At 46.6% G+C, this 64,199-nt stretch overlaps 3 protein-coding genes and 1 long non-coding RNA gene across 7 annotated transcripts; 2 read left to right on the top strand and 2 right to left on the bottom strand.

The window, feature by feature from the left end:
* Positions 1-5,623: 5,623 nt before the first annotated feature.
* LOC311600265 lies at positions 5,624-15,360 on the top strand. Its single transcript, XR_014780182.1, has 2 exons — positions 5,624-8,210; positions 9,274-15,360. It is a non-coding gene; the product is annotated as an uncharacterized lncRNA (long non-coding RNA).
* Positions 15,361-16,538: 1,178 nt separating this feature from the next.
* On the bottom strand, positions 16,539-30,036 carry LZIC (leucine zipper and CTNNBIP1 domain containing). The gene is made up of 7 exons (XM_084786763.1): positions 29,779-30,036; positions 28,174-28,279; positions 26,512-26,647; positions 26,082-26,180; positions 22,345-22,440; positions 21,806-21,887; positions 16,539-19,495 (listed from the first exon to the last, which is right to left on the bottom strand). The coding sequence occupies exons 2-7, from the start codon at positions 28,272-28,274 to the stop codon at positions 19,437-19,439; spliced, it is 573 nt and encodes a 190-aa protein (XP_084642889.1). The 5' UTR covers positions 28,275-28,279; positions 29,779-30,036; the 3' UTR covers positions 16,539-19,436.
* Positions 30,037-30,098: 62 nt separating this feature from the next.
* Positions 30,099-48,504, top strand: NMNAT1 (nicotinamide nucleotide adenylyltransferase 1). 4 transcript variants are annotated; one of them, XM_084786749.1, is made up of 6 exons: positions 30,120-30,206; positions 31,300-31,424; positions 40,944-41,114; positions 42,892-43,075; positions 47,162-47,304; positions 47,547-48,504. In XM_084786749.1, exons 2-6 carry the CDS (start codon positions 31,388-31,390, stop codon positions 47,960-47,962), a joined length of 951 nt encoding a protein of 316 aa, XP_084642875.1. In that variant the 5' UTR covers positions 30,120-30,206; positions 31,300-31,387; the 3' UTR covers positions 47,963-48,504. The 4 variants fall into 4 exon arrangements, with proteins under 4 accessions (XP_084642874.1, XP_084642875.1, XP_084642876.1 ...); XM_084786750.1 differs by lacking the exon at positions 31,300-31,424 and adding an exon at positions 37,352-37,627 and having other exon boundaries at positions 30,158-30,206; XM_084786751.1 differs by lacking the exon at positions 30,120-30,206 and adding an exon at positions 37,352-37,627.
* On the bottom strand, positions 31,441-39,661 carry LOC311600260 (uncharacterized protein). Its single transcript, XM_084786769.1, has 6 exons — positions 39,092-39,661; positions 37,839-37,901; positions 36,911-36,990; positions 35,855-35,985; positions 33,598-33,664; positions 31,441-32,702 (listed from the first exon to the last, which is right to left on the bottom strand). Exons 1-6 carry the CDS (start codon positions 39,163-39,165, stop codon positions 32,626-32,628), a joined length of 492 nt encoding a protein of 163 aa, XP_084642895.1. The 5' UTR covers positions 39,166-39,661; the 3' UTR covers positions 31,441-32,625.
* Positions 48,505-64,199: the final 15,695 nt, after the last annotated feature.

Genomic DNA, 64,199 nt, shown 5'->3' with positions numbered 1-64,199 from the left:
TGGGAGTGTACCTTCGTGGTAGTATGTGGGTACAGCAAGTATAAGGCTCTAGGTTCGACCCCAGCACCAAATGTATACCCCAAACTACCATGGCTGTACCAAGGAAAATGGGCTGCAATAGAACAACTGTATAACAAATGTGCTGTTCGCATATCATGGCCTGCATAGGCTCAGTGCTTGGTCCCCCGACAGTGGAAAGGTTTGGGAAGGAACAGCACATTGTGGCCTTGCTAGAGGTGTGTTGTTGGGGGTGGGCTTGAGGTTTCAAAAGCTTTATGCCATGCCCAGGGTGTCCTCAACTTCTTAATTGTGGTTCAAGATGTACAGTATTTTTGGGACCGTATTGGGTGTGCTTTATGGTCTGATTGCTGTTTTTACTGTTTTCCTGGTTTTCCTGCTCTAAAAACTGGGTGTGTCTTACGGTCAGGTGCATCTGAAAAATGGTCCAAAAAACTACGATAAGCTCTCAGGGCTGGACATATGATTGAGTGGTTAAAACCACTGGGCTGCTCTACCAGGGGGCCTGGATTCAATTCTCAGCACAGACATGGTGGTTCACAACTGTCTGTAACTCAAGTTCCAGGGGATCTGATGCCCTCTTTTGGTTTCCTCTGCAATGTCTATGAATGCACAGACATACATTCAGACAAAACACCCATACACATAAAAATAAATCCTGATGGTGGTGGTAGTGGTGGTGTGTATGTGTGTGGCGGGGTGGGGGTGTTCTTGCTCTGTCTGCCACCTGTTACTTTTACTCCACTGTCATGGACTCTAATCCTCTAGAGCCATAAACCCCAAATAAAGCCTTCCTTCTTTAAGTTGTATTGGTCATGGTGGATTTTGCTTGTTTTTGAGACAGGGTTTCTCCGTATAGCCCTGGCTATCCTAGAACTCACCTTGTACAGGATGGCCTCAAATTCAGATGCCCCTGCCTCTGCCTCCTGGGTGCTGAGGCCAAAAGCGTGTGCCACCACCTCCGGGTGAAGTCATGGTGTTTTAACACACAGCAATAGAAAAGTAACATGACATTATGATAGGCAGATTTGGGCACAGGGGTCCCGCTCAAACTAAGGCACCAGCCAAGGACAATACAGGCGGTAAACCTTAAACCCCTACCCAGATCTAGACAATGGACAGAACACTCTCCACAGTAGAGTGGAGAGTGGGATATGATTTTCTCACATACTCTGGTGCCTCACCTTTGACCATGTCCCCTGGAGGGGGAGACCTGGTGGCACTCAGAGGAAGGACAGCAGGTTACCAAGAAGAGACTTGATACCCTATGAACATATACATGGGGAGGTAATCCCCCTCAGGAACAGTCATAGGGGAGGGGAATAAGGGGAAAATGGGAGGGAGGGAAGAATGGGAGGATACAAGGGATGAGATAACCATTGAGATGTAACAAGAATAAATTAATAAAGGAGAAAAAATAAAAATAAAAATAAAAAAGAAAACAAAAGTAACATGACAAACCACCTCAAAATTTGCTGGTTATGGTTTCTTTCCTCTTCATTTTCTCAAGGGTTAAAACTGTCAGGCTTCAGGCTCTGGGCTGGCCACTCTCTGCCTGGTTGAGCTGGATCTACAAGGTTCAAGTGCAGACTGGACAAAGACTACTCCACGTGACTCCTTAGCCCAGGGGCTAGTCAGCCATACTGTTCTTCCAAGGAGGAAATGGCAGGAAAGCTGGAGCAACAGTGCAAGCTCACTGAAGCTCCCTCCAGGAGTCATAACCACAAACATTCCAGTGGCCAATTGTCTCACGGCCAAGCCCCAAACTATGAGGCAAGGAAGCATACTCCACCCAAGGGAGGAGGTGTGAAAAAAGAAATCTCTGAGTAATACTGCAGAAGCTCACAGCAACTATGATCACGTAACTTTCCTTTTTGTTGTTGTTTTCTAAGACCAAGGAGGAAGAAGGGCAGGGGCAGGGAGATGGCTCGGTGACTTGAGTGGTCCGTGCCACCAAGTCTGAAGATCTAGGTCCATCCGAGGGTCCACGCAGTGGAGGGAGAATCTAATCCTGCAAAGCTTCTTCTGACCTCCACAAGCATGGTGTGGCTCAAGTGTACCTCCCAGCTAACACACTCACACAAAACACTTTTTTAAAAATCTAAAGACAGGGGCCTGTGGACCTTGGGCTACTTTGAACTCGGCATGTGTTCAAAAGCATGACCTTGACTCCCAATTCTTCTGTGTAGCCAATTCTACCCTAGCCTAAGCCATCTCCACCAAACTTCTGATTCTCTCGCCTCCATTGCCCAAATGCTGGAATTTAATAAGCATCTGCCAGCACACTTGGCTTATGTGATGGTATAATTTACTATTTGGTAGCAAAATAAAATCTGATTTTTTTTCAAGGTTTATTAATTTTTAGTTTATGTGTATGTTTTGCCTGCATGTTTGGTGTGTACTTTGTGCATGCTTGATACCTGAAGAGGCCTGAAGAGAGTATCAGATCCCCCTGGAACTAGAGTTCAAGATGGCTGTGAGCAGCCAGATGGGTGCTGGGAAGTGACCTCAGGTCCCCCCCAAGAGCAAGTGCCATTTATGTATTGAGTGCTGAGTCACCCCTCCAGCCCCTCGGCCTTGTCTGTACTGAGACAAGGTCGTGTACATAAGGCTGGCATGGACTCATGTTCCATCGGCCTCTCCGTGCAGAGTTAAGGAGCACAGGCAAGTGAGACTGTATGTGGACAGCTTGCTTTAGTCAGCAGCTAGTCTGGCTGGACATCAATATTTTTGCTGGGGGTGAAGCAGGTGGAGACAGGGTACTCTTGAGCTGTGAAGGGGAGCCATCTTGAACTGAATTCAAGTGGAAGTGATTCATGTAAAGAATCTAAAGGTTTAGTAATATCTTAAATTGACTTTAATGAGTGGTTAGATTGAAATAGCTACAGGCTCCAGTGGGTAGACTAAACCTATTGAGGCCCTTTCCTGGGAGATAAAAGAGCGTTAAAAGTAGCTTGCACTAGCAAAGCAGTGTCAGCTTCTTCATGCCCCCAGCACAGTGCGCAGCAGGAGAGTTTCTGCTCATCTGACTAATTGCCGGCTAAGCACAGACAGAACAGAGAGGGACGCTTATTTCACTAATGAGCAGAAAAGCTGTCTTAGGAAAGAGAGGGAGGCTCGCAGGGAAAGAGGCAGGGAGTCTCCAAGCACACATACGGGGGACACAAACTTTATAAAACAGCTTGGAGCTGGTCATTCCCACTCGTTCTCTTTTCAGAGCAGGGCAATACAGAAGCAGCTAAAAGGGTTGCAGAGTCTGGAAAAGATAAAGGAACTAGTTTTAATTTGCCTTCCATTGCTACTGCCAGTGATGCCTTGCTGAGAGACTCAAGTATTAACACTCTAGTTCCCACAAGCCCATTCATGGGCTTTCATCAGGCAATTACAAGGTCTCTCAAGGCTCATTTGCATCATTAAGAGGAACTATAACAGAGCAAGTCCTTCACCACACCTCCAGCAAAGGGAGCCACAGGAGGAACAGGGCTGGGAGCTGTTTCCCACACTGGGTGCTCCAAGACGTCTAAGGCCTGCATTGCCCATGCAGACTCTCAACACACACACGCCCCTTAGTTAAGCCAGGCACAGCGCCAATACTTTACTCAGAATTCTTTTTTTTTATTTTTCATTTTTAAAATAATTTATTTTTATGTTATGTGCATTGGTGTTTTGACTGCAGGTATGTCTGTGTAAGTCGGATCCCCTGGAACAGGAATTACAGTCAGTTGTGAGCTGCCATGGGGGTGCTGGGAATTGAACTCTGATCCTCTGGAAGAGCAGCGAATGCTCTTAACCACTGAGCCATCTCTCCAGCCCACTTTTATTACTCTTTACATGTGTATTCGGTGGGGATGGTGTATGCAATGGCTCATGTGGGACAGAGGAAAGTACTGAGGAACTGGTTCTCTTCTTCCATTGTGGGATCCAGGGGTTAGGGTTTCACTCGGCAGGCATTCTTACTTACCCTTTGAAGAATATCACCAAAGCCTACTTTAAAGCTAGTATTGTTTTTCTTTCTTTCTTGAGACGGGGTCTCAGTGTAGCCCTGGCTGGCCTGAAACTCACTACATAAATCAGGCTGTCCTCAAACTCCCAGCAATCCTCTTGTCCCTACCTCCTGAGCTAAGGGACTGAAGGCATGTGCTAATATGCCTGGCTTATTTTGCTTTCAGAGTTTTGTGTTTATGTGTGTGATGTATGTGTATGTGGGTGAGGGTACATAGCACACCCATGTAGAGGCCAGCGGAGGATGTCAAGGGTTTTGCTCTATCACTCTTGAGACTGCAATGAACCTGGAGCCAGGCTAGTGACCAGAAAACCCCGGTGATCCTCCTGTCTCTGCTCCCAATAGCACTGGAGCTATAGGCCTGCACAACCTTGGGCATTTGTGTGTGTGTGTGTGTGTGTGTGTATGTGTGTGTGTGTGTGTGTGTGTGTGTGTGTGTGTGCGTGTGTGTGTGAATCTACACCCAGGCTCTCATGTATGCATGGCAAGCACACTCTTCCACTGAGCCATCTTCCTAGCCTGCACACAAGTCTCTCTACTGCAACTTCAAAGCAGTTCCTCCCAGAATATTTATGAGTGTATGGGAAGCCCTTGACAAGTGGGAGGAATACTAGGCATAACTCTGTAATCCCAGCACTCTGGAGGCTGAAGCAGCAAGATTACTGAGGTCAGAGGTCAGGTCCAGAGACATGGTTCACAGGTAAGGCGCTGGGCAAACCTGATGGATCAGCTAACACACAGACAAAAGCAGGTCTGAAAGAGTGGTGGATTCAAGGTGAGAAGAGAACTGCAGGGCTGGAGCTAGGACCCAGGGCTGGAGCCCTTCCTATCATGTGGGAGCTCTGGAGCTCATGCCCAGGACTGTTTAAAAAAATTCTAACTTTCTCTGCATTCAAAACTCTCCAGAAGCTGAGCGTGGTGGTGCATGACTTTAATCCCAGCACTCGGGAGGCAGAGGCAGGTGGATCATTGTGAGTTTGAGGCCAGCCTGGTCTACAAAGTGAGTCCAGGACAGCCAAGGCTAATAAAGAGAGACCCTGTCTCAAAAAACAAAACAAAAACCTCAAAACTCTCTAGAAGCCAGGCACGGTGGCTCATGCCTGTAATCCCAGTACTCGGGAGGTAGAGGCAGGCGGGTCATTGTGAGTTCGAGACCAGGCTCATCTACAAAATGAGTTCAAGACAGCCAAGGCTACACAGAGAACCCGTTTCAAAAAACCACAACTCCCCTGGGGGAAAAAAAAAAAAACCTCTCTAAAACAGCTTATCATCAAGTGTGTGTGTGCATGAGTTGTTGTTGTTTTTATTGAAACAGGGTCTGTCTATGTATCTCTGGCTATCCTGAGTCTGGATATTTAAATCATGCTGGCCTTGAATCTACAAAGATCCTCCTGCCTCTGCCTCCCCAATGTGCCCAGTTTAGTAAATTAATATATTTACATTTTATTTATGCATTTCTTTAGCATATATATACATACATACATACACACACACACACACACACACACACACACACACACACATATATATATATATATATATATATATACACACACACACACACACACACACATACACACATACATACATACTTGCCTGAGTTTATGGGCACTATGTGCATGCAGGAACTCTCAGAGACCAGAGAAGAGCATCAGATGCCCTGGAACTGGAGTTACCACTGTGAGCCACCGTGTAGCTGTTGGGAACTGAACCTAGCTCCTCTGCAACAGCAGAAAGTCTCCAGCCACAGCTAATACGTATATGTTTGTATGTATATGCATATATATGTAATGTTTTGGGGGTTTCCTTCTTTTATCATAATATTTTACTTCTTTCATTGTTTATATTTTGGTTTTTCGAGACAGGGTTTCTCTGTGTAGCCTTGCCTGTCTTAAACTCGCTTTGTAGGCCAACCTGGCCTCAAACTCACAGAGATCTCTCTGCCTCTGCCTCCTCAAGTGCTGGGATCAAAGGTGTATACCACCACTGCCTGGCCACAATTAATATCTTTTTAAAAAAGATTTATTTATTTGTTATTATGTATACAGTGTTCTGCCTCATGTACACCTGTAGGCCAGAAGAGGGCATCAGATCACAGAACAGATGGTTATGAGCCACCATGTGGTTGCTGGGTATTGAACTCAGGACCTCTAGAAGAGCAGTCAGTGCTCTGAACCACTGAGCCATCTCTCCAGCCCCACAATTAATATCTTAAGGAGATCCATACTTTGATTGAAGTAAAAAAAAGAGACCCACTACAGATGAATTGTTGAGTTGTATACTATTCATTACAACATATGTACATTTTTTTCATTTTAATGCACATTTGAATGTTTCTAAGAACCCAGATACCTATGATACTGGTAAAAATCTTTGTTCATTGTTATATTTATTTATTTTTGAGACAGGACTCATGCAGCCCAGGCTGGCCTCAAACTTGTAACATAGCAGAGGATGACCTTGAACTTCTGTTCCTCCTGCCTCCACCGCCTGCATGGTAGGGTAACAGGTGTGTTGTGACACTATGCCTGCTCTATGCAATGCACGGGCTCTTTGCTTTGGGGTAGCGATCATTGAAGAAATGTGTGGCAGAGCAAAACCATCCACCTCATGGCCAGGATACAAAAGTGGGAGGCAGAGAAAGGGCTGCATCTCCCTACTCCCTCAGGGGCACACCATCAAGGATTTCAACCCTTTCCACCAGACCCTACCTCTTAAATTTTCTAAACCTCCTAGCCAAGCAGTGATGGTGCACGCCTTTAATCCCAGCACTTGGGAGGCAGAGGCCAGCAGATCTCTGAGTTCGAGGCCAACCTGGTCTACAGACTGAGTTTCAGGACAGCCAGGGCTACACAGAAAAACCCTGTATCTGTTAACTCCTGGCAACACCAAGCCTACTTCAAAGAAGATGATAAGCATCAAAGAACCTCCTTATGGAGATAGCTTCAAATGTGGTAAACCAGACACTGGGAAAAATGTCCTCATTTCATCCACAAACAGAATTCTGCCTAAAAATGGGCAGAGTCGATGGCCAAACTCTGCCAAAACAGGGTAAGCAAACCCTCAATAGTTCCTGCCTCACAAATATTTCTGTCAAATACACTGGACCAGAAGGCTGAAGATGATGTCCAACATTGTAGACAACTTTGAGTGACTGTTCAGGCAGCAAACTGTAACAACTGCTTTTAATGTTTTCCCAAAGTATGCTTCTTTTTCTTTGATTTTAGCCCCTAATCCGCAGCAGAGAGAAACATTTTTAAGTTTTCAAATGTTATGGGCCTACTATACACAATTTGTCCAGTGCTTTGGTTATAATAAAATTAATCTAGAGCTGTAGGGCACGACAGTGCACCCCTTCAATCCCAGCAGAGAAGAGAGAAGCAGGCAGTTTGAGGCCAGCCTAGTCTGCATAGTGAATTCCAGCACAGCCAGGTCTATAGAGTGAGATTCTGTCTCAAAGCCAAATAAACAAATCTGTGTATATAGGTCTACTCTGGCATAAATAATATAGTAGATGGTCAGAAATGCCAAGTTGGCACAAGGGGTGCTGCTGGCTGGTCTTTCTGAAGAGGGGCAGAGGTACATGTTTTGTCTTCTTGATGCCCTCATATGGAAACTTACTCTTGGTATTTCCTGGCATGGCTACAAGCCCTTCATGCTTCCAGAAGGCAGCCTGAGGGAGGCACCACGAGGCTGAGGGCAAGGCACAGGGCTTGCTGGGTGTGCGCCAAGGGAACAAATACTATAGCAAACACAAAATAGTATTTCAGTGTGGTCTACACTTTACGAAGCTAACCTAACATAGAATTTCTCAAAACTCAGGATAAACTTTCTTTGAACTCAATATTCTAAAAAATTAACACCTTTTTCAAAGATGAAATAAAGCTACAAGTTTCCTAAAACCACGGCCAAACCCCAGATATAGCCACGAATTGCAATCTAATCTGGGAAAATCTCTTTCTGTCCCTCCTCTTCTTCTTCTTCCTCCTCTTTTTCTTTTTTCTTTCTTTCTTTCTTTCTTTCTTTCTTTTTTTTTTTTTTTGAGACAGGGTCTCTGTATAGCCCTTGTGGCCCTGGAACTCAGTATGTAGACCAAGCAGACCTCGAACCTGAAGATCCACCTCTCAAGTACTAGGATTAAAGGCACGTGCCACCACTGACTGGCTCCAAAGGAAATTTTATTTTATTTGTGCGTGTCTGTGTGTGTAGGTCAGAGAACAACTTGTGGCATCTGGTGCTCTCCTTCCATCATGTGGGTCTCCAGGGTTGACCTCAGGCTGTCAGGGTTGGCAGAAAGTGCCTGCTTGTGCACACTGATCCATCTTGCCAGCCCTAAATAAACTTCCCTAATAGTACAGCCTCAAGTAACATGGCAACTGGACAGTGATGAAATAAACAGAGTTGAGTGCTCACATATCTCAGAGCAGGTAGACAACTTGATAGCCTGAGCTACTCAGACTGTCTTGAAAAGCTGAAATGAGCACAATTCAGAAGATAACTTGTGTTCTTAACTCCAGTGTTGAAATTATGTCTGGACCATGGCTTAATCAGAGGCTGCTGTCAGGCAAGGCACCGAAAGTTCATGGTTACAGTTGCTAGAAACTGGGACAAAGGATCCGTGGCTGATACACGCTCTTAGAAATAACCCTTTTCAGAACTGCTGTCATTCAGAAACTGGGGTAGGGGCCAGAACCTGGAGGGACACGTCAGTAAGTAAACTGGTTGCCTCGCACACACAGGCACCTAAGTTCTATCCTTAGAACCCAGAGCCCAGCTTGGTGGGACATGCTGGCTAAGCCCTGCCCTAGGAAGGCAGAGAGAGGTGTGGGGAGAGAATCTCTTGTACTGTATGGAAGCATCGCCTGTCAATAAAAACTGATGGCCTGTTAGCTGAGGCCGAACACAGGAGGTGGGAGCTCTGGCAGAGGAGAACTCTGGGAGAGAGTCAGAGGGGTAGCTTTTTGAAGGAGGCATGAAACTGAGGAAAGAACCAGCCATATGGCACACACAGTATAGAATAAACAGGTAATCCAAGTTCAGTTAGTCAGGGCACACACTAAAGCTTACGGCCTAGGCATTTATTCATAAATGATATAGTCTCAGAGTCATTATTTCAGGAACTGGGCTGTAGGAGGAACACCGCAGTTAAAAATGGCGTACCAAAACATGGGGCAAGAACGTACACAGATAGTAGAGTCAGGCATTAGGCCCTGAGTTCTGAAGCTGGGAACTGGACCAGAAAGCCCTGACAGCTGCATGCTATGCTGGGGCTAGTGATGCTGCTCAGGTCGGCCGGGAGCTAGCAGGAGGCTTAGGGAACTGGAGGAGGCTGGAGCAGACCCAGCAACTTCACAGAGCTGAGTCCAGTAGGTGTGGCTCTGGGTTGTTTGTTTGTTTGTTTGTTTGTTTTTTGAGACAGGGTTCTATGTAGCCCTAGCTGTCCTGGAACTCACACAGTAGACCAGGCCAGCCTGGAACTCACAGAGATCCACCTGCCTCTACCTCTCAAGTGCTGGAATTAAAGGCCTATGCTACCACCAAGCCCAAACACAAGCCCCTCACCAGGTAAGTATCTTTGAAATTGTGCTAAATGGTAAAGAAAGAAAAAAGCTAGATATGAAAATCACAGATAAATATAAATAATTTCAAATTGATAAATTTAAAGAAAATAGGCACATAAATATGTAAGACAGTAACAGAATTTTTGGACTTTATATAATGCCATTTAAAATGGATTAACGATAGGAAACAAAAGGGAAAGAGATAATCTAACTGAGAAAGACACATTACCAATTATGACTTTTTTTTTCTTTTTCTTTTTTTGAGACAGGGTCTCTCTGTGTTAGCCTTGGCTGTCCTAGACTCGCTTTGTAGACCAGGCTGGCCTTGAACTCACAGTGATCTGCCTGCCTCTGCCTCCCGAGTGCTGGGACTAACGGCGTGCGCTACCACTGCCAATTATGATTCTTACCATGTTGGTAATCATTCTCAAAGATAAGGGCTTTAAAGGCACAAGAAAAGGAAAAGAATGAAAATTGAAATCAAGCCTTAGGAAAAAAAATTAGAAAAAGTCTGTAAATAAAAATGAGGAAGATGCTAAGATAATAAAGATATGGAGGCAAACATTAGAAGAAAAATTAGAAAAATTACAAACAAAATTGAAGTAGATATTAAGATAGTGACAGAGGAAGGAAGGCCAGAATATGCACCACCTTGTAACTGCAAAATGGCAGCCTATACCTGTTATAAAACCTAAAATGATTTTCCCAGCCTTGTTATGGCAATTAGATGGAGATGAGAGAAATCCACAGGCTTATAAAAAATTCAGATGGCAACCCACAGAGATACCATATACTGAGTTAAGAGTACAGATTATGCTTGATGCCACCTTGGAGCAATGCCATGCAAGAGTTTATGTGTTTCATTTATTTAAATATGTACATCTGTTAATATATCATACTATTGATATATATTCAGAATTTCAATAGGTTTCTGTCTTAAGTTCTGAAAAAGATGATTCTAAGAAAATGCCTTTACAGCTGGGCACAGTGGTGCACACCTGTAATACCAGCACTCAAGAGGCAGAGGCAGGTGATCTCTGTGAGTTCCAGGCCGGCCTGGTCTACAAAGCGAGTCCAGGCCAGCCAGGGCTACACAGAGAAACTCTGTCTTGAAAAATCAAAAAAAAAAAAAAAAAAAAAAAGCCAGGTGTGGTGGTCCACACCTTTAATCCCAGCACTTGGGAGGCAAGGCAGGCAGATCACTGTGAGTTCAAGGCCAGCCTGGTCTACAAAGTGAGTCCACGACAGCCAAGACTACACAGAGAAACCCTGTTTTAAAAAACCAGAAAAGGAAAAACCAAAAAAATAAAAAAAGGAAGAAAAATGAAATGCCTTTACAGATTGAAGCTGATGATGTCCCAACATATGAATCCAATAAAGCACAACAGTATATTAGACATCATGATATAGAAAATGTTACAGATATATCTTACAATCCTACAGGACAAGCAGCTGTAGAGAGATCCAATCACACTTTAAAAGAAATGCTTACCAAACAAAAAGGGGTAACAAAGACCCCCAGACATAGATTACATAGTACTCTATTGACTTTAATTTTTTATTCTAATTTCTCATATTACATTGTTATCCCTCTTGTATCTTCCCATTCCCACCCTCCCTCCATCTTTAGTTCTATTCCCCTCCCCTAGACCTCTGACAGAAGGATCTTCCTCCCCCACCATGTGACCACAGCATATAGGTCTCATCCAGATAGCCAGTTTCCCTTCTTCTGTGTGCCACCAGGCCTCTTCACCAGAAGGAAGTGATCAAACTGGGGCACCAGAGTTCATGTCAGAGGTAGTCCCCAGCCTCCCCACAACTGTAGAAAATGAGCTGTCTATAACAGGGGGTCTAAGTTTACTCCGTGCATTGTCCTTGGTTGGTACAACAGTTTGTGCAGGACCCCAAGTCCAGATCAAATGCTAATGAACAAAAAACAAAAAGCAAAAAAAAAACCCACAAATAAACAAAAGCCAAAAAACAAAACAGCTGCTGAGAAACACTGGATTACGGAAAATACTGCCAAACTAAATCAGGCTGCGTATTTTAAGGATGTCTTAACTTCAAAATGGAAGGCAGGGAATGTGTTACCTTGGGAAGAGGAGAAGAAAAACTGTGGATTCTGTCCAAAATGATAAAACTCAGATTTGAGAGAGGGAGACCTCCTGAAGATATTGGCTACAGATGGGTTGAAAAAAATCAAGAGAAAGAGCAAGACAGATAGTGTAAGTGCTGATCCTTTTACATGGGCACATCTCTGAGACTGGCTGCGACAAAAATGTCTATGCAGCCAAATGCATCTTGTTGGCCACAGAGTCCTCATGACTTTTTTAGTACATGCCATCCTTTTACATGGCATGAACGGAGATTTATTTTACAATTGGCTATACAGTACAAACTAGCTTATAAAGAAAGGTAGATGCCAAGGCAAGTGTGGTGGTGCACACCTGTAATCTCAACACTCGGGAGGCAGAGGCAGGTGGATCTCTGTGTGCTCCAGGTCAGCCTATTCTCCAAAGCTAGTCCAGGACAGCCAGGGCTACACAGAGAAACTATCAAAAAACAAAACAAAACAAAACAAAAGGAGGAGGAGGAGAGAAAGAAGGAGGATAGATGTCTTTTATGTGCTCAAACAGAGTAGTATCTAACTGATTTGTGCACACTACACATTCCATACTTGTGTTTACGCAAAAAAGTATATCACCTATGAAAGTTTATATGTTTATAGGACAAATATACCAGACACCAGTGAAGTTAAAGCAGCCCTGATAAGATTACACTCAAGGATGCTGAGAAACTGGAATATTCATTCCAGCACCCTGCTTGATCCAACCCCACATTGCCTCAACTGCTGTTTCATCACAACTTGCCACTAGGGCAGCTTCAAAGAAAGCTGCTGATCCCAACTGGTCCAGCCTTTCAGACTGTTCCAATCAGGACTTCTTTCTTATGTAGGGTGAGAAGGATTAAAAGGGAAAAGGGGAGGATAGAGGAGTAATATAAAAATAATGGTACAAAGGGTAGATTATTCAATCTATTCTTAAACTATATTTCATTAATAAGCCAAAAATCTTACATTGGTATAAATTTTTGTATATACAGACTTGAAGTTATATTTTATTACATTGGTATAGATTTTATATGCTGATACAAAATTTCAGTATATATATAGTTATTATTTTATTACATTGGTATAGATCTTTGTATACTGCTAGAAAATGTAACATTATATTTTGGGTACAACATACTGTGTATTAACTCTTGGGGGGTTTTTTGGTTTTTTTCGAGACAGGGTCTCTCTGTGTAGCCTTGGTTGTCCTGGACTCACTTTGCAGACCAAGATGGCCTACAAAGCAAGTCCAGGACAGCCAAGGCTACACAGAGGAACCCTGTCTCAAAATAAAAACGAAAAAGAAAAAAGAAAAAATGCAAGTTAATGTTAGTCAATCAAACTCATGGTCATATTAGATAGTAGTGTGGTTTATTACAGAAATATGCTTCCTAGGTTGAACAGATAGTAAATAACGAGAAACAAACGTGTGCCTATTCAGACATACTATCTATTGTCTTAAAAAAACCTCAGAGACCTATAGAATATAGCATTTAAAGATATTTGATCAATTTAAGGGTTCTTTTGGACAATGAGACAGTCTGCTCCTGGCAGCATCCTCCTTCTGCTTCAAAGAAGATGATGGACATTGAAAAAAATCTCCTTATGCAGTTTGCTTCACTGGGAAAGACACTGCCCTTGCTTCAACTGCTGACGTACGCTATCCAAAACGGACAAACTGGATACAAGGAAGTCAACTACTGAGCTTTGTCAAGACAAGTTAAGCACCCTTCATAATTCCTGCTTCACAAAAAGGTCTGTCAGACATTTTGGGCCAGAAGACTGAAGATGATTCTCCAACAGTTGCTGAGAAACAGGGTGACTGTCATGTAGCCAGCTGCCTCTGCCTCTGCCATTTCTACACTTTTGGAAGCTTCTTGCTATGCACTCCCTGTATACTCAGGTGATATTTATCCCACTCAAGTCTCAAAGTTAAGTTTAAGTTGTTTCGGACTTAAGATGTTTTTAGGTCTAAGAGGTTGCTTTCAGTTTGATAAATGCAAACTATGATAAAAAGTGATTTGGGTATGGAGCTCTAAAGTCACCAAGAGAGGAGAGACAGAGTACTTTCTCCAAAGTTGCCAAATACAAATGGATCAGACATTGTGAATGTAATTCTTACATGGTGATTTTCATAATTGTTCCTATTAATAGTTTATTATAACAAAAGAGAAAGAACCTTTGGTTGAACTAAAAGAGGGTATGTAGAGAGAATTTCTTGTGTGCTGTATGGAATAATCACCTGTTAATAGAAGCTCATGGCCTGCAAACTGAGGCCGACAACAGGAGGTGGGCGTTCTGGCAGAAGAGGAACTCTGGGATCAGGGTGGGAGGAGGGAGCACTTTTGAAGGATGCATGCAGCTGAGAAAAGGTAACCAGCCATGTGACACATGGAGTATAGAATAAACGGGTAATTTAAATTAAAAGTTAGTCGGGGAACACACCAAAGCTTATGGTTTAGGCATTTATTCATAAATTATAGTCTGAGAGTCGTTATTTTGGGAAGTAGGGTGTGAGAGGAACACCCGCAGTTACACAGGTGGATGCCAGGGGCTTCCAGGCTAGCCTAAATGCCGAGCTTGACGCCAGTGAGAGACCCTGACGCAAAGGAGATGGGTGGCTTTCCTGAGAATGACACTAGATGCTCGTGCTCTTCTGTGCTCTTCTGACATGGCAACTTTACAGTGATCTCTCCCCCCCTTCTCTACTATGAATGGTTTTGGGAATGCACAGCAAATGCTCCACACTGAGATACACCCCCAGGCCAGTTATTTCAGCCAGTCAGCTGACAGAGGTTGTAAGCAACAAATCTCTTACAAATGACAAAACTAATAGGATACTTCCAACTGACAGCCTCAAACCTCTTAACTGCTATCTGTGTGGATAGCGTGATCTGTGTGTGGACAGCGTGATCTGTGTGTGGACAGCGTGATCTGTGTGTGGACAGCGTGATCTGTGTGTGGACAGCGTGATCTGTGTGTGGACAGCGTGATCTGTGTGTGGACAGCGTGATCTCTGTGTGGACAGCGTGATCTCTCTGTGTGGACAGCGTGATCTCTGTGTGGACAGCGTGATCTCTGTGTGGACAGCGTGATCTCTGTGTGGACAGCGTGATCTCTGTGTGGACAGCGTGATCTCTGTGTGGACAGCGTGATCTCTGTGTGGACAGCGTGATCTCTGTGTGGACAGCGTGATCTCTGTGTGGACAGCGTGATCTCTGTGTGGACAGCGTGATCTCTGTGTGGACAGCGTGATCTCTGTGTGGACAGCGTGATCTCTGTGTGGACAGTGTGATCTCTGTGTGGACAACAGTATGACCCTTGTGTTCAGGGTCCTGGCAGCAACATAGTCTCTATACTTTCAGGTCAATTTAAGTAGTGAGAAAAACTTCAAATAGATGTGTTAGGGTGTCAAAGGGACATACACTCGGGTATCTACTATGGCCATACTTTCAGCTGGCTTTTAGAAATTTGATGAAATATTCAACACATTTCTCCAGTTTCTAGTATCTTTTTTGACTTGTAGGGCCAGACAGAATGGACGCAATTATGTGGTACAACTTGTTCCTGGGAGTCTGTAGGAATGATGACAGTTTTAATTTACATACTAATGTTGGAAAAACATTTTGAGAGGCAAAGTAATAGAAAAGTCTTTGTAACAGAAAGAATACAGAGAAAAACAAAAACAACAAACAGCAGACAGGAAAGTGACCACTATGGTTTCACTTACTCTGTAATAACTCCAATTGTCCATCACTTATTGCAATAAGATACCATGTCAATGAAAGACTTGCAGTCTTTTATTCACTAAGGATGCCTTTCCTTGGTGTGGGAAGCCACGCCCACATTCGCCATTACAAGATGGCGCTGACACCCTGTGTCCCACGCTGACAAACAACTAATCTGCGCATGTGCGAAGGGATTTTCCACTCGTTGTGCTCTGCCTCTCCCGTGGCATCATCTCGCCCGATGAGCAACAGCCAATCAGGGACTGACACATCCTAAGCGGAGGACAGTTTCCTATATAAGGGTGCGGTTTCTGCTGTTTGCTCTCTCTGTCTCCGTTTTTCGTGTTGTAAGCTTATGCTCTTCCTCTCAAGAGGCAGTAAAGCTTTACTGCAGAAGGATCCTGTTTGTGTGTGCAGCGTCGTTCTTGCTGACGAGACGGTAACGCTAGCCACACCTTGGCTCTGCCTTTAGTGAACGGCCTAACAATCAAAGTTAACAAGATGCCCCAAAAGCCTTGGTTTCTCATGGAAAACCCATCTGCCTAGAATACCTGATTTACCATTCATAAGATCAAACAAAATGCTGAAACACAAAATCTGTTTTAAGTTATTAAATTTCACTAATAACCCATTTAGACACTCTCTCATTGTAACGTATTTTTTGCTTCAGCCCAAATTCTTTGAGAAATGAATAAATTTATTTATTCATTTAGAGACAGTCTTGGTATGTAACCTGGATGGCCTGGTACTCACTGTGTAGACCAGGCTAGCCTGGAACTCAGAAACCTACTGCTGCTGCTTCTCCCGTGCTAGGATCAAAGGCGTGCGCCACCACACCTGGCTTGAAATGCTGATATTTTTACCAATACATCCTGGCACCAGAATGTTAAGCAGCTATCTGCTGTGTGTAACAGGACCTTCCAAGTTCCATTTAATAACTGCCCTTGCACAGAACTTACTGGTGAGCATGGCTGGGGAAGATGTTCAACAGTGCTAAAGTGAGCAGCTGTGGATTAGTGTATTAAGGGAGGGAAATGCGAAGTAATTGCATAAGGTAAGTCACTGGAAAAAGTGAAGCTCTGTAAAGTGAAGTAACTGTGGCCACGAATGTCAGTATGTTTTTGTTTTTTGGTTTTTTTTTTTTTTCGTTTTTTGAGACAGGGTTTCTCTGTGTAGCCTTGGCTGTCCTAGACTCACTTCGTACACCAGGCTGGCCTCAAACTCACAGTGATCCACCCGCCTCTGCCTCCCGAGTGCTGGGATTAAAGGCGTGCGCCACCACACCCGGCTGAACGTCAGTATGTTTTAATGGAGGGTAACTGTGGGTAGAATAGACAGATGTGATCAACAGCAAGCACCTCACTATACTGACCTGGTTGTTTGCTTTCTGCTTGAGAACAGATTGTACTAAGAAGCCCTGGCTGGCCTCAAGCTCTTCATCCCAGTCTCGCCTCCCAGTACTGCGGTTACAGGAGTCTGCCACCATCCTAGCCTCCTGGTGCTGTTCTTCAAGGATGCTCAAGGAGCAGGGCCCGGTAGGGCACACCTGTAATCCCAGCACTCAGGAGGCAGAGGCAGGTGGATCTCTCTGAGTTGGAGGCCAGCCTGGTCTACAGAGTGAGTTCCAGGACAGCCATAGCTACACAGAGAAACCCTGTTGGCGCCCCCCCATACCCCCCTCCAAAACAATAATATTTAAGGAAGTCCAAAGTTAAGGGTTCCAGCTGACACCAGTTTCTTTCAAATGAAAAATAGCTCTAGATTCCTTCCTTGGTTTACTGCGGACCACGAGGCAAAGGATAATCTTACCGCAGCTTAAAATTCACCATATCAATTCTATTACTAGGTACTGACCCAACGGAAACTGAAAATAGGAATTCAACAAATACTTGTGTAGAAAATTTTCATAGTGGTACTGTTGTTCATAAATCCTGAGAGGTGAAAACAAGTCAGATGTTCATCAAACACATGGCTAAACAAATGTAGTATTTACATTGTGGAGTGTTACTCAGCCATAAAAAGGAATGAAGTAGCCAGGCGTGGTGGCGCACGTCTTTAATCCCAGCACTCGGGAGACAGAGGCAGGCGGATCGCTGTGAGTTCAAGGCCAGCCTGGTCTAGAAAGCGAGTCCAAGACAGTTAAGGCTACACAGAGAAACCTTTTCTCAAACAAACAAACAAGCAAACAAAAAGGAATGAAGTACTGAAATGTGTTACAATGTGGGTTATCCCTAAAAAATATTGCATAAAGAAGCCAGATCTATAAGAAGGCCACATAGTGTATAATCACGTGGTCATCTAAGCTATCCAGAGAGGTACGTCCATAGCAGTCAGAGGGCAGGCAGTGGGTACCGCAATGGTGAGAGGAAGGCCTTGTGGAGTGATTGCTTACTCCATGCAGGCTCTCCTGCAAGGGTGGCAGGAATGACTTGGTGCTATTGGTAGCTGTACAGCAGTCCTGCATCTACACTGCGAAACCATGACTTTGTGTTAATATGAACGTCATCTATCTGACGCAGTGGTGGCATACACACAGCACCGTTGTTATAGTGGAGGAGAAGCCTTTCTCGGTGTGCTACACTTCAGTGAGTGACAGTCAGGAGACAGGAAGGAGCAGCCCACTCAGCTATGGCACGGCTTCTTGGGAGGAGGAGGCCAAAGGGTTTGCACCTAAGACTGCAACACAGGGAGACCCCTTTTCAATAGTTCTTTTATTTATTGTGTGTATATGCCTGTGTACGTGTGTACACACATGGGCCATGGCACATACGTGGAAGTCAGAAGACAACTTGTAAAAGTCAATTCTCTTCCTTCACCAGGTGGATCTGGGGATTAAACTCGGGTCATCAGGCTTGTCAGCAAGCACCTTTACCCTCTGGGCCATCTTGCTGGCCCATAGACCCACCCCTCTCAAAAAATCCAAAATACATTACAAGTTCCAAATAAGGCATTTACATAGCTGAGGTCCCCTAATTTGTCCAGTTGGCAGAGCACCTAGTAGAATTTAAGTTTATAAGAAGCAGTAAAAATGTTTTTACTTTGTATAGAGTGGAAAGAACAAAACCATTGAGAACCTACAGAGAGGACTACAACCCAGGCAGTGCCTGGGACGCATGTGTGTACCAGGGACGCGGCTGTGCGTCTGCCCATGCAGAGCCGTGGCTCTCAGGGAAACCTTGCTTTCCTCAGAACTTATTTTCTGTTTCTCCCCCAAACTGCACACTTGCTAGTAACTCACTGTTACCACCCTCAGAGTTGGCGAGAGGTTGCACAGAGAGGGCCGAGGCTGCCATTTCCTATTGCCGCCCCACTGAGATGAGGCAGGAGGTTAAGTTACTTCAGGAGGCCCTCAACAGGGCTCCCATTGTTCCCTGTTAGAAATCTAGAGATACAATGGGGCCCATTCATGGCGCCTGCTCACAGGCTGGGAACAGTCCCTCAGTGCTCACTCAGCTCTCGTTAGGACACTGAATTTTCATAGACGCCTACTTGCACAAATACAAGTTAACTATTAAAAAAAAAAACAGTACAGGATAAAGAAACAGAAGTAGGAGTCAGGACACCTGAGCCATAGCCAACAGTCCTGTCTAGTGTGACTTCAGGCAGATCACATGCTCCTTGTGGGTAAAAATGAAAAGGTTTCTAAGATTCTACAGACATGGGAGGGCTAGTGACATCACTGTGCTGCTCATCCCAAGGCGTGTGGACAAGAATCAGGGCAGGGTCACTGGCTTACAGCTTTCACTCCCATCAGCACTAAATACAAGACATCTTAACACAACAAACTGTCGTGAACAAAGTCCCTCTGTCCCAACAAGCCCAGGGCCATTTAAGAAGGGAGCCCACAAAAAGAAAGGACGTGGACCCTAAGCAGAAGCCAATTGTCTCCATGTCACCTGTTCTTGGGCTGTCACTGCATTTTGAATCTCTATTGCTTGGCAATGCTGCTGGGTCCTCAGGATGAAAGCACCATGTGCGGTAAGAGCAGGGCTGGCAGCACCAAACCCACCACACCGTCATTTCTTGGCTTTTTCAACCTCAAACCCTGCCAGAGCAAGGACCTTGTCCCCAGAGCCTAAGGAAAAAAACACAAAGTACAAAGGTCACTTCAAATGCACTTACAGCCTGGGTCGTGAGGGGTGTTCCACACGGGTACAGAACCGAAAACCAGATATACTAAGCCCACACTGCCACTGCCACCTGGATCCCCTCCTTCTGTGTGCCTATAATCTCAGCTACTTAGGAGCTGAGGCCGGAAAACGAAGGCCAGCCTACACAACACAGTAGTGCACGTGAGAGTGGATGAGCACACACATATGCGCGCGCGCGCACACACACACACACACACACACACACTCTAAACAATTAAAAGGTAAGTGATTTATAAAAATTATTTCTGTGTCTGGGTGTTTTGGCTGCACATGTGGATGTGCACTGTGTGCATGCCTGGTGTCCACAGGCCAGACGAGGGCATCAGATGCCCTGGAGCTGGGAATACAGATGTAGTTAGCTAGCATGTGTGTACAGGGAACTGAAGCCAGGCCCTGTGGAAGAGCAGCCCAGTGTTCTTAGCGATGAACCATCTCTCTAGCTCCTTGGCGTGTAACTTTTTAAAAAAGATTTTATTTATTTATTTTATGTATATGTGTGCTGTACCTGCACGTACCCCTGCAGGCCAGCAGAGGGCGTCAGATCACATTACAGATGGTGGGGAGCCCCCACGTGGGTGCCGGGAATTGAACCTCTAGAAGTGCTCGTAACCACTGGGCCATCGCTCCAGCAACCAGCATGTCATTTTTTGAAAATATGTTGGTCCTACTTTATTTTATTTTAGGACAGTGGGGCTAGGTGTGTGGCTCTAACGCTGGAGGTCAGGGCAGATGAGGCTCCTGTGTGGAAAAGGGGAGGCAGCATGAAGGAGGCTGGAAGAAAGGTCAGTGTTCCCTCACAGGAGGGGATCTGGATCCCAGCAACCACATCGCGAGGCTCACAAACACCTTTTACTTTAGGTCAAAGGATCAAGGCTTCATTCTATGGTCATTTTGCACACACACCTGTGTAGATACACACCCACCTCACACAAATAAATAAAAATAAGTATTTTTTAGAAGTGTGAAATGAAACCAATAGAAAAGATTTATGAAAAAAATTGCTCTGGCCAGACAACGGCACACATCTGTAATCCCAGCACTCAGGGAGGCAGAGGCAGGCGGATCTCTGTGAGTTCAAGGCCAAGCTGGTCTACAAAGCAAGTCCAGGACAGCCAAGGCTAACACAAAGAAACCCTGTCTGGGGGAGGGAAGTAAAATAAGAAAATAGTTCTGGGCTGGGCAGTGGTAGCCCAGTTCTAGGACAGCTAGAGCTATTACACAGAGAAAGTCTGTCTCAGAAAAGAAAAAAAAAGAAAAAAAGAAAATACTTCTGGACTAGAGAGATGGCTCAGTGGTTAAGAGTACTAACTGCTCTCCCAGTACCTACGTGGGTAGCTCACAACCACCTGTAAGTTAAAATCTGGGGATCCAATGCTTTCATCTGGCCTCTTTTTTTTTGTTTTTTGTTTTTTGTTTTTCGAGACAGGGTCTCCCTTTGTTAGCCTTGGCTGTCCTGGACTCACTTTGTAGACCAGACTGGCCTCGAACTCACAGCAATCCACCTGCCTCTGCCTCCCGAGTGCTGGGATTAAAGGCGTGCGCCACCACGCCCGGCTTCATCTGGCCTCTTTAAGCACCTGCACTCATAAGCACAAACACCCCTACACAGATGAAAGCAAATTAAACTAAACTCAAGAAACAGTCATTATGTTGTCTCAAGCATGTTCTCTGTCAGTCTAGAGCTGCAGGATGCACGCAGCTTTCAGAAATATGCACAAGGCCCTGGCCTCAGTCACCCACATCAGCCAAAACCAGTGCTCTCCCTTAGAGACCCTTCCATGCGTGGGTCTTCTTTCAGTTGTCCTTAATCTATGTTTAGTCAGAAAAAAAGCCAGCCAGCCAGAAGAGAAGGAGTAGCCGGGTAGTGGTGGCGAACACCTTCAGTCCCAGCACTGCGAAGACAGAGGCAGGTAAGTTCAAGGCCAGCCTGCTCTACAGAGTGAGTTCCAGGAGAGAAACAAATGAAGGTAGCTTTAAATTCCAAAAACTCAGCCAGGTGGCGGTGATGCACACCTTTAACCCCAGGATGTGGGAGGCAGAGGCAGGTGGATTTCTGAGTTTGAGGCCAGGGCTGCACAGAGAAACCTTGTCTCAAATAAACCACACACCCACCCACACACACACACACACACACACACACACACACACACACACACAAAAGAGGAAGAAGAGGAGTAAAGTCGTAAAGTCAAGGAAGAGGAGGAGAGTGGTACAGTGGAGGGGAGGGAACTTACCCAGGTCTGTGGAGACTTTTTCAAACTGGCTGAGCACGGCACCTGCATTGGCTGACAGGAAGGCCTCATCATCCTCTGTCAGCTACACAGATGAGACAAAGAACAGTGAGTGCATGAAAACAGTAGAGCATGTCCTAGGAGCCACAAGGACCACTGAGCTGGAGAGATGGCTCAGCAGTTAAAAGCACTTAGCGCTTTTACTGAGGAGCCAGCCAGGTTCAGTTCCCAGCACCCTTCCCTTCAGTTCCAGGGCATCCAATACTGTCTTCTGACAGCCTTGAGCATGTACACGTGTATATACTGCACACACACACACACACACATAACATAAACCTAAAATCATTAAAAATGTTTTCTTAGGTCACAGGCACGGTAGCGCACACCTTTAATCGCAGAACTTGGAAGGCAGAGGCAGGTGGATCTGAGTTGGAGGCCACTTGGTCTACAAAGTCTTACCTCTACACATCACTTGACAGGGGAGTTCTGTGACAAGTATGACACACATGTCCTACCCAGCATAGTAAATGAAATGCCAGTACCTTCTCTCCAAGTTTTCTGAGAGCGGTTAGTATCTCCACCTTCTGCTGGGTGTACAGGGCTCTTTCCAGCTTTCCCACCATCAGATCTCTATCCATCTAAAATAGACAAATGGAAAAAGAAAATGAGCAAAATGCCACTCTGTGTAGAAAATCCAGCTTTTCAGGCCTACTTCTTAAGACAAAAGAACTACTTAAGTAATATAAAAACATTGAAACATTCTGAAACATCATGGTCATAGTGTATCAGATAAGCTTTTGACATTTTTCTTTTTTCTTTTTTTTTTTTTCTTTTTTTTTTTTACATTTTTCTTACATAAACGTGGTCTCTCTTTGTAGTCCTGGCTGTCCTGGAACTCACTCTGTAAACCAGGCTAGCCTCAAACTTAGAAATCCACCTGCCTCTGCCTCTCATGTACTGGGATTAAAGGTGTGCACCAACACCATCACCTTGCTAAGTTTTTGGAATTAAAAAAAATTCCCTTCACTTATTTTTATCTCTGTGTGCATGTGTGTGCATGTTTGTGCATGCTGTGCCTGGGCCTTCATGTGAGTCAGAGGACAACTTTTGGGAGTTGGTTCTCCCCTACCATCTGGGCCCAGAGATAGAAATCAAACTCAGGTCGGGCCATCAGACTTGGTGACAAGTGCCCTTACCCACTGAGACACCTTGCTGACCTGTAACAGTTTTAGACTACATTTTTGTTTTTCAAAACAAAGTCTCAGGCTGACTTCACGATGTGTTCGCGCCCGCCCCTCCTGTTTCAGCCTCCTGAGCGCTAAGATACAGGCGTGAGCCACCACATCAGTTTTAGCACATCTTTAATGACTATTGTCATTACTCTCTCGTGCCACCGCTGCATGCAGGGATCCATCGTGCACTGAGCCATCTTGCTGGCTCCTAAATCTGACCCCTGTGGCACAAACACTGTTTAGCTGTAAACTCCACTGCAGCCCAAAGCTTCCACCAGAAAGTAGCTGTTTTCTGAGAATTGTTATTTTTTAAACATTTTTAAAAACTTATTTGTGTGGTTTTTTTCATGTAAGAGTACTCTGTCCACATGTACACCTGCATGCTAGAAGAGGGCATCAGGTCCCTTTATAAATGGCCATGAGCCACCACCTGGCTGCTGGGAACTGCTCAGGAAGAGCAGCCAGTGCTCTTAACCGCTGAGCCATCCCACCAGCCGGATTTTTTATCTTTTTGGAGACAGGATGTTTTTCTTTGCCTTTTCTTTTACATTTTTATTTGCTATTGTGTGTGTGTGTGTGACATGCACACGTGAGCAGGCATGCCACAGCATGAGCACAACTTCATGGAATGGGTTTTCTCCTTCCACATTTACATGGGTTTCAGGGATTAACTCAGGTCTCCAGGTTTGCACGGCAAATGCCTGCACCCACCAGTCATTTCACCAGCCCAAGGACTTTTTTTTAAGGTTTAGTATTTTACGAGCCTGAGTATTTCGCCTGCTTGCCTCTACCTGCATCATGTGCATGCAGTACTCTAGGAGGCCAGAAGAGGGCATCAGAACCTCTCCTACTCCAGTTACAGACCCTTGTGATCTGCCATACAGGTGCTGGCACCTGAAGCAAGTCTTCCCCAGGAGCAGTCAGTGCTCTTGGCCAATGAGCTGTCTCCACTTCTCTAGGTTTGAAAGGGGTTATTAACTAATACCACTCTCCTGGGAGCTATGTTCAGCACTACTCCTGTTGACAGAAGCATAGGCAGGCACTACACACTACCACTATTCTAAATGCTTTATACTGTTTGTTTTCTTTTAGAAACTGTTTCACTCTGCAGCTCAATTTGGCTTAAAGTCATTATGCAGACCAGGCTGGCCTTGAACTCACAGCAATCTCCCTGTCTCAACCTCTCAAGTGTTGAGATTTCAGATGTGAGCCACCTTTGCTCTAAAAAATCTTAAGATGTATTTAGTTTTTCTTCTGCTGGAGATTTGATCCAGTGTGTTATTCAGACTTGGCAAGCACTCTACCAGCCTACTTTTATTTATTTACTTATTTATTTTAATTACATTTACTTATTTATTTATTTGTGTTTATAGTGCATGTGTGGAGCTCAGAGGACAATTTTCAGGAGTCAGTTCTCCCCTCCACCATGTGGGCCCAGGCATGGAGCTCAGGTGGTCAGGCTTGGTGGCAAGTGCCTTCACCCAATGCACTACCTCACTGGCCCTATTTATTTACTTACTTATTTTTGGTTTTTGAAGACAGGGTTTCCCTGTGTAGCCCCGGCTGTCCCATATTTGCTTTTATAGACCAGGCTGGCCTCGAACTCACAGAGATCCACCTGCCTCTGCCTCCCGAGTGCTGGGATTAAAGGTGTGTGCCACCACGCCTGGCTCCTATTTATTTATTTTTGAGACAGGGTCTCTTATATTGTCCAGCCTGGCCTTATGGTGCCTGCCTCCCAAGGAGCTGGGACTACAGCCAGCTTCTAAGTGTCATGAAACCCACATGACAACCACAAGTAGACACTATCATAATCACCTTTTTACAGATAAGAAAACCAAGGTACAAGGTTGAATAAAACAACTTGCCAAAGGTCATATACCTCACCCAGTATGTGCAGCACGAATCCAACCAATCTCATTTAAATCTATGCTCTTCTGTGTGCCTGCGTGGATGCGCACGCACCTGTGCACTCCCATGTGCATATGTGCGTGTTTGGGTATGAGGCCAGGGATCAATGTTACATGTCTTCCTAAATTGCTCTCCATCTTATTTTTTAAAGACAGGGTTGCTCACTGGCAAGAGCCCCAGGGATCCTCTGGTCTCCCTCCCAGTGCTAGGACCACAGGTATATGCTGCCTCCCTGGCCCTTTATGAACGGAGGCATCTCTCCACGCCCTGAAGTTGTACTCTTACTATTCTACTGAATTACTTGTAGATGGAAGTTACCAGCTTGTTCATAATTATATTCAAATCTATAAACAGATTTCTGAAAGTAACAGGCTTATAAAGATGCTTGACAGGAAACCACCACTACTCAATAAAAGACCAAACAAACAAACAAACAAACAAAACCACTGGGCAGTGGTGGCGACCACCTTTAATCCCGGCACTTGGGAGGCAGAGGCGGGCAGACTGCAATAAATTCAAGGCCAGCTTGGCCTATAAAGTGAGTTCCAGGACAGCCAGGATTACGTAGAGAAACCTTGTCTCAAAAAACAGAACAACAACAAAAAGACACTTAACAGGCAGGAGACATGGCTCAGTTAAGAACTACGCACTGCTCTTTCAGAGGACCCGGGTTAAATCTCCAGCACCCACAATGGATAGGTAACAGCCATCTCTGATTCCAGCTCCAGGGCATTTGTTGCCTTTGGCTTCCAAGGGCCCCATGCACACATGTACTTAAGTAAACACACACATCATTTAAAATAATACAAATTAATCTGAGAAGGAAAAGAAGACTGGCAGCGCATACACAGAAGCAATGCTGAGGTCCCAGTAGGATCTCAAGTTAGGGGCCCAGACGGTTAAGGACAAAATATTAAAGGTGGAGACTGAGTAGAAGTGGTTGGAGATGATTTAAATATCCACGCGGTGTTTAAACATTCATTTATAATTGTAATTGTCCAGGGTAAAAACTGTCAGAAAATTGAAGGTGGCTCTAACACCAACTGACCAATTTTTAAACAGCAGGTTAGTACAGTGAGGTCATGGGCTGGGAAGAAAGCCATGCACAGCAACTGGGTCAATGTGAAGAGCTTTACCTCGGCTAACCGTGTCCGCAGCTGACCTGGTTGCTTCTTTGCAAACAATCTGATGACTTCCGGTGTTTTAAAAGCCTGGCTGATGGCTGCCTGAATAGCCTAGAAACACAGAAATGCAAAACCTAACCAAAATATTCCACACAATTACATCCACAGTATTTGACTGTCTTGTTTGAGTGTTATTTGACAGGTTTTGGTACTTGAAATCAGTTTTTATTTCTTTTTTTCCTTCCTTCCTTCTTTCTTTTCATTTTGAGCTGTTGGGGATAGAATCTTTGGTCTTACACATAGTAGGCAAGTACACTACCACAAAACTACATCCTGGCCTCCAAAGTCTATATTTTCTATCTGAAATACACCCATGAAACAAGAACAATCCACACATTTAAAAAAACAAAAAACAAAAAAAAAATCGGTCAATTCCTCTTACCAGTTGCATCCCACTGAGTTCATCTACCAAAGTCATATTTCCTGACATGATTTTCTTCAGTGAATCGTTGAATTCACTCAGCTGCTCCAAAGTCTCCTTTTTAGTTTCTTCATACTCATCTGCATCGAGCTCCTCCCTAAGTCACAGTTCACAGCAGAAAAATACAGAAATCTAAGTTTGAAAATGCTAGAGCAAGGATGAAGGGAAACTCCAAGTGTAGCGGCGCACGCGTCCACTGAGGTACACGACTGGCATTTTCACTGTCTCTCAGTGTGGCTGAGCTCAGGGATGAGGGCATGTTAGCTCCCCTTGTCCCCAAACAATTTTTAGCAATATGAGGCACACTTCACACACACTGACTTCTCTTTAAGCAATCAATGGTATAACCATGGGGGCAAGGCAGTGCACAGAGCCAAACCTCAGTTTGTCTTCAGAGATAACAGTACTGTACTACCAAGATTTTTTTTTTTTTTTTTTTTTTTGCTTTTTCCAGACAGGGTTTCTCTGTGTAGCCTTGGCTGTCCTGGACTCACTTTGTAGACCAGGCTGGCCTCAAACTCACAACTCACAGGGATCCACCTGCCTCTGTCTCGTGAGTGCTGGGATTAAAGGCGTGCGCCACCACCGCCTGGCACTACCAAGATTTTTATAGGAAATAAATGAAGAAAGGGCCTGACATCTAATAACAGCTAAATAGTTGCAATTAGCGTCAGCCTCATCAACGGTAGGGAGCACCCTGTGTACCCTGCAAGCAGCAGCAACCATCTGTCATCTGATTTTTATTTTCCAGGCAAGCTGCTCATTAAATATTTACTACAAGTAGCAACAGCTCCACTCAGTGAACTACCATTTATGAAACACTTCCTGTGGGCCAAGCACTGTATTGTCTCCTTCCCTTTAATACTTACAACATCCGTGTAAGGCTATTAAAAGCTACAATTACTAGTCCGCTTGTTTTCCTCCACCTTTTTGAGACAGGGTCTCATACAGTCAGCCTGGCGTGGAGCTCACCATGTAGCCAAGAAGGGCCTTGAGCTCCTGAGCTTCCTGCGCCCACCTCCCTGCTCTGGGATTACAGGGGGTACCACCTCCCTTCCTCTCCACCCATCCCTCCTTCTTCGATGCTGGAGATTGGGTCCAGGGCCTCTAGCATGTTAGGCGCCCACTCATCCAGAGCCACGTCCCCAGCACAATCAGTATTTTTGCAGTTAGCTAGGAGTTCATACTAGGCAGAGCTGCTTTCTTTTTTCTTTCTCTCTTTTTTTTAAAACATTTTAATTTATGTGTGTTGGTGTGAGGGTGTCAGATCTTGGAGTTACAGACAGTTGTGAGCTGCCATGTAGGTACTGGGAATTGAACCCGGGTCCTTTGGAAGAGCAGGCAGTGCTCTTAACCACTGAGCCATCTCTCCAGCCCGGCAGAGCTGCTTTCAATACTAAAGACAAAGTAAGCTTTGTTATTTCCAGGTTAAGTATTTTTAGGTCTTCCACATCCTGGACGTTATGACTCCAAAGCTTGAGAGGTTTACTTCTCCAACAGGCGAAGTGCTATAAAACACTCCAGCAGAGACCACAGTCACACACGGGCTTGCATCCACGGAGCTTGAGCTCTGTCCTCAGATGCAGGTATTTACAGAGTAACAACATATAATTACACTATTACCTGCATTCCTCCAGATCCTGTAATTGCTGCATCAGTCTATCCAACTGTTCTTCTAAATTCTGCTTTAATTTGCTTGTCTCCGTCTTTCCTCTGGAAGCCATTTTACCTGTAAGGACAATAAATCCACAATGCAGTAGGTTGTATTTGGTTACTTGAGGAGGATCAACATATCAATGCAATTCTTTTTTTTTTTTTGGCTTTTCGAGACAGGGTCTCTCTGTGTGTTAGCCTTGGCTGTCCTGGACTCGCTTTGTAGACCAGGCTGGCCTCAGATTTATTTACTCATTTAATGTATATGACTGCTCTATCTACATGTACACCTGCATGACTGAAGAAGGTTATCAAATCTCAGTATAAAGACGGGTGTGAGCCACCATGTGGTTGCTGGGAATTGAACTCAGAACCTCTGAAAGAGCAGACAGTGATCTTAACCACTGAGCCACCCTCTCTAGCCGCCATCAGTACAAATCAAAATTAACAAAATCTAAAATACAGGGTGGGGGTGGGGAGGGGGGCTGGAGAGATGGCTCAGCAGTTAAGAGCACCGTCTGCTCTTCCAGAGGTCCTGAGTTCAATTCCCAGCAACCACATGGTGGCTCACAACCATCTATACCTTCTAAAGCCTTCTTCCAGTGGATAGGTGTACACGCAGATAGAGCATTCATATACATAAAATAAATAAATAAAATCTTAAAAAAAAAAAAAAAAAGACCAGCTTGGTCTACAGAGCAAGTTCCAGGACAGCCAGAGCTACACAAGAGAAACCTTGTCTTCAAAACCCAAAAAGGAAAAAAGTAAATTAAGAAACTACAAGGAATTGAATCCAGGACCTCCTTCCTGCCTATGCAAGCACTCTACCATTAACATAAGTTATTACTGTTTAATAGAAAAATCTATCTATCTCTTTTGGGGGGGAAGCGGGAAGAACCAGTATGCTAAGTGTGTGCTCTATCACCAGGCCACCCCCCCCACACCAAGCCTCAATACAGTCTCAAAGAAGCAAAGTTATTTTGAATAAATTTCAGGGAATAGAGAGGCTGTTTAAAAGCTTTAACCACACGCTGCAGATTTAGGCAAGATTTAACTCGCTTGCACCACCTAGCATTGAATAAAAGTCATGGCATTTTCCCTGAGACTGCTGAAATGGCTCTCAAACACTGTCATCTGGAGTGGAAGGTATTCGTCCAGTATTCCGTACTGTGCACGGTGCTGATGGGTCCGAAACTGCACGAATCGCCAATTGTGGGAGCCTCTGGATGCCATCAATTGGAGGAAAGCGAAACTGTTCATAGGGTTTACAGGAGGCTCAAACTTCAAACGTCCTACGGGGGAGTTAGCTAGAACACGGGAAACTATTAAGTAGTTTTATTTGCTATTTACGAACTTTGGCCTCCAGCCGCCCAGATAACTTCCCGTTACGCAGCCTGTAATTGAAACGCATTCTCCCTTCCTAGGAAGATGCAGGAGAAGGCATTTAATCCCTGGACTGTGTCTCCTGTGTCTTTTTTCCTGAGGCTTCCTCTGGTGAGGCCACAGCACCCAGGACACGCCTTGAGGGAAACTGTCAACCCCTGACGCTCGAAAAGGCAAGGGCAGAAAGCGCACCTTCTCGGGGCCGGAAGTGAGCAGCGCTCGGCCCAGGACCACCGGGAACAGAATTAAGGAACGATCGGACGCCAACCTCCTTCCCGCGGACGAAATGAAGCTCCGATCTGCAGGCTAGTCCCCTGAGGTGACGGGGAATCCGACGCCCGCGAGACGCCTCTCGGTCCTCCCGGATCAGGAACGGGACAACCTCTTTCTGCTCTCGCGCTCCCGCCTGCCGCCCGCCAGAAAAACCCAGTGTTTGGAACCAGGGCCCCGCCTACCTGCCAGGCCCGGCCGGGCCGACCAAGTGGAATGAGCACTTCCGCTGGACGCGCGCGCTTCCGGCTGCGTGGGACCAATGAGAACTCGGCCGCGGTGTTCCCTCGCTGGCGTCCGGGCCGAGGTTGTCTCCTGGAGGACTTGGGCCGTTTGGCCTTCAGGGCCTGGTGAGTACCCCACCCGTGTCTAGGAAACCCGCCTTTAAGACGTTAGCCCGGCGCCCCTTACTTTGCTAAGTATGGGAGAATGCACAATGGCTGGGCCTTTAGGGCTTCATAGTCAACTCTTGCTCTTTAGTTCTATTTTTGGAACCAAAGAGTTGGTAAAAAATTTCCTGTGACCTTAGTGTAGATCAGTTCACCCTTTTGGGGTGGCATGGGGTCTTCCTCTCAAGAGTTGTCGAGAGCAGGTGCCCATGAGCTCAGAGGGAAATGGACTTTGCCTCCAAAATCATGTTCACGACTGGGAAAGAGCAGATCCACTTTCCTGAAAGCAGGAAACTAGGAAAATAGCTGCTGAGTGGACTTTAAATGTTACCAGGGAACTGAGTGGAGAAGGGACAATGCCAGGCCTTTGGGACCCAGATCATGAGTGAGTCCCAAGTGTTGGACATTGAACTCCACTGTTGGATTCTGGTTTTGCTTAAATGTGACTGTTCCTGTTCTCTGGTTCTTCCCTTTTGGGATAAGAAAATATGAAACTTATGTTTTATTTTACAGGAGCTCACGATTTTATAAAAGACTTGGACTTTTTAAAGTGACTTACAACTTTAAAAGTATTGACGTCTTTAAAGACTGAGGATTTTAAAAGTTGGCCAATGTTTTGTATTATGATGTTAACAAGAGACTTTGGGGACAAGAAATTGAAAGGTTGTAGTTTACAGTGATGTGTTTGTGTGTCCAGTTGAAAGGGTTCATAGTTAGCTTTGACTCCGTTTTGTTTTGTTTTTAAGTCAGGGTTTCTCTGTGTAGCTCTGGCTGTCCTGGACTCACTTTGTAGACCAGGCTGGCTTCGAACTGACTGAGATCCACCTGCCTCTGCCTCCTGAGAGGTGGGAATAAAGGTGTGTGCCACCACAACTGGCCTGTTTTGTTGGGTTTTTTTTTTTTTTTTTTTTTTTTTTTTGAGTCAGGGTTTCTCTGTTTTAGCCCTGGCTGTCCTGGAACTCACTCTGAAGACCGGGCTGGCCTCAAACTCACAGAGATCCACCTGCCCCTGCCTCCTGTGTGCTGGCTTTAACTCTTAACTGCCATAACCTAGAGTCATCTGAAAGGAAAGCATCCATTGAAGAATTGTCTACATTGGATTGGCCTGAGGGCATGGCTGTGGGAGACGATCCAGTGAATTGATGGAGGAGGCCCAGCCCACTGTAATACCATTCCCAGGCAAGTAGTCTTGGGCTGTATAAGAAAGGCAGCTTAAGCCGGGTGGTGGTGACGCACGCCTTTGATCCCAGCACTTGGGAGGCAGAGGCAGGCGGATCGCTGTGAGTTCGAGGCCAGCCTGGTCTACAAAGTGAGTCTAGGACAGCCAAGGCTACACAGAGAGACCCTGTCTTGAAGAAAAAAAAAAAAAGAAGAGAGAAAGAAAGAAAGAAAGGCAGCTTGCTGGGTGCTGGGCATTAGCACATGACTTTAATCCTAACCTTTGAGCAGTAAGCAGAGGCAGGCTAGTCTACAGAGTGAGTTCAAGCCAGGAGGCAGCATTCCTCAGTTATGTCTGCTTCAGGTTCCTACTAGAGCCCGTGCCCTCACTTCCTCAGTGATGGACTGACCTGGAAGTGTACAGCAAAGGAGCCTTTCCTCTCTGAGTTGCTTTTGGTCAGAGTGTTTTCAACTGGCAGCAAAGGAAGGCTCAGGCACTGGCTATGTGCGCTACCAAATAATTGGCTGTACTGATATGAACGATTGTTGTAATTTTATCCAACAGGTCTTTATCCAAAGGTTCCCACAATGTCAAAGATCAATAAATTGATGTTGTTGAAATATATGGTCTGAATAGCTGTGTCCATGTGAAGCTTCACTGGTTTCAGAGATCAGTGATTCTTCTCTCCGTCCCTCCACCCCAAGACAGGCTTTCTCGGTGTCGCCTTGGCTGTCCTGGATTTGTAGACCAGGCTGGCCTCGAACTCACAGAGATCCGCTTGCCTCTGCCTCCCGAGGGCTGGGATTAAAGGCGTGCACCACTGCGCCCAGCTGAGATAAGTGATGCTTTTGTCTGTGCTCACTTCTGAGACTGTTATAGTAACAGACAAGAAACTGCGGTTTATGGGAAGTCAGAGTAACAATCTTGAGAGAGTTGTGTAGACTCCCACTCCTCGCTTGGATGAATTTGTTTGCGATGGCAATCCCATGACGTCAGTTGTTCGTGCTCTTTTGTGTTGAAAAGCAACTTCCTTCCACAGTGGCTGGTTTTGGCATGCTTCCTGTGTGGCCACGGTGTGTAGCTGGCTTTTCACGTAGAAATGGCAGCTAGGGCATTGACTTGTGAGATGCTTGACAGTAAGTGGCAGTGCTGCTGGGGGTAGGGCTCAGTCAGGCCAGGCATATAACCGAGGCAGGAGACGAGCAGGACCCGAGGCTCCCTTCAGACTGTTGGCTTAGCATCTGGCCTTGGACAGGTCACTTTGGACAGCCGGATGAATGCCATGCCAGAGAAAAGCACTGCAGGACAGAGCACAAGATCTAATTAAAGTGGAGCAGAACTCGGGAGAGAAAGATGCTTAAAAAAATTATTCCTTCAAAAGTTCATATATATGGGGGCCGCACGTATAAACACTTGCTGGCCACATCATCCCCCCACCCAGTACCCTCTTATCTCCTCGCTCTCCCATCAAAACCCTCTTCCCAAAAAGTCTTCCTACCCCCATGTCGTTTGTTTGTTTGTTTGTTTTCTTTGTGGCCCAGAGGCTTTAATTAAGGTTGCCTACGTGGGGCATGGGGAGTGAGCAAGAGCACCTTACCAGCGGCTACGCCACCGAGAAATCTGACTCCCTCTCCAGCACCCATTAGCTGCCTGTAGTGAGGGCCTCAGGGAGGAGAGGGGCCTCATGAGCCCCTCCACTACCCATGATGATGGACTGTTGAGAGGCCCTGTCCTGTGCAGGTCCTCTGCAGGGAACCACTGCTGCTGTGAAAAAGATCTAATTTTCACACAGAGTCTCTCTATTATAGAGTTACTAGAACTCACTATGTAGACCAGGCTATCCCCCTCAGACTCACAGAACTCCACCTGCCTCTGCCTCCTGAGGACAGTGTCTCGTGTATCTCAGGTGGGCCAGGAACTGTGTGTCACCACCTGGGCACAGGCAGTGCTGGGGACCGAACCCGGGACCTCTGCTGTGCTGGGCCAGCACTCTCCCCACTGAGCTGCATCCCCAGGAAACTCCTTTATATCCCGTCCCGAGCTTCCCCTTCCTCTGTTTAGCACTGAGAGCTCTGCAGTGAAAGTAGCCGGGACGTCTTAGGCATACTGAGCCTTCTCAGTCACGCGGTGTCTTCCTGTGAGGGGTCTGCGAGCGTCTGACCCGGGTGGGAACTTGGGAAGCGTTTTACTCACCCGCGGATACCAGGCTGCCCACCGACAGCAGCACAGATAGGTAGTAAAGTTCAGGGGTGGTTTTCTCCTGTACGAGAAGCAAAAAGCAGCATCAGGAATACCTTTGCCATGTAGCCAGTGAGGTTTGGCTGGGTTCGCTTTGTTTCCTCTGGGTTCCAAGTTCTACAGTCATGGGCACATGTGCTGCAAGACTCTTGTAACATTTATTGTCTTTTAATATTTATTAAAAATGTTTTTAGGGCCAGTGAGATGGTTTAGTGGGTAAAGATACTTGTCACCAAGCCTGGTGACCTGAATTCAATACTGCATGGTGAAAGAATGTTTGCTCCACAGAATTGTCCCCCGACCTCCATATGTTTGCCACAGCGTATGTGTCTAAGTTCACGTCATGCACACACAATAGTGCTACAATGTTTTAAATTTTTTAAAAGATAAAATGCTTCTAAAGTAGGGACTGGAGAGATGGCTCAGAGGTTAAAAGCACTGGCTGCTCTTCCAGAGGACCTGAGTTCAATTCCCAGCAACCACATGGTGGCTCACAACCATCTATAATGAGATCTGGTGCCCTCTTCTGGCCTGCAGGTGTATACTATATGCATAATAAATAAATCTTCCCACCCCCACCCCCCGGAAACAGGGTTTCTCTGTGTAGCTTTGGCTGTCCTGGGCTCGGTTTGTAGACCAGGCTGGCCTCGAACTCACAGCGATCCGCCTGCCTCTGCCTCCCAAGTGCTGGGATTAAAGGCGTGCGCCACCATGACCGGCATAAATAAATCTTTTTTTAAAAATTCTACTAAAGTAGAATTCACCCACATTTAAAAAAAAAAAAACAAAACAAAACTCAGGCCTAGTGTGGTAGTGCACGCCTTTCAGCCCAGGACTCTGGAGGCAGAGGCAGAGGCAGAGGCAGGTAGGCCTACATAGAGAGACCCTGTCTCAAAAAACAAGCGACAACATCAACAAGACCACTATCACCACTGCGAACAAACAAAATCTCACATGGGATTTTTTTTTTAGGAACGGGCTGGCATGTAACCCAGGGTCTCACACGTGCCAAGCTTGTTCTCCACCAGTGAGCTACACTCGTACTCTCTTTCTTTCTTTCTTTCTTTCTTTTTTAGACAGGGTTTCTCTGTGTATAGCCCTAGCTGTCCTGAAATCACTCTGTAGACCGGGCTGGCCTTGAACTCACAGAGATCTGCCTGCCTAGTGCTAGGATAAAGGCATGTGCCATCACTGCCTGGCATAGTTTCTTTTTGTGTGCATATTCTTGTGTGTGTGTGTGTGTGTGTGTGTGTGTGTGTGTGTGTGTGTGTGTACAGGTTTATAAAAGTGTAAACCTGCATGCTAAGGCAGGTGGATAACCTAAGGTATTATCCTCAGGAATGCTGCTCGCCTCCTTTGAGACAGAGCCTGAATCTGTTAGGCTAGGCTGGCCCTTGGGCCCCAGGATCTGCCAAGCCCAGCTTTTTCCTGTGTGCTCTGAGGATCAGATTCAGGTCCCTACATGTGAGGCCACCACTTCACCAACTGAGCTCTCTCTCCGGCCTCTATACAGTTGATGACTTTTCTAGAGTAACTGCCATGCGTCTGATTAGGATTCTACATCTCTGTATCTCTATTTTCCACACAAGTTGATAGTAAATATTGAAAAATAATGGTTATCTGTTTGTTACCAAGCTTTCAGAGTAAGATGAGCCTTTTTAAGTTCTTAAACATACCCAAACTAAGCCGGCAGTGGTGGTGTACGCCTTTAATCCCAGCACTTGGGAGGCAGAGGCAGGCAGATCGCTGTGAGTTTGAGGCCAGCCTGGTCTATAAAGCAAGTCCAGGACAGCCAGGGCTACACAGAGAGACCCTGTCTTAAAAACAAAAAACAAGCCTGGTGGAGGTGGTACACACATTTAATCCCAGCGCTCAGGAGGCAGAGGCAGGTGGATTGCTGTGAGTTCCAGGCCAGCCTGGTCTATAAAGCAAGTCCCTGACAGCCAAGATAACATAGAGAAACCCTGTCTTGAAAACCCAAAAAGAAAAAAAAAAACCCAAACTGGGACTGGTAAGATGGTTCACTGGGTAGCAGTGTTTGCTGCTGAGCCTGATCAACCTGAAGTTGATCACCAGAGCCCACACAAAAAGGTTGGAGAAAAGACCCAGCCCCACAAGTTTTCCTCTGGCCTCCACTCAACTGTTGTGGCCTGCATGTAATCACACACATAGATAAACTAATGTTAAAAAAAAGAAAGAAAAAGAAACATACACAGTCTGATGCCAAAAGTGTTAGCAGCACAGAGCAGGTTCCCTCACCGAAGGACCCCACACCGAAAACAGACAGCACCACCCTGAGAGCCTGCGGGCCCGGCTCCATCCGAGTGAGCAGTACAATGAGACCTGGAAGGACAGGAACAGCATTGCTCATCAGCTTTCATTGGCTAAAGATAGACTCTTTTGTTGTTATTGTTGTTGTTGTTGTTGTTAGTTTGTTTTTGTATCTTGGAACAGGCTCTATTATATAGCCCAGGCTAGCCTCAAGCTCACAGTCTACTTGCCTCCATCTCCTGAGTGCCGGGACTATAGGGTGTGCACCACTGGGCCCAGCCTCAGAAACATCATCTCTTGTTCAACATGATTATTTTTATGTTTATTAAGAAGAGAGAGATGTCTCTCAGGAGGTAGAGACAGGCAGATCTCTGAGTTCGAGGACAGCCTGTTCTATAGAGCCAGTTCCAGTTCCAGGCTGGCCAGGACTAGACAAAAAAAAAATCCTATCTTGGAGGGAGAGAAAGATGGGGACGAAGGGAGGGAGGGAAGGAGGGGGGAGGGAGGGGGGAGGGAGGGAGGTCAAAACAGATCTCTGTGTGCACAAGGACCATTGTTCTCTCCTGCCCTCACTTGGCTTCCTGGAATGGAACTCAGGTTGCCAGGCTTGCCCAGCAAGGACCATGACCTGCTGAGCCAGCCTGCTGGCCCAACACTGTTTATTGAACGAATAATGAACTCTGGAACTTTATCATAACTATATGTACAGAATGTTACGAGTCAGGCATAGTGGTCCATGCATGTAATCCTAGCATCGAGGCAGGACGATTACCACGAGCTTGAGGATAGATAGCTAGGATATACAATGAGTTCAAGACCATCCATGGAAACGAACACCCAGGGCTAGAGAGATGGCTCAGCAGTTAAGAGCACTGGCTGCTGTTCCAGAGGTCCTGAGTTCCATTCCCAGCACCCACATGGTGGCTCACAACCATCTGTAATGGAATCTAAATCCCTTCACACCAAGTGTGAAGAGGACGAAGACGATGTTACCTACCGAGTGTGAGGAAGGTGAAGACGATGTTACCAACCAAGTTGGCCAGGAGAGGCTGACTGCAGTACCTGGAGGATCTGGGCCTGAAAAGCAGAGCACAGGCTGATGACTTCACCCAACACTCACCACAGAATTCTGTGTTACAGGCACACTAGGCGCCCCCTCATGCTCTAACCCCAGTTCTGACAGTAGCTTCGTCTTGGCTCCTGGGAGCTTGATAATGAGCATTGTTAGTGGAAACTGGGGAAACTTACTGGTTTTGTGATCTTAGTTTGATGATCTGATTAAACAACAAAACCGTACTTTGTAGAAATTCTGACCTTTGGGTAAAGAACTGTGCTGTACTGCATGCAAACCTGTGGTTAGACTTGCGTTACAGATTTAGCACCAGTTCACATTTTCTTTTTTCTTTCTTTTTTTTTTTTTTAATCCCCATCACAGCAGTGGATTCTCAGTTTTCAGATTTTGGTAGAATGTCTACATTTTTAAGATTGTGACTCTTTAAGTAAGCAGATTACACTTGCTTTGCTTCCTCGGTGGCAGCTGGTAGTGGACGGTCTCCAGCCCTGCATGTGAAGTTGCACATCAGTTCAGAATCCGTGTGGTTGACTTGAGTGTGCCTGCCTTGCCCTGGGCCCTCGGGACTGGCCTCTGGGGAATCCATCGGCTGAGTCTCTGGCGCCCTCACCGCCGCCCATTTAATGGCCTCTTAGACTGGAGGTAAATATTTGTTAAGATTTAAACTTAATCTGCCCAAATATCTGCAACCTTCACTGTGCTGAGAGTTTCACGTGTGCAAAGAGGTGGGCACGACTGCCATCAGTAACAGGAGCAGACACAATGGGGCAGGCAGCAGTTAAGCGGGTAACAGGAATCTCAGGGCTCCCCCGCACCACTCCCACAGGTAAGGCCTGCCTGGGCTAAGACTTACCTCAGCAGCACGTACAGCTGGAGGGACAGGATGCTGATCCCAAACAGGAACACCGTCACCTGTCTGACGGGCACAGGGAAGTATACCTTATGACTTCAAGGAACCACGTTCAAATTCTGTTTCGTGCTAATTAAATCACACAGAGAGGTTAAACCAAGCAAAGGTGAATTGCTATTCGCTCCACTTTGCAGTGAAATGGTCCCTGTTCATACCTACGTGTGAAGTTTGTAGCTGCCATTAGCCAGCCCTGCCGTGTACCGGGCACTGCTGCCAGCAGTCGCTAGAAACTCTGTAGGACCTTTACTCCATTACTATGACTGGGTTAATGTTATGCAACAGCACATAAATTATATATAGTAAGAAATATTAATTCCAAGTAAGCATAAATAGAAAGAACAAAACTACAACATTTGCAGTTGGATAAATGTATTGCATATCTTACCTGCATTATCTTATTTAATAGTCACAAAGTTCGGTGAGGTAAGGACCATGGGTTCCCACCCACACACTTTTCTTCTTTTTCTTTTCTTTCTTTCTTTCTTTCTTTCTTTTTTTTTCCAATAGAATCTCACTATGGATCCTTGGGTGGCCCGAAACTCCCTATATAGACCAGGCTGGAGTCAAACTAACAGAGATCTGTCTGCCTCTGCCTTCTGAGTGCTAGAATTAAAAATATGTGCTGCTCTCACCACCACACATACGTGCCTTTAATCCCAGCATTCGGGAGGCAGAGGCTGGCCGATCGCTGTGAGTTCAAAGCCAGCCTGGTCTACAAAGCGTGCCCAGGACAGCCAAGGCCACATAGAGAAACCTTGTCTCGAAAAATCAAAAAAAGAAAGAAAGAAAGAAAGAAAGAAAGCAGTTATTGCACGTCCAGACACAGGCACTCAAAAGAACAGATACCTCAAGATCTGCACTATTGAAAACACGGAAGCATCACCAGAGCAAGGAAGGGAACATGCTTAAAGCTACTAGTTCAAAAGAAATAGCATCCTTTTAGAGCGCGGTTGTGAGAGGAGGTTGGGCCAGGCGTGTCATTCAATAGTGGGCCAATGTGGCTTTTAGACTGAGCATCTGGAACTAGGAGGAGAGCCCAGCAGACTCACAGTGCTCTTCAAAACAGTTGTAGTGTGAGTTAATGTTTACATCGTGGTGTCTTTAAAACTCAAAAGATGGGTGGCTTAGAAGTAAACTTTAGTTAAACTTGAGGGAATGAGCTTTTTTTACACAGTGCGCTGGGGAGGGACACTTACAGCCTGAGCCGATGCGATCTCGGCAGCCAGCAGTGCAGGTGATAGGCTGTGTGGACCAAACAAAAGTGAATCATGGCGACACTGGTCCAGTAGCAGTGGCGTTCAGAACAGTTCCACACCCATCCGTCACCTCCATGTTCGGACAGGCCACGATGGAGGAGTTCACCATAACTTGGAGGTTCAGGAGTCTAGCTGAGATGGCTGAATAGTAAAGCTGGCCTGGATATCTGAGACAGCTCACCGGTGTGACAAAGGACAAAGGCTGCCTCCTGTGGAGATCAGCTTCCACCTGTCTCCTCATTTCCCCAGGGATGGAAGGAGACCTGAGCTCCCCAGAGCATAGGGTGGGGCCGGGAGCACTTTGTTCTCTCTGTTTCCAGACCCCAGGCGGCTCCCTTACCTCCCTCCATCCTCCGTGCCTTACCTTTCTTCCACTGCTCTCCCTTGGGACACAGCATCTAGAACCTGACTTGGGTGTGCCCAGGATTGGCATGAGGCGCCTTTCAACAAGTCCTGGAGAGCGTTCTCAGGGGCTGGCAGGTACCTCAGTTTCCTATATGCTACCGTTCTGTGGAGGGACTGCTTTTTTTTTTTTTTTTTTTTTTTTTTTTGAGAGAGAGAGACAGACAGACAGACAGAGTCTCTTATGCCCGGGCTGGCCATGGACTTCAGGTCCTCCTGTTTCCCCCAGCTCTCCAACAGGCACTTTGTACGGGAACTGGATAGGGGGAAGCCTAGAAGGGGCAGGGTTAGTAAACCCTGGTTTTGTGATGAAAAGTGAGAAGAGGAACATTGAGATCCTTACCGCTTAACTCATCCTTTTCTTTTTGGGGGGTGGAGGGGAACAGTACTGGGGATTGAATGTAGGGTATCCTGCGGCTGCCTGTGAGGCAAGCACTCTGCTGCTGAGCTACAGCCCCAGCCCTCACTCACTTAACAAGATACTATTCACCAATGACTATTCTCAATTTTCAGTCCACCTTTAGCAGGTTTCCTGTGGATTTTGTTGTTGTTGTTATTGATTGATTGTGTGTGTGTGTGTGTGTGTGTGTGTGTGTGTGTAGGTGCACATTTGTGTATGTCTGCATGTGGAAGCCAGAGGTCTATATCTGGTGTTATCCTCAGTGGCTGTGGCTGTCCACCTTGCTTTTGAAATGGGTTCTCACACAAAACTTAGAGCTTGCTGATTGAGCTAGACTGGCCCGCTCTGCTTCTCCAGGGCTGGGATTATATGTGTGTGCTGCCAACCCAGTGATTGCAGGTGGGTGGTGGGTGGGGCTGGGCATGCATGTAAAAGCCAGAGATTAATGTCTGGTGTCTTTTTCCGCCCCGGCAGGGTTCCTCTGTGTAGCCTTGGCTCTCCTGGACTCCCTTTGTAGACCAGGCTGGCCAGGCTTGGTCACAGCGATCTGCCTGCCTCTGCCTCCCTGACTGCTGGGATTAAAGGTGTGTGCCACCACATCTGACTCTAGTGCCATTTTTTTTTTTTTGGCCTATGGAATCTCTTTAAAATGTCCATAGTGCTGGGCCTGGCGTGGCACACGCCTTTAATCCCAGCACTTGGGAGGCAGAGGCAGGTGGATCGCTGTGAGTTCGAGGCCAGCCTGGTCTACCAGTCGAGTCCAGGACAGCCAAGGCTAACACAGAGAGACTCTGTCTCAGAAACAAAACAAAACAAAACAACCAAATAGATAAAATGTCCCCAGTCACCAGTCGTGGTGGCTCACGCAGAACATGAAACCTGTTGAGTTCATCTAAGTCAGCGAAGCCGAGCGCTTGCCCACCTGTCTGCAGGGAGAACATGGCTTGTCAAGAGATCTATAAATGAGCTTATTTCCCCTTTCCTCTGTAGACAACAACATTGGTGTCAGAGATCTCCATTTAGATCAGCAGCTCCAACTTCTCACCATGGACACATCCGAGAAGACGGAAGTGGTTCTCCTGGCCTGTGGTTCTTTTAATCCAATCACCAACATGCACCTCAGGCTGTTTGAGCTGGCCAAGGACTACATGAATGCAACAGGTAGGAGCAGCAGCCCAGGTAACTTAGACTGAGAGACGCGTGTGACCATTTCGGTGTGAACACCTGATCCTGGACACAGCATGTTGCCCTGTTTGCTGGCAGGTAAAAGTGCTTGTTGGAAGTATGTAGCAGGAAGGCATGAATAAGGCCAGGTGTGGTGGTGCATGTGTTTAATCCTAACTCCCAGCACTTGGAAGTCTAAGGCAGGTGGATCTCTACGAGTTCTAGACCAGCCTAGTCTATATAGCAAGTTTTAGGACAGCAATGACTGTACAGTGAGACCTCGTATCAAGGGGGAGTGGAAGAGGAAGAGAAGGAAGTGTGAATAGCATAAGGAGGAGGAAGTGTGAATACCATGAGAAAGAGGAGGAGGAGGTGTGAATAGCGTGGGAAAGAGAAGGAGGTGTGAATAGCATGAGGAGACAGTATGAATAGCATGAGGAGGAAGAGGAGGAGGAGGTGTGAATAGCAGGAGGAAGAAGAGGAGGAGATGTGAATAACATGAGGAGGAGGTGTGACTACCATGAGGAAGAGGAGGAGGAAGTCTGAATAGCATAAGGAGGAGGAGCAGGGCTGGGCAGACACTCAGTAAGCTACTTGCTTGATGTTGTTAAGCACCCAGGTGATCTGAGACTGATCCCTGCAGCTGCTCTAGGTGAACAATGAAAATTGGTTGGGGTTCTTAACAAGGGAATTCAGCAATGCCCACCAGAGTTTAAGTGTAAGCCACGTAGGGGCCGGAGTTAGTGTATGAGGGGTGGGGCTTTAGTTGACGATGAAGATTCTACAAATGGAAAGTGTGAAGGTTGTGTACCCACATGCATGAGCTCAGCGCTGCAGAACTGAGCCCTTCAAGGGTTCAAGTGATAACTTCTGTCATATGTTATTACGTTTTTTCACTAAGTAAAAACATTATTGATGCCGGATGGTGGTGGCACACACCTTTAATCCCAGCACTCGGGAGGCAGAGGCAGGTGGATCAGTGTGAGTCCAAAGCCACTGGTCTCCAAAGAGAGTCCAGGACAGTCAGTGCTACACAGAGAAATCCAGTCTCAAAAAAACAAAACAAAACAAAAAAAAGCATTATTGACATGTGCGGGTGTTATATGAGATAGGTATCCGTGAAGAAGTCAGAGGACAACTTGGAGAAATCTGTTCTGTCCTTTCAGCATGTGTGTCCTGGGGACTGAGCTCAGATCACCATGTGTGTCCTGGGGACTGAGCTCAGATCACCATGTATGTCCTGGGGACTGAGCTCAGATCATCATGTGTGTCCTGGGGACTGAACTCAGATCACCATGTGTGTCCTGGGGACTGAACTCAGATCACCATGTGTGTCCTGGGGACTGAGCTCAGATCACCATGAGTGTCCTGGGGACTGAGCTCAGATCACCATGTATGTCCTGGGCACTGAGCTCAGATCACCATGTGTGTCCTGGGGACTGAGCTCAGATCATCATGTGTGTCCTGGGGACTGAGCTCAGATCATCATGTGTGTCCTGGGGACTGAGCTCTGATCACCATGTGTGTCCTGGGGACTGAGCTCAGATCATCATGTGTGTCCTGGGGACTGAGCTCAGATCACCAGGCTTCATAGCCTGCTCAACCCACTAAGCCATATGGCCAGCCCTTCACCGCAGTTTCAATAGGCTAAACCTGACTCTTTGTTCACAGAAATGGAAGGGAGAAATTGGAACTATAAAATAATATTGGTCATATTTCCTGTCCCAAAAATCTGATTTGTTATACCTAATATCAAACCTAACTCTTTATCCAGGAAAATACAGAGTTATCAAAGGCATAATCTCACCTGTTGGCGATGCATACAAGAAGAGAGGACTCATCCCGGCCCACCACCGAGTTATCATGGCAGAACTTGCCACCAAGAATTCACACTGGGTGGACGTAGACACATGGGAAAGTCTTCAGAAGGAGTGGGTGGAGACCGTGAAGGTGCTCAGGTAATTATGGCACGTCCACATCGTTGCTCTTAGGGAAAAGAGAGGGGACCCAAAGTTCCCATTGCTGTGGTTTCAGTTCTGCATCTGACTATACAGGACAGTGAGGTTGTCACCAAGTGTCTTAGTCACTGTTCTATTGCTGTGAAGAGACACCACGACCAAGGCAAGCATTTAAGTGGAGCTTACGTTATCATCCTGGCACGGAGCGTGGTAGCATGGAGCGTGGTGGCACACATTGCACAGGAACAGCAGCTGAGAGTTGCATCCTGATTAGCAGGTCAGCAGAGTGACTCAAGGCTTAAAGGCCACCCCCAGTGACCCGTGTCCTCCAACAAGGTCACACCTCCTAACCCTTCTAATCCTTTCAAATAGTGCCACTCCCTGGTAACGGAACATTTAAATATATGAGCCTCTGGGGGCCATTCCTATTCAAAACGCCACACCAAGGTTGCAAAGCCCCTCAGCCCGTGTCTTTCAGCATGTCTGTTCCTCAGAGATATCTCTGTCAGAGAATAAAGGGCGCTGACTTGGCCTTTCTGCCTGAAGGGAGCAAGACAGAGTCGCTCGAGGATATTGCAGCCATCAGTCAGTCCTCTTAGGTGTGGAAGAAGAGAGGACATGGCTTAAAGGGGGGTGATACCCCTAAAAGGCAGTGATCACTTAAAAGGGCCAGGTCCCACAGTCCAAAGAAATGAGGGCGGGACTCCATGCAGCTGTCTCTGGACAGGGCTCGGAATCAGTCTGAGCTGTGACTTGACAATTCTCAAGTTATGATACCTGGCTCTTCCATGCCCTCTGTCACTCTTAGACTGTGTTAAATTAAAGCAGATGATGTGAAAATTCCCTCCAGCCAACCCCCGCCCCCCCCCCAAAAAAAAAACTTATGTTTGAACTTTTCTTTGTTCTGGGGATTTGCTCACGGGAGTGAACTGAATGTTCTGAAGAAGCTGCTCTGTCCCACGTGCCCTGTCACAGTTGCGCGCTCTCTCTCTCTCTCCCTCTCTCTCTCTCTCTCTCTCTCTCTCTCTCTCTCTCTCTCTCTCGCTCTCTGTCTCTCTGTCTCTCTCTCTCTCTCTCTCTCTCTCTCGCTCTCGCTCTTTCTCTTTCTCTCTCTGTCTCTCTCGCTCTCTATCTTGCTCTCTCTCTCTCTCTCTCTCTCTCTCTCTCTCATGCATGCTCTCTGCTTCTCATTCTTTTGTTTGTTTGTTTTTGTTTTTGTTTTTCAAGACAAGGTTTCTCTGTGTAGCACTGGCTGTCCTGGCCTTGCTTTGTAGACCAGGCTGGCCTCAAACTCACAGTGATCCACCTGCCTCAGCCTCCTGAGTGCTGAGATTAAAGGCGTGCAACACCACCTCCCGGCCTGCTTCTCACTCTTTTTTTTTTTTTTTTTAAATTTATGTGCATTGGTGTGAGGGTGTCAGATCTTGGAGTTACAGAGAGTTGTGAGCTGCCATGTGGGTGCTGGGAATTGGACTCATGTCCTTAGGAAGAGCAGGCAGTGCTCTTAACCACTGAGCCATCTCTCCAGCCCCCTGCTTCTCACTCTTAATGAAGTTCCTTTCCAGGTTTTGGTTTGGTTTGGTTTTGGTTTTTCAAGACAGGGTTTCTCTGTGTAGCCTTGGCTGTCCTGGACTCACTGTGTAGACCAGGCTGGCCTCGAACTCACAACGATCCACCTGCCTCTGCCTCCCGAGTGCTGGGATTAAAGGCGTGCACCACCACTGCCTGGCTTTCATGTGCCTTTTATTCTGAGCCCTCTGCTGCTACTTTTTTGTTTGTAATGATTCTCTTGCCATATTTAATAAGGAGGAGTGTCAGGCAGCATTTGCTCAGGGCCTAGCCCGATTGTGTGTGGAGCTCCCAGACAAGCCCAGGCGGCTCCAAACCTCTGTGCTCAGACTTTAACCCAGTCCAGCGGAAGAAGTAATACGTAACTGTCTATTTATAATCTGGAGAGTGAATTAAGGGACTTTCTGAAAAACCTTTGTCTAACGTCTGACTTAGGACTCTCGGTCCTCCAGGCTGGCCAACTAGGGAAGGGCTCAAAGTAGGACAAGTCCCTTGAGTGCAGCGCGTGTGGATGCTGAGGTCCACATGGTCAACAGACTGCAGGCATCAAGGTGGCCCTTGACCAGCCTCAGCCGGACCTATCTGTTCCCACTGACCTCTGTGGCTTCTGGCATCTGCAGACTAACCGAAGGCACCAGGCCCTGAGCTATAGGTTCTGGAGGATGATGTCACTCCGCCTCCTGTCTCACAGGATGCTTCAGAGACTTTCATCCACAGACTCTCAGGCACACTGGAAGTTGCCGTGAGGACCTCTGCAAGGGTTTAGGGTAGGATGGGGCATTGAGCCAGAAGGTGACAGCTACCTGTGACATATCAGGACTCCTTTTCCAGGGTTAACAGGAAAAACAATCTTCTCGCTGATGGTAAATACTCTCCTGTGGGAGGCAGTGCTTTTTTTATTTTTATTTTTTAAATTATTTTCTTATTTTGTATACAGTGCTCTGCCTGCATGTACACTGGCAGGTCAGAAGAGGACATCAGATCATGTTATAGATGGCTGTGAGCCACCATGTGGGTGCTGGGAATTGAACTCAGGGCCTTTGGAAGAGCAGTCAGTGCTCTTAACCTCTGAGCCATCTCTCCAACCCCGGGAGGCAGTGCTCTTGTTTGAGCCTCACTCTTCTCCCTCGGGCCCCATGGTAACCTGATTATATCCAGCACACTCAGTCCGGCTGCTCAGTGGGGGAAGGGATGGAGGGCACGCAGGGCCAACCATTGGGTCTAGAGGTGGTCCATGTGGCTGGGGTCGCTTTGCAGTAACGTCAGGCAGTCAGCCCTTGCTCCCCGCCCCATTCCTGCACCGCTGCTTTCCTTGAAGGCTTCAGACACTTGCCCCTTCCAGTCCCTGTCCTTGCCGTGGGCTTCTTCGTTGCCAGATCAGGGCATGGTCTTTAGTGGTCAAGGGTGTAGGCTCGGGACCAGATTGTTGAATTCAAATCCTGGTTCTGTTGTACATAAGAGACTGTGGATATTTAATCAGCTCCCCTGTCAGTGAGCTGACAAACATTTCGGACAGAAGCAGACAGTAGTGCCTGTTTACGCAGTCGGTGTGGGATGCCAGGGACTCGGCTAGAGGTGGAACCACAACTCTTTTTTTTTTTTTTTTTTTTTTTTTTGAGACAGTGTAAGCTTGGCTGTCCTGGACTTGCTTCATAGACCAGTCTGGCCTCTAACTCACAGAGATCCTCCTGCCTCTGCCTCCCAAGTGCTGGGCCGCTCGGCTGGACCTGCTTTTTTTGTTGTTGTTGTTGTTGTTGTTACAGGGTTTCTGTCGTGGAATTGCTTGGTAGACCAGGCTGGCCTCAAACTTACAGCAATACGCCTGCCTCTGCCTCCCCTAATTCTGGGATTACAGGTATGCGCCGCCAAGCCTGGCTACATTTTTTAATCTTTTGTTTTTGTTTTTCAAGAGAGGGTTTCTCTGTGCAGCTTTGGTTGGTCTGGACTCTTTGGAGACCAGGCTGGCCTCAAACTCACAGCGATCCACCTGCTTCCACCTCCTGAGTGCTGGGATTAAAGGCGTGCGCCACCACACCTGGCTCGGACCTGCAGCTCTTAAGTCTTCATCTTCCCCTCCATTTCAAGGCTAATACTTCTCACAACATGAGAAGTTGAGAAGATTTGTTCAGACAGTTACATTTATTTCTTGCGCATATATATATAAACTTACTTTTAACTCTTGCTGTTGTTTTTTTGTTTGTTTGTTTGTTTTTTGTTTTTGTTTTTTTTTTGTTTGTTTTTGTTTTTGTTTTTGTTTTTCGAGACAGAATTTCTCTGTGTAGCCTTGGCCGTCCTGGACTCACTTTGTAGACCAGGCTGGCCTCGAACTCACAGTGATCCGCCTGCCTCTGCCTCCCGAGTGCTGGGATTAAAGGTGTGCGCCACCACGCCCGGCTTTTAACTCTTGCTGTTGCAGCACACACATACAAACAAATGCTCACACACACGTGCATACACACAATACTTCAGAGAGCACCCTGATGTCAAGGAACATTCTTTCGGGTTGTCGTTTTATAGACACCATCAGGAAAAGCTGGCAGCTGGCAACTGTGATCACCCACAAAGCTCACCTGCTGTGGAAAGGCCTGGGCGGAAGAGGAAATGGACTGAACAAAAGCAAGATTCTAGCCCAAAGAAGCCGCAAGAGCCCAACCCAACAGGTTGGTGATATTCTACCCAGGCTGCAAAGTTTGCTCAGAGTCCACAGTGGAGACCTGGCTGGTGCATTTATCCCTTACTCCATCCCTGCTGGGTCCCTGACAATTTCCCAAAGGAAGGGCTCTGGGGTAAGAGACAGCAGATGTACTTTTCCTGCATGCACGCCCACTCGCAAGCACTTTAATACGGGCAGTTATTAAGAAAATAAGCCCTGAAGCTCGCTCTGTTTGATTTTTCCTCCGAGGTGTGCCCAGGGTGAAATTGCTGTGTGGGGCAGATTTATTGGAGTCCTTCAGTGTGCCCAACTTGTGGAAGATGGAGGACATCGTGCAAATCGTGGCCAACTATGGGCTCATATGTATCACCCGGGCTGGCAGTGACGCCCAGAAATTCATCTATGAGTCCGACGTGCTGTGGAGACATCAGAGCAACATCCACCTGGTGAATGAGTGGATCACCAATGATGTCTCATCCACCAAGATCCGGAGAGCTCTGAGGAGGGGCCAGAGCATCCGCTACTTGGTACCAGACCTTGTCCAAGAGTACATTGAAAAGCATGGTTTGTACAGCTCGGAGAGTGAGGACAGGAATGCCGGGCTCATCCTGGCTCCCCTGCAGAGGAACATCGCAGAAGCTAAGCACAGCCATTCCACACTATGAGACTGTGCGTGACGTCCCACGCTCTTCTGGAGATTCAAACCGATCTGGTGTGAGTAACTCAGGGAAGTAATTGCCATCCTGTTTTATAGACTGAAGTTTAAAGGTTTGATTTAAAAAAAAAAATGGGGATTCAAGATCTGTTGCTAAGATGAGTGTCTTAAATAAGGCCATTTAAAAAGAACGCGATCCATCTTAACAGCTCACTCACTGACATGAGAAGGGATTTCAGTGATGCCAACTCTAGATACGCTCTCCAAGAAAGGACACCACAGTTGTACTACATAAGAGAAGCAAATGGGAGAAGCCAGCCCACTCAAAAGCCTCACTTTACAGGGCTGGAGAGATGGCTCAGAGGTTAAGAGCACTGGCTGCTTTTCCAAAGGTGCTGAGTTCAATTCCCAGCAACCACATGGTGGCTCACAACCATCTATAATGTGATCTAATGCCCTCTTCTGGCCTGCAGGTGTACATGCAGGCACAGCACTATATGCATAATAAATCTTTTTTTCAAATTTAATGTCAATAAAGCATCACTTAATCTATCTCTGGGAGATCTGTTTCCTTTGAAGAACTGTCAGATTCATGTGAACCCTGGGTTATCTTCGTAAATGATTCAGACCTTCCCTGTTCCTCAGCCTTGTCCCAAGCATTGAAAGCTACATACGGTATGACACTATTCTGAGAGGGTATCATGAAACATAATCTATGCTCTTAATTCAGAATGTTGACATGCACCTAGTAACCAGTCCCTGGCAGTCGTCCTGCCTCTAGTAACTAGTCCCTGGCAGTCGTCCTGCCTCTAGTAACCAGTCCCTGGCAGTCGTCCTGCCTCTAGTAACCAGTCCCTGGCAGTCGTCCTGCCTCTAGTAACCAGTCCCTGGCAGTCGTCCTGCCTCTAGTAACCAGTCCCTGGCAGTCGTCCTGCCTCTAGTAACCAGTCCCTGGCAGTCGTCCTGCCTCTAGTAACCAGTCCCTGGCAGTCGTCCTGCCTCTAGTAACCAGTCCCTGGCGGTCGTCCTGCCTCTAGTAACCAGTCCCTGGCGGTCGTCCTGCCTCTAGTAACCAATCCCTGGCGGTCGTCCTGCCTCTAGTAACCAGTCCCTGGCGGTCGTCCTGCCTCTAGTAACCAGTCCCTGGCGGTCGTCCTGCCTCTAGTAACCAGTCCCTGGCGGTCGTCCTGCCTCTAGTAACCAGTCCCTGGCGGTCGTCCTGCCTCTAGTAACCAGTCCCTGGCGGTCGTCCTGCCTCTAGTAACCAGTCCCTGGCGGTCGTCCTGCCTCTAGTAACCAGTCCCTGGCGGTCGTCCTGCCTCTAGTAACCAGTCCCTGGCGGTCGTCCTGCCTCTAGTAACTAGTCCCTGGCAGTCTTCCTGCCTCTAGTAACCAGTCCCTGGCGGTCGTCCTGCCTCTAGTAACTAGTCCCTGGCAGTTGTCCTGCCTCTAGTAACTAGTCCCTGGCGGTTGTCCTGCCTCTAGTAACCAGTCCCTGGCAGTCGTCCTGCCTCTAGTAACTAGTCCCTGGCAGTCGTCCTGCCTCTAGTAACCAGTCCCTGGCGGTTGTCCTGCCTCTACTAACTAGTCCCTGGCAGTCGTCCTGCCTCTAGTAACTAGTCCCTGGCAGTCGTCCTGCCTCTAGTAACTAGTCCCTGGCAGTTGTCCTCCCTTTAGTTCCGTGTCATTGCTTCCTAACTGAAGCCTCCTCATTCTGCCATGTTAGCCACTGTAGCGGAGGGCCAGGCTCTAAGATGGCTGCCATCAGCTCTCTCTGCTCCTGGAATTAGACGATTTTGTGTGGCCCAGTTACTAAGTATCTGTCTTATATAGGGTCGTTACTACTTCTTTAAATCTCTTTAAGCCTAGCACCACCCAAATTCCTCAAGCCCATGAGGATTTCTCTCATCTGGATCTAATTATCTTATTGTAGCTGGGAAAATCACTGTAGGTTGTCTAACAGGCTTAGGCTGCCACTTTGCAACCACAAGGTGGCGCTGTGAGTTTTAGATTGGATTCATCTAAAGATTTGTTTGTTTTTTGTTTTCTTTTCTTTCTCTTTTTTTTGTTTTTGTTTTTGTTTTTGTTTTTGTTTTGAGACAGGGTTTCTCTATGTAGCCTTGGCTGTCCTGGACTCACTTTGTAAACCAGGCTGGCCTCGAACTCACAGAGATCCGCCTGTCTGTGCCTCCCGAGTGCTGGGATTAAAGGCGTGCGCCACCACGCCCGGCTCATGTTTTCTTTTTGGGGTTTTTTGTTGTTGTTGTTGTTGTTGTTGTTGTTGTTGTTGTTGTTTTGTTTTTTGAGACAGGGTTTCTCTGTGTAGCCTTGGCTGTCCTGGACTCACTTTGTAGTCCAGGCTGGCCTCAAACGCACAGCGATCTGTCTGCTTCTGCCTCCCGAGTGCTGGGATTAAAGGCTTACGCCACCATGCCCGGCTAAAGATTCTTTTATTTAAATACTTTTTGTCTGCTCCTTAAAGAGGATATGTAAAATTATAATAATACCGAAAATAAAATTATTTCTATGCTGATAATTGAAGCAAAGTTCTACAGGATTCCAAGTGTCCTCTGCCACTGTATTCTTTTTTCTTTTTTTTTTTTTTTTTCCATTTTTCGAGACAGGGTTTCTCTGTGTAGCCTTGGCTGTCCTAGATTTCCTTTGTAGAACAGACTGGCCTCGAACTCACAGTGATCCACCTCTCTCTGCCTCTAGAGTTCTTGGATTAAAGGCGTGCACCACCACGCCTGGCCCAGTTTCTTTTCTTTCTTCAGCACCTAAGTACATTTTCAAGCATATATCACCAGATCAAAGGTTTTCTTAGTCTGGACCGGTTTTCTTCGTCTGTAAAGCTGCTGCGATTCTCTGACCGCCAAATGGCAGCAGCTTCTGGCTCCGCCCCCTTGGAACAGTCCATCATGCTAGCCCACTGGTTCCGCCTTCTGCCAGTCCTGGCTGCTGCCACTGTTGGCTGGCCCATGCCCAGCCCCTCCACCCACTGCCCTCTGCATGGCTGCAGGCTTTTATCTATGCGAACCGGCCAGCAGCTGCCCCCACCTACCACAGCAATGGAAAGGTGGTTGGCCCACAGCAGCGCTCAGCACCAAGCGGGGGGGAGGGGGGGGGGGAACGACACACAGCAGAGTCAGACTGGGATGCAGGTTCTGCCCGCCAGAGCATCTGGACCTGCCCAAGAGACGGTAGCGCATTCAGTTCTAGGAAATGTTTCCTATTGGCCACAGTGTGCTGGGCCCTGTTTCAGGCCCACACGTGCTGCCACACTGGGCTGCTGCCACCTCCGGCTTCTGCTCACTCTGCGTCTACAGTAGTCTGCCAGCTCCCAGACAGGATAGTTCTGAAGGATGTGTCACCTTTAGCCTGCCTGAGAGAGCCCAAGACACAGCTCCAGCACCCACCTGCTGAGCTAGCCAGGCCTGAGACTGAGAGACTTCTGTTTCCCCACACCTGCTTGCTGGCTTTGTTGGTTGCTAGGAAACAGGGTCTAGCTCCTGTGTCCAGGACCTTTTTCAGTCTCTTTGCCTATATCTAGTATTCTAAATTTGAGTTTCTTTCTTTCTTTCTTTCTTCTTTTTCCTTTTTTAATTTTTCATTTATTTATTTATTTATCTATTGGTTTTTTAGGACAGGGTCTCTCTGTTAGCTTTGGCTGTCCTGGAATCCTCACTTTGTAGACCAGGCTGTCCTCGAACTCACAGCGATTGGCCTGCCTCTGCCTCCTGAGTGCTGGGATTAAAGGCATGTGCCTTTCTTTCTTTTATTTATTTTAAATTTTAGTGTTATTTTTTGGTTTTTTGAGACAGGATTTCTCTATGTAGGCCTGAGTGTCCTAGACTCACTTTGTATACCAAGCTAGCCTTGAACTCACAGAGCTCTGCCTACCCCTGCTTCCTGACTGCTGGAATTAAAGACGTACACCACCAAGCCCAGCTTCTAAACGTTGGACACCAAAAGATTGCCAGACTATCTTGGACCCGCCAGCTCCAGGTCATGACACATAGACTTAATAATACGTATGAAAGCTTAGGCGGTATACCTGGACAGCCTCTCAGCCAGCTTGTACATGTTAACCTGACTGTTCCTGGCCTGTGTCCTGCCACGTGGCAGTTACCTCTCACTCAGCCCTGGCACCTGCTCCTTACACCTCCTTCTGGCTTGATTCTTCCCACAGAGCTCTTCTATGTGCCCAGAAGTCCCCCCTTTCACTCCTGCCCAGATACTGGCCATCAAATCTTTATTAAGCCAATCAGAGAGTAAGGAAGATGTACGGTCACAAAATACTGAGGCATGTGAGGAGCCTTAAGAAGAACAATTCTAAAAAATAAAAAAATAAAAAATAAAAAAAAAAAAGAATAACAATTCTGGGGCCGGAGAGATAGCTCAGAGGTTAAAAGCACTGGCCGTTCTTCTAAAGGTCCTGAGTTCAATTCCCAGCAACCACATGTTGGCTCACAGCCATCTACAATGAGATCTGATGCCCTCTTCTGGCCTGCAGTCAAAATACTGTATACATAATAAATAAATGAATCTTTTTAAAAAAAGAATAACAATTCTGGCCAGGCATGGTGGCTCACGCCTTTAATCTCAGCACTCAGGAGGCAGAGGCAGGTGGATCACTGAGTTCAAGGCCAGCCTGGTCTACAGAGTCCAGGACAGCCAAGGCTACACAGAGAAACCCTGTCTCAAAAATCAACACACACACACACACACACACACACACACACACACAAACCAAAACACAACAAAAAACGAACAACAACAACAAAAACCAACACAATTCTAAAATCAGCATGTGAATAATGCAAAATAATGACACCTTTACACAGTGCACAGAACAATCATCCCAATAGCCACCACACTGAAGGGGAGCTGTTACTAACAAAGGCTCAGCTCCTCTCTGAGATGCTACCTAGTGCCTCTTCCTGCTTGAGCGCTGTCCTTCCAGGAGCCCCAGAAGTGCAAGACCCGGCCTCTGCCACCAAGTTTCCAACAGTGGTATGAGGAGAAGATACTTAGATTTAAGACATCAGTCAGGACCTTCCAGAACTATTTTAAAAGCTTGAGAAAGAGACAGACAGACAGACAGACAGACACAGAGACAGAGACAGACAGACAGACACAAAGAGAGAGAGAGACACACACAGAGACACAGACAGACAGACAGGACAGGGACAGAGAGACAGAGAATTTTAAAATAGGCCTGGGCCCAGGAAGATAGGAAACAGGATAAACAGCGCTCTGGGCGGGAGGAAGAAGTTCTTATCCCCAAAACCACAGCGGGGCTTGGCTTGGCTCTCCTGCTAACTCTGGCATCTGCAGATAGGTGGAGTCTCACCTGGAGGGAGCCATGCAGAAGGGCTGGCACTTCACCTGTGTGTGGGCACAGGGAAACCTGGCAGAGCATAAGGTGGGAGGCGCGGGCACAGGAGGAGGAGGGGCCAGTGGGCTTCTGTTGCCCTGGTTTCTGGCATGTGCAGGGGGTGGGGAGGTCGGGGTGGGGGAGGCTCCTGATTCTGTTTTGACAACTCTGGGGACACCTCCCTCCCTGCACATACTTTCATATGTCCGTCCGCTGCCTGGCATCGCTTCCACTTCTCTACCTTTCTGCCCGGGGCCTCCCTGAGCCCAAGTGACTCATAGTGGACAGTGTTTCCCAGAGCAAGGTGAGCTGGCCAGTGAGTTTTTCAAAAACCAGTGGTAACCTCCACAGATGCGCACAGGGAAAATTTCAACCTCACACAAAGCCAATAGCAGACTAACTAATATATGATATAAAACCATCACCCAGTTTCACTGACATCTTGGACAAAATTGCTTACATGTGCCCCCAACCCACATTGTTTCCTTTTTTTAATGTATATTTTGCTAGTGGTGTAAGACAAAGTCTTGTGGGGGGGTGGGGGGGGGGACAAGGGCAAGGGGCCAGTCTCGTTCCTTCCACAGGAGTGGAACCAAAACTTGTGGTTTATATAGTGAGTCTCTGGGAGAGGGGAGGCCCCACCCCTAGGAAAGGGCAGGGCATGGCCACCACGCCCTGCAGCAGGAACTAACATCTCACTCGGCCTTTTGTGGATAATAAATGGATAACTGGTGAAGAAATCTGGTCTTTGACTGCTTCCGGCTGACATAGGGGCGTTGATTTGGGGGGGGCGGGGGAGGAGGATGGAGAAGGCTGGAATGTTGGCCAAGTCCAGGAAGAGCAGGCTGTTGTATTTGCTGTTCACGATCTGTGAGGCCGGCTGTGGCTAAGAAAGTAGGTCGAGCTGCTGCAGTCTGTGAGGCTTAGGCCTGCGCACCCGTGTTTTGGATGCAGTTCCTGGCAGTATGCTGGAACATATATCTGTCATACATGCTATGGGCAGAAGATAATGTTAAGGAGACTAGGGAGAGAAAATATTTTCGTAGGTGTGCGTTTGAAACTTTTAGGCTCATGGTCTTGGTAAGTAGAGTGAGGGGAGTCCCAAAACCAGGGAATGGGGGAGGAATCCCACCCTCTGAAACAGGACATACTTATCTAGAATGTGCCCTGTGCATTCGAGTGGCTCTCCTGAAGCGTACAAGAATTTTTTTACGTTTATAAAAAGACAAATTGGCTCGGAAGACAATTTGAAATCTGATTAATGCTAAAGCTCTGAACAGTCTTGGGAGGCAGAGGCAGACGGATCACTGTGAGTTCCAGGCCAGACTGGCCTACAAAGCGAGTCTGGAAAAAACAAAAACAAAACAAAACAAAAAAGCTCTGAACAGTCTAAATACAACAGTGGCATAGTGGGGGAGAGTTGTCATGTACCTTAAATCACTCTCATTTGACCAACCTTAAAACACCTTCCCAGGGGGCTGGAGAGATGGCTCAGAGTTTAAGAGCACTGCTTGCTCTTCCAAAAAGGTCCTGAGTTCAATTCCCAGCAACCACATGGTGGCTCACAATCATCTATAATGAGACCTGGTGCCCTCTTCTGGCCTGCAGGTGTACATGCAGGCAAAACGCTATAAACCTAATAGATACATTTTTTTTTATTTTAAAGATTTATTTATTACACGTACAGTGTTCTGCTTGTATGTACACCTGCACACCAGAAGAGGGCACCAGATCTTATTACAGATGGTTGTGAGACACCATGTGGTTGCTGGGAATTGAACTCAGGACCTCTGGAAGAGCAGGCAGTGCTCTTAACTGCTGAGCCATCTCTCCAGCCCAATAAATATTTTTTTAAAAGTTGCAATCAGTGTTCTCAGATACTACTGCTTTATCAACTGACACATATTTGAATTAAAAGCATTTATATATATATTTAAAAAACCTTCTCAGACTCTCAAACACTTTCTTAGATCCTCAGACCTTACATCAACTTTATACTTTTCCGCTGTGCGGTAGTGTCTCGCCTCTTTAATCCTAGCACTCAGGAGACAGAGGCAGGCAGATCATTGTGAGTTCAAGCCCATCCTGGTCTACAAAGTGCGTCCAGGACAGCCAAGGCTACACAGAGAAACCCTGTCTCAAAAAAACAAAAACAGAAAAAGAAAGAAAAGAAAAGAACGTTTTTCTGAGAAAGCAGAGTTGAAGCCTTGCTTTTTGTCGTTAAACTGATCTTTAAACCCATCAAAGCTGGTGGGGCGTGCACACATTTAGTCCCAGAACTCGGGGTGGGAGGAAGAAGGGTCACAGAGGAAGGCGGATCTCTGTGAGGTTGGAGGCTAGCCTGGTCTACAGAGAGAGTTCAGGACAGTCAGGGCTCTGTGTAACAGAGATACCTTATCTCAGAAAAAAAAATTTTTTTTCAAAAAAAAAAAACAAAACAAAACCCAGAAAACAAAAATCAAAAATCAGATACCTGTAAAGGATAAATTCCCGCATGGAGCATAATCCAAGCAGCCTGTGAGTTGATTAAGATGACAGAGGTTTGGAGCTGGGCATGGTGGTGCATGGCTTTAATCCCAGCACTCTAGAGGCAGAGGCAGGCAGATCGCTGTGAGTTCGAGGCCAGCCTGGTCTACAAAGTGAGTCCAGGACAACTAAGGCTAACACAGAGAGGCCTTGTCTCAAAATAAAAAACAAAACAAACAAACAACAAAAAAATAAGATGACAGAGGCTTACCTATCATCCAGACCTCCCAGGAGGCTCCTGTCAGTCAGCGGATTCATTCTGACACAGACCTTAGGTAGCATCGCAGCAATAGTCCTGCCCCAGCAAATCCGAGAGGCCTTTCCTTTGAAGAGGAATTTGGGAGAATGACTGACCTTAGTTTATCTAGGCAAAATGGAGCAGTCAACTCCAGGTTTCCACAATTCAGGCAGGGCCTTTGCAGTGGGCCAGTTGGGGCAGGCTTGCCTAGTATCACAGTTCAGGCGGTATCATCTGTCACTGTGCCCAAGGCTTCCTGGGGTCACCGCTAGAAGCTGGGGTCTCTGTTACATTAAGCTTTTTTTAAAAATTTATTTATGTACAAGTGTTTTATGTGTATACATGGTCCATGCCAGAAGAGGGCGCCAGATTCCATTATAGATGGCTGTGAGCCACCATGTGGTTACTGGGAATTGAACTCACGATCTCTGGAAGAACAGACAGTACTCTCAACCTCTGAGCCATCTCTCCAGCCCCCCACATTAAGCTTTGTAATTAAGCACTTAAATGTACTTAATATATATAGATTCTCTGACAGATTTCAGGATCATCATCTATAAAGTATAGCTGATCTAAACAAATGATGGCCCTGAACCATCTCTCCAGCCCTGAAACTATAATATAGAAACACAGGTTTATTGGAAGTAGGCATGGTAGGGGGAAGAGGAGGGAGACTGTGCACTGGGGTGGGGGGAAGGCAAGGAGAGAGGGCAAGGAGGTGGGAAGAGGACAAAGGCAAAGGGGGGGAGGGGGGAGTGGAGCCAAAATGTCTGGTTTATACAAAGAGTCTCTGGGAGGGAGAGAGGCAGCCCCGCCCTTAGGTACCACTAACTGCCGTTCCAGGGCACCTAACAAAGTCTTCTGTACATGTCACATGTACACAAATCCTTCCAGCACACGTATACACATAATTGAGGGGTTTTGTTTGCTTGTTTGTTTGTGGTGGTTTTGTTTTTTGTTTTTTAAGATTTATTTATTTATTATTATGTAGACAGAGCTTTGCCTGAATGTACACCTGCAGGCCAGAAGAGGGCATCAGATCACATTATAGATGTTTGTGAGCCAGCATGTGGTTGCTGGGAATTGAACTCAGGACCTCTGGAAGAGCAGACAGTGCTCTTAACCGCTGAACCACATCTCCAGCCCCTCCCCCTCCCCTTTTTTTGAGACAGGGTTTTCCTTTGTAGCCTTGGCTGTCTGTGGACCAGGCTGTTCTCAAACTCACAGAGATCTGCCTGCCTCTGCCTCCCCGAGCCCTGGAATTACAGGCATGTGTAGACTCAATTTTCTTGGGTTTTTTTTGTTTTGTTTTTTTGTTTTTTGTTTCTTGTTTTGTTTTGTTTTTTTTGTTTTTTGAAACAGGGTTACTCTGTGTAGCTTTGGCTGTCCTGGACTCACTTTGTAGTCCAGGCTGGCCTCAAACTCACAGCGATCCGCCTGCCTCTGCCTCCCGAGTGTGCTGGGATTAAAGGCATGCGCCACCACGCCTGGCGACTCAATTTTCTTAACCAAAATATTTTATTAACAAAATAGTGACTGAGCCTACGTCACTTATAACCCGATTAACCAAAACAGTAGGAAATGAGGATTAATGGACACAATAACAAAACCTTAAGGATATCAGTTCTGAGGAATGATTCTCTGGTCAGGAGCCACAGGATTTCTTCCACTGGAACCTGGGGTAACCAGACCCCAGAGCCTCAGCAGAAGCTGGAGCTCTGAAGCCTTCCCTCGAGTGGTTTTCTCTAGAAGAGTCTTGAAGGGCAGTGATGAACAGCCAAATCTATCCCAAGTCTCCAATCCGCCCCGCCGCCAGTTCTGGGCTCATTTATGTATCTCCTCCCAAAGTCCGTTCACAGGATCTTTTCAGCTGGCAACAATTAAGCTCCTGCACGAGGTGGTTGCTCTTCTAGTGAGTTAACATCACCTGTTCTCTCATGAGACCGTTCCGATCCCACACTTGGGATCCTAAAGAACAGGTTTCTCTCCTTCAGGTATGCATCACCTCACTCAGAAATATATATATATGCATCCCATGGCATGAATAAGATCTAGACCAATGGACGGGCGTGGTGGCGCACACCTTTAATCCTAGTACTTGGGAGGCAGAGATAGGTGGATCTCTGTGAGTTCGAGGCCAGCCTGGTCTACAAAGCCAGTCCAGGACAGCAGGGGCTACACAAAGAAATATCTCAAAAAACAAAACAAACAAACAAAAAATCTAAACCAATGATTCCTAACCTTCCTACTACCATGACTCTTTAATATAGTTTCTCATGTTGTGGTGACCCCCCAACCATAAATTTATTTTTATTTTTTATTTTTTTTTTGGACAGAGTTTCTCTGTGTAGCCCTGGCTTTCCTGGACTTGCTTTGTAGACCAGGCTGGCCTCGAATTCACAAAGATGCATCTGCCTCTGCCTCCCAAGTGCTGGGATAAAAGGTGTGAGCCATCACACCCGGCAATAAAATTACTTTTATTGATACATCATTACTGAAATTTTGCTCCTGTTATGAATCATAAGGTAAATATCTGCATTTTCCAATGGTCTTAGGTGACTGCTGTCAAAGGGTTGTTAACTCCGAAATGAGACACGATCCACAGATTGAGAACTGCTGCTCTAGAGGGTTCCTGTAGTCAGCAATACTATGTTGAGCACTTAAAATTTGGTCAATGTCAGCACTCGGGGGGGCAGAGGCAAGCAGATCGGATCACTGTGAGTTCTAGGCCAGCCTGGTCTGCAAAGCAAGTCCAGGACAGCCAAGGCTACACAGAGAGACCCTGTCTTGAAAAACCAAAAATAAATAAATAAATAAATAAATAAATAAATAAATAATTTAGTTGACGTGGTGGCACATTCCTACAATCCCAATAGTTAGGAGGATTAGATCAGGAGTCGAAGACCAGCCTGGTCTGTTCGACACTTTGTCTCAAAGATAAAATAATTCATTAGAGGATAGATCTTGCACAGTTTGTTCTTGCCACCATAAAATAACAGGCAACATACAAAAGAGACCATTTGTCTCCATTCAGGCTTCCTCAGCTGTGAGGAAGAGCCAACTTTATGGGAAATCAGCAGACTCCCCTGGGTAGCAATGGTCCACCCCACTGCCGCCTTTCCTACATAGTGTGACCCAGCAAGATTAGAGGCTCTCGGCTCTCTGTGTTGGTCCCGAGCTGTCCTATGTAGATGCTTTAGGGTCCAAACTTTGTCACAACCCACAAGATTTACAGGGGAGTTGCTCAAAGTGACTGAGTCCCCAAAACAGAGTCCGTGGGTTTCCAGCCACCGTATTGTTGTTTATGGGGTAGCGTTTTGTTTAACTTCCTCTTTGTGTATCCGCAGGGAGTTAGCTAAGAGCCGAATCAGAATTTCACCCTCAAGTAGGTAGTAACCAAAGGCAAGACAGTTGCCGGGAGAGAGAATATGTCCATTTTTATGGATTTTATGTGCCATCAGTGTCAGATTTTCCAACTCTGGGAAGCTCCACCCTGGGGTGGCCTAAACAGTAAAGACCTTTGTATTCAGGAGCCCAGATGCAGGGCAGGACTCAGAGCTAGCGGGAGTGAATCACCAGAGTTGCCAGCCCCGTGTCCTAATCCTAGGCCTGGTGCGCTAGCTGCACTGTAGCCACTGTGATAATCAGCTTCACATAACAATAGCCCCTCATTAACACCTGGTTTTGTCCCCAGCAAGTCCCTAAGCTCCTCTGTCAACACCAGCTCTTAGCATATCAGAGGTCATTTTGACTCCAAGTCCATTTTTTTGTTTGTTTGGTTGGTTGGTTGGTTTGGTTTTTCGAGACTGGGTCTCTCTGTGTAGCCTTGGTTGTCCTGGACTTGCTTTGTAGACCAGGCTGGCCTCGAACTCACAGCGATCTGCCTGCCTCTGCCTCCCGAGTGCTGGGATTAAAGGCATGCACCACCACGCCCGGCTCCAAGTCCATTTTAATCATAAGGTGAAATTAAATTCAAGTTCTCAGGCCCTAAGTGCCTGAAACCAGGAAGGATCAGTGCTTGCTGCTTAGAATAAAACAATAGGCGATAAATGTATCGTTTGCTTGGGTTAAAGATAAATGTATGTTCTATTAGAATTAAGACCTAAACATCCTGCTATGTTGTTTACTCCCAGCGGGCTGGAAAGCCAACTGTTCCCCTACCTTAATTCCCAGCAATCAGCTTAAAGTGCTTTGTCTAGCTACCTAGACACAATGGAGAACAATTCATCTCAGGTGTGGGAACCTGGGGAGTTGGGGGTTTGGGGGGGGGGTGTTCTCCTGGCTGGTTCTGGTTTTGGTTTTGGTTTTGGTTTTTTGTCTCTCCCCTTTAAAAACTCACTTTGAAATGACACAGTCTGACTCCCGAGTTCAGATTGACCCTCCTGGCTGGTCAGTTCCTAGTTAAGTGTCCAATAAATATTTTTCACCCTGAATCTGATGTTCGAGTGCTCAGTGTGTGACTGCTCCTGGGCCTAACACCACCGGTGCTCCAGTGCTCCGGGCACAGAAAGCAAGTCAGATGCTTGCCTGGGTTCAAAGGTGGAGAAAGGCTGCTTTTCAAATCAGGTGTCTTTCCCAGAAGCCATCATAACCCAAGGCTTCATGTCCTTAAAACCAATCCTTGGCAGCTAGGTGTGGTGGCACACGCCTTTAATCCCAGCACTCAGGAGGCAGAGGCAGGCGGATCGCTGTGAGTTTGAGGCCAGCCTGGTCTACAAAGTGAGTCCAGGACAGCCAAGGCTACACAGAGAAACCCTGTCTCAAACCCCCCCCCAAAAAAAAAACGAACAAATAAACAAAAAAAAACCCTTGGCAAAGGAAATAAGATTACAGTGACTGGGAGGGGAGAGAAAAAAAGATACAGTGCTTGGGCAGTGGTGGCTCACACCTTTAATCCCAGCACTGGGGGGCAGAGGCAGGTGGATCTCTGTGAGTTCGAGGCCAGCCTGGTCTACAAAGCAAGTTCAGGACAGCCAAGCCTGCACAGAGAAACTGTCTTGAAAAGAAAAAAAAAAAAAGATTCCAGTGATTGGGTTAACCTTGAGCTAATTTGGGTCATCTATGGAATTGGACAAAGCTCCCTTGATGGTCTTGTTTCCCGACAGCAGAGGGCGGAGCCAGGGATGTAGGGAGGTCACCAGCACGCTCACAGGTCTTCCTTGGATCAGCACCAAACTCCATCAAAGGAAGAGATGCCCACGTCCTCATTTCCCATCCGGTTTCCCTTCAGGAGGAGCCCCGTCCTGTCTTTAAGTTTATAATTGAGTTACCAGGGTTAAACCCAGGGTATGGAGGCAAATACCTTCTTTCATGCCTTTCCTTTTCTTTCCAGTGATAATTTCTAGAACGAAAGTCTTGGAACTGAACAAGTGAAAAGTGATTCAGGAGCCTGTGTGCCAGTCAAGCCTCCGATCCCTTCAGCTGGCTCAACCCTGTCCGGAGTAGGTGGCCTTGCCTCAAGCTGGCCCAGAGCCAGAGCAACCGGCACGAAGGCTACACGTATTATTAGTTCCTCCTGCGGCTTCCATTTTTAGTACAGGCTTGAGAACAATGCGTTTGTTAAGGCTAGGAAGTCGGCACTGTTCTTGCCGCGTCCTGTTTCATACTCCAGAAATCTGGGCAGAGTTCACAGTTACGTATCCTTCAAATGTCAAGGTATGCCTAGGCCAATTGACATAAGATAGTCAACAGCCCTTTCTGGGCAAGTGGATCCCCCACACACACACACCCCACACACACACCCCCCCCCTGCTTCTCAATAAAAAGGGCATTTCTCCTTTGGAAAAAGTCTCATGCATTCATTCAATTAGTCAGTCAAGCATGTATTGAGCATATGCCAGGCATAGTGCAAGACCTGGGAACATGGTAGTTGTGACTGACGTGAGTACAGTCTCTGTTTTGCAGGGAAACAGAGGCATAGACTAGTGAGCTTTTCATTTCTAAGGCCAAATGCCTTCGAGAAACAATGTAAAGGAAGAAGGGATTCTTCTTGGCTCACAGTAGTAGGTGTTTCAGTCCATTGAATTTGAGTAGGCAGAGCAGAGTTGCCTACATCTTTACTGCCAGGAAGGAGAGAGAGAGAGAGAGACTTCCTGTACCTGTAGCCCTTGCTCCAACTTTTTTTATTTCCAAGACAGGGTTTCTCTGTGTATCCCTGGCTGTCCTGGACTCACTTTATAGACCAGGCTGGCCCGGAACTCACAGAGATCTGCCTGCCTCTATCTCCTGAGTGATGGGATTAAAGGCGTGTCCCATGACACCTGACTCAACTTTTTTACTCCATAAGCCCCTAACCTATAGGGTCAGGACACCCACATCCAGGGCAGGTCTATGGGAGAGCTCACTGATGCTCCCAGGGTGCTGTACCAATCCCCCAGGCACTTCTCAGTCCAATCTAGTTGACACTCAAGAAATATCATGGCCGGGCAGTGGTGGAGCACACCTTTAGTCCCAGCATTCAAGAGGCAGAGGCAGGTGGATTGCCATGAGTTTGAGGCCAGCCTGGTCTACAAAGTTAGTCCAACCAAAGCTATACAGAGAAACCCTGTCTCAAAAAACCAAATAATTGCCGGGCGTGGTGGTGCATGCCTTTATTCCCAGCACTCGGGAGGCAGAGGCAGGCGGATCGCTGTGAGTTCGAGGCCAGCCTGGTCTACAAAGTGAGTCCAGGACAGTCAAGGCTACACAGAGGAACCCTGTCTTGAAAAACCAAAAAAAAGAAAAAACAAACAAACAAACAAACAAATAATTAATTTTTAAAAGAAGCCCAGCTTGGGGCTGGAGAGATGGGTCAGAGGTTAAGGGCACTGACTGCTCCTCCAGAGGTCCTGAGTTCAATTCCCAAAACCACTGTATACATAGTAATAAATAAATAAATTTTTTTAAAAAGCTGGAGGGAAAAAAGCTGGGGGGGAGGTGCACGTCTGTATTCCCAGCACCCCAGCACTTGGGATCTCTCTGAAGTCAACAAATTGAGTCCAGAACAGCCAAGGCTACACAGCGAAACCCTGTCTCAAAAAAACTATATATATATATATATGTGTGTGTGTGTGTGTGTGTAAATTTTAAGATAAAATGTACATGAACACTCTTTTGAAAAAGTGACTGTCAGAGGTTTTGAAAAAAGCCAACATCTTTTCTGTTCAAGTTCTTTAAAACATAAAAGTTATAAACCGGCCAGGCATGGTGGCCCACACTTGTAATCTCAGCACTCAGGAGGATCACTGTGAGTTCAAGGCCAGCCTGGTCTACAAAGTTAGTCCAGGACAGCCAAGGCTACACAGAGAAACCCTGTCTGGAAAAACAAACAAACAAACAAAACAAAAGCTGTAAACGGAGAAAACAACACAGCACCCTCAGTAACGATAAAGACTTCCTTCAAAGTTATAACTTGGGGTCCCAAGATGGCTCAGAGGTAAAGGTGCCTTTGGCCAAGTCTGCTGACTTGAGTTTGATTCCTGAGATCCACATAGTGGGAGCAGAAACCTACGTCCCACAAGTTGTCCTCTGGTTCTTCAAATGCATATTGTAGAGTGAGCATGCGTGCATATATGTGTGTGTGCATGCATGCGTGTGTGTGTGTGTGTGTGTGTGTGTGTGTGTGTGTGTGTGTGTGACATGCATGACACACAACATGTGCAAATGATTTTTAAGATGAGGGTTTTTTTGGTTGGGTGTTTGTTTTGTTTGCTGGTCTTGGTTTTACAAGCCCAGGCCCCATTGGCAGAGTTTACGTCTTGCGCTTTGTGAAAGCAGACAGGAATGGCTGGGTCCAGACCCAGACAGGCGTTGTCTCTGCTTGTGACTGAGGATGGCTCTTAGCTTCAGGTTCCTGTGACCTCGGCTTCCTGGCAAGACCGGACTATAGCTTGGAACTGGGAGTTTAAACAACCCCTTCCTCCCCTAGGTTGCTCTTGTCTGGATCTTCCTTTCTTCCTTTCTTTGTTTCTTTCTTTCTTTTTTCTTCAAGACAGGGTTTCTCTGTGTATCCTTAGCTGTCCTGGACTTGCTTTGTAGACCAGGCTGGCCTCAAACTCACAGCAATCCATCTGCCTCTGCCTCCCGAGTGCTGGGATTAAAGACGTGCGCAACTAGGTCTGGCCCTGA

This window comes from Acomys minous (assembly GCF_964271855.1).
Source record: "Acomys minous genome assembly, chromosome: 6".
NCBI lineage: Eukaryota > Metazoa > Chordata > Mammalia > Rodentia > Muridae > Acomys > Acomys minous.
This window is presented reverse-complemented; position numbering and strand designations above follow the sequence as displayed.

Bases quoted from the DNA above. Each gene is read 5' to 3' on its own strand.
- LZIC (XM_084786763.1), bottom strand. From the start codon at position 28,274: ATGGCTTCCAGAGGAAAGACGGAGACAAGCAAATTAAAGCAGAATTTA. The intron at 22,441-26,081 runs GTAAAGCTCTTC...TGTCTATTTTAG, and splicing joins TGCGGACACGGTTAGCCGAG to ATGGATAGAGATCTGATGGT. The intron at 21,888-22,344 runs GTACTGGCATTT...TCATCTGTGTAG, and splicing joins TCAGAAAACTTGGAGAGAAG to CTGACAGAGGATGATGAGGC.
- NMNAT1 (XM_084786748.1), top strand. From the start codon at position 30,119: ATGAGAACTCGGCCGCGGTGTTCCCTCGCTGGCGTCCGGGCCGAGGTT. The intron at 41,115-42,891 runs GTAGGAGCAGCA...CTCTTTATCCAG, and splicing joins GGACTACATGAATGCAACAG to GAAAATACAGAGTTATCAAA. The intron at 43,076-47,161 runs GTAATTATGGCA...GTCGTTTTATAG, and splicing joins GAGACCGTGAAGGTGCTCAG to ACACCATCAGGAAAAGCTGG.
- LOC311600260 (XM_084786769.1), bottom strand. From the start codon at position 39,165: ATGATTCACTTTTGTTTGGTCCACACAGCCTATCACCTGCACTGCTGG. The intron at 37,902-39,091 runs GTAAGTGTCCCT...TGTGCCCGTCAG, and splicing joins AGATCGCATCGGCTCAGGCT to ACAGGTGACGGTGTTCCTGT. The intron at 33,665-35,854 runs GTATGTTTCTTT...CTTCTCGTACAG, and splicing joins CACTTTTGGCATCAGACTGT to GAGAAAACCACCCCTGAACT.